General features: G+C 48.5%; 1 protein-coding gene across 1 annotated transcript; it reads right to left on the bottom strand.

Moving 5' to 3' along the window:
• Positions 1 to 23,525: 23,525 nt before the first annotated feature.
• Positions 23,526 to 34,872, bottom strand: LOC142259045 (uncharacterized). The gene is made up of 4 exons (XM_075331575.1): positions 34,651 to 34,872; positions 34,446 to 34,569; positions 34,249 to 34,362; positions 23,526 to 25,813 (listed from the first exon to the last, which is right to left on the bottom strand). The coding sequence occupies exons 1-4, from the start codon at positions 34,870 to 34,872 to the stop codon at positions 24,309 to 24,311; spliced, it is 1,965 nt and encodes a 654-aa protein (XP_075187690.1). The 3' UTR covers positions 23,526 to 24,308.
• Positions 34,873 to 72,089: the final 37,217 nt, after the last annotated feature.

Genomic DNA, 72,089 nt, shown 5'->3' with positions numbered 1-72,089 from the left:
TGAGAGATACCGGCAGATACCACCCCAGCAGTACCAAGAAGTGAAAAGCCTCCTGAATTCCATGCTCCATGCCGGAGTGGTACGAGAGAGCCAGAGCCCCTGGGCTGCACCGGTGGTAATAGTTAAAAAGAAAGACGGATCCCTGAGGTTCTGTGTGGACTACCGCCGCCTGAATGCTTGCACCACCCGGGACTCATACCCTTTGCCGAGGATCGAAGAATCCCTGACGGCTCTGAAGAAAGCCAAGTATTTTTCCTCCCTGGATCTGGCCAGCGGCTATTGGCAGGTACCCATGAGCGAAAAGGACAGAGAAAAGACCGCTTTCATCCTACCCATGGGTCTGTACGAGTTTGACAGGATGGCCTTCGGCCTGAACAACGCGCCAGGAACATTCCAGAGGCTGATGGAGCGCTGCTTGGGAGACTTCAATTTCGACTTCACCCTCATCTACCTTGATGACATTGTGGTCTATTCAGCCACGTTCGTAGAACATCTACAGAAGCTGGGCTGCGTATTCCAGAGGCTAAGGGAACATGGCCTGAAGTTGAAACCCAGCAAATGCCGTCTTCTACAGCAGGAGATCGATTACCTGGGCCACAGGATCTCGGCCGAAGGTGTACAACCATCGCCGGAGAAAATAGCCGCTGTACGGGACTGGCCACAGCCCACAACTGTCAAGGAGGTCCGGGCTTTCCTGGGACTGGCAGGCTACTACCGTCGGTTCGTCAAGAACTTCGCCCGGCTTGCCGCACCACTGCATGACCTGCTTCGAGGGACTACCAACAGTCCCAGAGGACGCCGCATCAATTGGGGGCCTACCCAAGAAGAGTCCTTCCAAGCTCTAAAGGGTGCCTTGACGTCGTCCCCCATCCTGGCATATGCAGATTACACCCTGCCCTTTCAATTACATACTGACGCCAGCCTACAGGGTCTGAGGGCAGTACTCTCACAGGTACAAGAAGGCAAGGAACGTGTTGTAGCCTATGCCAGTAGGTCCCTACATGAAGGTGAAAAGAATCCCACCAATTACAGTTCATTCCAGCTGGAGCTGTTGGCCTTGATGTGGGCAATGACTGAGAAATTTGCCGGATATCTGACGGGGGCAGAAGTACTAGTCCTGACGGACAACAACCCATTGTCCCACTTAGAAAATGCGAAACTTGGGGCTATGGAGAAGCGATGGATGGCTCGGCTCTCCAAGTTTAACTACAAGATTAAATATAGAGCTGGGGCTGAAAATCAGAATGCGGACAGCCTGTCCAGAAGGACATCCCCCTCGCCCACTAAGGACCGGGACGAAGAGCTGGAAGGAGACAAGATGCCTGACTTCACAAGATTAGCCCGGCAGATGATGGATTGCCGCCAGTATGCTGTGGATGAGGCTGGCACTCCAGTAGGGTCCCCACAGGAATGGTGCAAAATCCAGGACCAGAATGCTGAATGTGCCCTACTCAAACAATGGGTGAAGCAGCAGCAGAAGCCATCCTCTGACACGCGGTCACGACTGTCCACCAGTTCCCTGACCCTGCTCAGCCAATGGGACCATCTGATTCTGAGAGAAAGAGTGCTATACCGGCAGATCTTCCTATCCCACATGCTGGAGGAGTGCCTACAGGTTGTAGTGCTGGCCCAAATGGCCCGTGAGATGGTGGGAGAAGCACACAAGAGGAACGGCCACTTTGGAATAGACAAGACCTTCCGGTGGGTCCAACAGTCCATCTACTGTCCGGGACTCCGCAAGCTGGTTGAAGATGTCTGCCAAGCCTGTCGCACCTGTGAGCTTTACAAGTCCGCTGAGCAGCGTGCACCTGTCCAAACAGTTGAGACATCCCGGCCCCTTGAGCTGTTGATGGTGGACTACCTGTCGATTGGGACGGCGAGTGGTGGCTACCAATACTGTCTGGTTATGGTAGACCATTTCACAAAATTCGCAGTTGCTGTTGCTACCAAAGATCAGACTGCCGAGTCAGCTGCGCGGGCCATCTGTCGACAGTTCATCCAGGTCTATGGGTGTCCGGAGAGGTTGCACTCTGATCAGGGGGCTTGTTTTGAAGGTCAAATTATCGAGGAGCTGCATCGGATGTATGGGATCCATAAGTCCAGAACCACCCCTTACCACCCACAGGGGAATGGTGCGTGTGAGCGCTTTAACCGGACTCTACTCCAGTTGATCCGCACCTTAGCCGATGACAAGAAAGACCAATGGCCCCAATTCCTTCCGGATCTAGTGTGGGCCTACAACAATCAAGTCCACTCCGTGACGGGTTTTACCCCACACACCCTTCTCTTTGGCCGCCCAGGAAAAGGGGTCCATGACCTAAACCTGACCAGTCCTGAAAAAAATACCGGCGGTACCTATCCATCCTGGCTACACACTCGTCGTCAGAAGATGGAAACTGTATACCGACTGGTAGGCCAACAAATCCGGGGCCAGAGACATGCTGACCCGCTCCCCGTACAGGAAGAACCCTTAGAAGTAGGACAGCTAGTCCTGGTTCGTATTAAGAAGCCTCAAGGAAAACTCCAAGCTAAGTGGGAAGCTGAAGTCTATCGGGTAGTTGAGCGCCCCTACCCTGATGGTCATGTGTACAGAGTCCGGGGAGAAGATAGCGGCAACTCTCGCACCTTGCACCGGAATATGTTGCGCCCCTGCTGATCCCAGCCTGACTCCCTGACCACAGTACCCGGTGAGGACGACACTGCTGACATGACTGACACCATTGACATTACTCAGCATAGTGACCTTGTTGACTCCGGGACTGGTTACCCACCTGCGCAGACTAGCCCTTCCTCTAGGGAACTGACGGAGGTAGAGAGTGTAACCGGTGATAGAGTGGAGGGAAATCAACCTCTGCGGCGTACTACCCGCACCACTGCCGGGGTTCCTCCTGGGCAGTCTTATAGGGACCAGTATGTATGGCCCGCTTCTCAGCCTCCCCCTGCCACAGCCTCAGTCCTCGCTGCCCTGGAACCTGTGAATGTTGACAGGGACTGCCAACCTTTCAGTGGGGGGATATGAGGCGAACAGCTCTGACTGTTTTTTGACTGAAAAGGACATGGAGACTGACATTACACAGCATGGTGCTGCCACCATGTGGACAAGTGCTGAAATTGCTCGAGGGGCGGACACTGTAAAATCTGATCCCCTCCCACAAACACTGGTTGTACAGGAAAAAAGTGCGGGAAAAAGCTCACTGAGCCACTGGAGCTGTATCAGAGCAGACCTGCCTCGGACTGCCTTCATCGCTGAAGTGTGAGGGATTGCCAGAACTGCTGCAGATGTGATACTGGATTCAAGGGACCTCCGGACCGTCTCCTTCCTCCATACCAAGAGACTGTATGCTAGCCCTCTGGTGAGAGGGCTGAAGATTTCCCCATCTCTGCTCCTTGGAGTCGCCGTCGTTTACCCGGAGTCCAGGCCTGCTACGTGGGAGCCCTCCCTCCTTGTGTTTTGGACTGGTAATGTAGCCCATAGGGGAAGTCAGGGACAGAATTCTTGTTTATCATTGCTGTTTTTTTTGTGTTCTGTGCCGTGTGTCCGAAGTTAGAGACTCGGATAGCAAACCCTGATTATGTGTGCTGCTAAGCCAGCTGCGTGTGTCATTGAAATGTTTACCAGTAAAGAAATGTACCCTTGCATAAAATCTGAGCGTGGGGATTTTGTTGGCGCAGATTATGGGAACTCAGTCGCGGTCTTACCCGCGGCCACTTCACATACCTACCCCATCACCGGGCTCCGGGACAACCAACCCCCTACCCACGGAGGGGAGAACTAACATCAAAGCTGCTCCCTGTCACCGCTCCCGGGATCCCCGTCCAGAGCAGCGGTGGTGTTACCAATATCACCACAACCGTGGGTGGCGTCACGGACAATAATCAAATCCCCACAATCAATCCCCACCCTTTTCACTCACGGGCGAGGAACGCCGCTCGAGTCCCCGGGATCCGGCCCACCGCTCGAGCCACCACCGAGCAGCAGCAGCAGCAGCCGGACCCGAGCAGTGGGAGAGCGCAGCGTCCCCTCCTCCGCCCGCGATATATATATATATATATATATATATATATATATATATATATAATATATATATTGTGTATACACTATAGAAGGTGCCTTGCCAAAAAACGACCTTGCAAGAGGGGAGGAAGGAAACATAAGTCCAAAAGTCTATCATATGACGTTCCGCAAGCGCCGTTAACAGAGATTCCTGTATTTAATCTTTCTAGTTATATTTTGACAGATTCACAAATTGGACTTTTGTCTAAAGGACTAGGTTTCTCTCCAGTCAAAAAATTCAATTTATTTGACACCATTGTTGATATCAATAGATTTGCACGCAATTTGACCCTTAAAGTTCATTATAATGAGGATAATATTCATGTGTATAATGATTTATCATCTACCAGTGTATCATTGGATAATAATTGTATTCATTTTAGTGAACAGGTAGCGGTCTCCAATCTAAGACAACTAGAGGGGGAGACAGAGCTGGAGCATAGGGTGAATTTAAATGATAGGTTTCAGACTCGTAATCCTATATTTTACCCAGTAAAATCGAGACCTCCTTTCCTTGATTTTTTTCAGGAAACAATTGAAAGTGAGTTGGTGTCTCTTTACAACCAGGTGGAACATCAAGAGGTTAAATTCAATCTGAGTACTTCTGAACATAGGGCAATTAATGAGCTGAGAGCAAACAGCGATCTCCTTATTGTCCAGGCGGACAAGGGGGGCACTGTTGTAGCTCTCACTGCTGGTTTATACAGGAAAGTGAACTTGTTGGATCTGGAAAATAGTAGCACCTATGTTGAATTGCCATCAAATCCAACTGATTCATTTAATTCTGAATTATTACATATGTTACAGGAGGGGATCAGTATGGGTGCTATTTCAGATAGAATTAAGAAGTTTATCTTTTGTGAAACACCGATTGTCCCAATATACCACTCACTCCCCAAAGTTCATAAAGAGGGTTTTCCTCCCCCTCTCAGACCTATTGTGTCTGGGATAGGGTCATTTAGTGAGAAACTAGGGGAGTGGGTGGATTTTTATCTTCAACCCCTAGTGCCATTAACACCTAGTCACCTTAAAGATTCCAAAAGTATGATACAGATTATGGAAAAATTTCACTGGCAATCTGACTATATGTGCCTATCTTGCGATGTGGTGGGGTTATATCCCTCTATCCCCCATCACGTCGCGATACGATGTATCACATATTATTTGTCCAGATACAGTAATTACGAGGATGCCATCCAGAAGTTTATTGTCTCCTCAATTCAGTTTCTTTTGGGTCACAACTATTTTTCGTTTGATGAGAGATACTTCCTCCAGACACAAGGCGTGAGTTATGGTTATGTCCGTGTGGGAGGAAAATTATATTTTTAACATTGATAACCCGTACAAGGATAATATTGTTTGGCTGGGTAGATTTATTGATGATCTGATATTTGTCTGGAGGGGTAGTCTCTCGTCTGCGAAAAGTTTTTTTTCTTATTTGGATTTGAATGATTTCAATCTAAAATTTACGAGTAGTGGTCATGAGGTATCAACAAACTTTTTGGACCTAAAATTGACCGCAGATTTGGATAGCAACAAGGTTTTGATATCTCCCTATAAAAAACCTACTGCATGCAATAGTATTTTAATGGCTTCCTCTAGTCATCCCAAACATGTCATTCAGAATATCCCTGTGGGGGAGCTTATTAGACTAAAAAGGAATACCACATCTAGTGATAGATTGGAGGAAGAAATTGAAATGACTTGTAACAATTTAAAAAAAGGGGGTATCCCAATTGGTCTTTGGAGAGAGCCAAGAAAAAAATAGCAGGCATTGATAGGATTAAGCTGTTGGATTTTACTAAGAAAAAAAGACAGTTTGACTCCAAAAAATCTGGGGTAGTTTTCAGCACCAACTATAGTCCTCAGTTTAATTCTATTGTCAAAATTATCAGAAAATATCTTCCGTTATTATCTCAGAATGATATTTTGAAAAACATTGTAGAAAATAATGATATTGCCTTTGTGGCAAAAAGAGCCCCAACTTTAGCTACATTATTATCACCTAGCATGTTCAAAGATCCAGACAAAATCTCCCCTAGCAACTGGTTAAAAACAATAGGATTTTTTAAATGCGGTGCTAATATTTGTAAGTGCTGTGGTTTTGCTAATAAGTCTAAAATATTTACATCTATTTCCAATGAAAAACAGTTTAATGTTCGTTCTTTTATAAACTGTAATACGGAGAATGTAGTTTATTTAATTAATTGCAATATATGCCGCGTGCAATATGTAGGCTGCACGATGAACCCCCTTAAAACCAGAATCCGCAAACATCTTTCAGATGCTAGCAATTTGCCAATGGTTGGTGCATCAGTAGTGTCCCGACATTTTTCAAAAAAACACAATGGGGATTTACGCGGTTTTTCTTTTATGGGCATAGAGCATGTAAAAAAACCATTGAGAGGGGGAGATTTTCATAAAAAAGTGCTTGCAAGAGAGAGTAGGTGGATATTTGAGCTGGGGACTCGTATGCCACAGGGCTTTAACAATCGTATGGATATCATTATGCACTATTGATACATTGTTGCATTATATGTTGCTGGCTATTACTACTGTGTTAGGCTTTTTGCATCACTTTAAAAATAGTTTTATGGTCAGGTTATTGGATTATCTGATTGTATTTTTCTCCTAAATGTTGAATCCTTTCCTTATAACTCTTATGCATGCTGTATATTGATCAATATGCGGATAGCTTATATGTTTGATTTGCTTTTCTAGCTTATGTTTTTAAATCTCTCACACATATTTGTAATTACCCTGATGGGAGTGAGATGTATATAAGGTTCTATGTTTGGAAAGCAGATCAGATTCTGGACCGTGAAGAAGGCGGATTTTACCGCTGAAACGCGTAGTCCTATCTGCGCTATTTTCCTGCGATAATGCTGTTCTGAATTGCTTGGACCATTATATTTTAATGAATTTATGAATAAAAAGAAAGAAAATTTTTTTTAACAGCATCCTGGATTGCTCAAGTTATTGCTGGATTTTGCCTTGTTGTTGTTCACACTGTATATATACAGTATATATCACAGGAGGGGCTGGGGGCTACAGTATATATATCACAGGAGGGCCGGCGGGCTACAGTATATACAGCACAGGAGGGGCTGGGGGCTACAGTATATACAGCACAGGAGGGGCTGGGGGCATAGACAGTACTTGAGGGGGCATACATATTAGGCCTGTTTCAGACGTCAGTGATTCTGGTACGTATGTGCTAGTTTTTATACGTACCAGAATCACTGACCTATGCAGACCCATTATAATCAATGGGTCTGCACACACATCAGTGATTTTTCACTGACCGTGTCTCCATGCGGTGTACATGCGTATTCGTGATTGCCGCACAGAAACATGTCTGTTTTTTTTCTGGCATCACTGATGTCCCACAGACCACACTATGGTGTGATCCGTGAAACACGTACCAGAAAAACACGGACATTTAAAATAAAAATCTTTTTCAACTCACCTTCTCCAGCGATGCTGAGTTCGGCAGCTGCTCTTTGCTTCTTCCTGTCCGGCTCATTATGGCATGCATATTCATTTATGCAGCCAGAGCCGACCCGGACGTAGCTGCAGAGGTGAGAGAGCGGTGGCTGGATGCTGAATCGCGGGATTCTTCAGCACCATGGAGAGCAGGAGCAGGGGCAGGTGAGTATATGTCCATGTGCAATCACGGAGTACGTATCACGGATTTCACATGGACAACCACTGTGTGCCGTGAATCACGGAGTATGAAGGGACATATGCATGTTTAACACGTCACTGAAGAACGTCAGTGTTTTTCACTGAGGGGCATACACGTTACTAAGGGTTACTGGGGGAAATACACTTTACTGTGGGGCATACAAATTACTGGTAGCATAGATATTACTAAGGGGCATATAGCTCTGGTGTTGGGGCTTATACAGCTCTGGGGGCACATACAGCTCCGATGGGGGGGCTGGGGGCATACAGATCTGGTGGGAGGGGGATGGGGGCATACAGATCTGGTGGGGGGGTGGCTGGAGGCATATAGCTCTGGTGTGGTGAGGAGAGGGCTGGAAAATACAGATCTGGTGAGAGGAGGCTGGGGGATACAGACCTGGTGGGAGGGGGCTAGAGGCATACAGATCTGGTGAGGGGGCTAGGGGGCATAAAGATCTGGTGAGGGGGCTGGGGGGCATACAGATCTGGTGAGGGGGCTGGAGGCATACAGATCTGGTGAGGGGGCTAGGAGGCATAAAGATCTGGTGAGGGGGCTGGAGGCATACAGATCTGATGAGGGGGCTAGGGGGCATAAAGATCTGGTGAGGGGGCTGGAGGCATACAGAGCTGGGGAGTGCTGGGGGCCATATAGATCTGGTGGGGTGGCTGGGGGGGCATACAAATGTGCTGTGAATGCTGGCGATACATTAGGGCCCGGATCTCACGCTGCACAGCTCTCTGTCGGCTCCCCGCCGCTGTGGCGGCCAGCTGCTGCAGTATGGTCAGCACATCACTCATACAGTGCTCCATCACATTAGTCCCTAACACTACCTTTGGGTTGTGATCACTAGGTTCATTCATTATCACAATCAAACCCTGGTGTTGCAGTTCAGCTCGTCCCACAGTCATGGCCACTTGTTTGTACCCCACTTGGGTCAATGGGAGTTCATCAGCGGCACTTAGTGTCATACTGGCATCTGGGGGGGCTAGTTCGTCCTTTCCCCAATACCGCTGATACAGTGTGTAAGGGATTGTGGTTACCTGCGATCCAGTGTCCAGGAGAGCCATCAGCGGGATACCATCCACTGCCACGGGGATGATGGGCCGGGCTCCGATGTACCGGTCCCGCCAGTCGGGGGGCCAGTAGGTTCTACTCCTGAGGATTGGCCCGTGGCCCCAGGGGTTGCTCGTTTAACGGACACCTTCGGGAGTAGTGGCCGGACTTGCTGCACCTGTAACAAATCGGAGGTCCATACCGTGAGTCATTGGCCCTTCTCCGCTGCATCCAGGGGACATCCTCGGGGCTGTCAGCGAGCTGCATCTTCCCCGGGGGCTAAGACCTGGTCGAAGGCTGGAGTGCGGCGAGGATCTTGGCAAGGTCCCCATCCATGCGGCGGGCTTGGGCAGCCAGTTCCTCCATCATTCCGCTTGGGGCTGCAGATGCCAGAGGTGTTGGGAAGACAGGGGCCACCACGACGGGAGACGTCTCAGCTGGCCATGGGGCTACCTCAGGGACTTCCGATGCTGGAGGCTGCAGAGCTTTAATGGCCCGTTCCTTTAACACGGCAAAGCCCACATCAGGGTGTTCTAGGGCCCATAGCCGGAGTTGCTTGCGGTCCTCCGAGGACCTAATCCCCTGTACAAACTGTTCCACTAGCATTTTGTTGCTGTCCGCATCGTTGATGGTGTCTACCCGCTTCAGTGTGCGGAGGGCGGTTTGCAGACGCAAGGCGTAGTCCCGAATGCTATCTGCGGGCCGTTGCCGTCATTGGTAAAACTGCATCCGCAGCTCGGCTTCGGTACGAGTCTCAAAGGCAGTCTGTAGATTCTCAAAGATGGTGGCTACAGAGGACCGGTCCCCCTCGGCCCAGGTCTCTGCCTCCTGTTCAGCCGCGCCGGTTAGCTGCCCTAGCACTACCGCTGCACGTTGCTTATCAGTTAGGGGGTACAGTTCTAGTAGCAGGCCAAGCTTCTTCCGGAAGACCTGCAACACATCACGTTTCCCATCGTATTGCGGCAGCCAGGTAGCTCCGGGCACATAGGGCAAGGAGAACGGCATCACCTGAGCAAGAGCTGGGGCCACGGCACCTCCCGCTAGTGCGGCCGGGGCCTGGGCGGGCCCATTCCCATCCGCGGGTGCCACTGCGGCTGCGACCGCCGCTCCTCCAGCGGCTCCGTCAGGCGCAGACATCTTGTTTCCGTCCCCCTTAGTCTTTTTCCGGTACCTCCTCTACAGGGGTGGGGTTTCGGCTTTCGCACCTCGACTGCTCGAGGGGACGCTCGAGCGGGGACTTTTCGCGCCCAAAATGGCGGCTTCTCCAAATTTTCGGCCGGACACCTCCGGCGGTCACAAGGCGCACCTCTACCAGACGGCAGATCGTTAAGATCCTGTTCATGACGCCAAGTTGTCGCGGGCGGAGGAGGGGACGCTGCGCTCACCCACTGCTCGGGTCCGGCTGCTGCTGCTCGGTGGTGGCTCAAGCGGTGGGCCGGATCCCGGGGACTCGAGCAGCGTTCCTCGCCCGTGAGTGAAAGGGGGGATGTTGTGGGTTTAGGGATATTGTCCGTGACGCCACCCACGGTTGTGGTGAGATTGGTGACACCACCGCTGCTCTGGACGGGGATCCCAGGCGCGGTGACAGGGAGCAGCTTGGATGTTGGTTCTCCCCTCCGTGAGTAGGGGGGTTGGTTGTCCCGGGGCCCGGTGATGGTGTAGGGTTGGTTGGCAGGCGGGTTACGGGGCCTGGTGAGGTGCAGGGTCGCGGGGGCAGCGCTGTGCCGCACGGCACGGTGGTACTCACTCAGCCAGTAACACACGGAGTCTCTGATGAAACAAACGGCTGGATGGACGGGTCCCACAGACGGCTGCGGTTGTTCTCCTCCCGGTAGGTTGATGGTGACTGCCTTTCCCTGCAGCTGTGTTTTGTGTATGGTTCCAATGGCTTCCCACCGGTAACCCGCTCCCCAGCTTGGATGGGTGCTGAAGGAGCCCCTTTTGCCCGCAGGCTCTGGCCCTGGGAACTGTAGCCTTGGCGGTGACTGTGTTTCCCTTCACGGTGTGAGCTGTTGCCTTCAATCGGGTCTTGACTGCTGGGAAACCCCGGAGGTTCCCTTCGCTAACGGATTTGACCAATTTGTGGCGACTCCTAGCCTGGTCGGGGTCCGTAGGCCCTGCCGAATGGTGCTGGCTTCTCTTTGCTCTCCGATCCGGTACCGCCGTGCCACCGCCCGTCCACGGTCCTTACGGTTCGCTTCAATCGGCCTCTCCTGCAGACGGTCACCACCGTCTGCCAACCTTGCTGTTTGTGCCCGGGCCACACACCCGGACACGGTCAGTCTCCTCTACTGCCACTTTACTCCCCTCCTCCTCAACTCCTCTCCAAAACTAAACTGACTCCTTTTCCCGCCTCCAGGACTGTGAACTCCTCGGTGGGCGGGGCCAACCGCCTGGCCCACCCCCTGGTGTGGACATCAACTCCTGGAGGAAGGCAACAAGGATTTTGTGTTTGGCTTCGGTGTGCCTAGCCGGGGTGTGGGGTGTGTTGGTGTAGTACCTGTGACGACCTGGCTTGTCCAGGGCGCCACACAGGCACTGGGCTTTCCTCCACCAGCTAGCAGCAGGCAATTAACTCTTTGAAAACTAAGTCAGGAGAATTTACAGCCTTTCTATGAGGCTAAAAACCTGCGTTCACAACTCAGCAATAAAGACAGACGGTCAGATCGGTTTAACCCTTACCCAACACCTATGGGTGTGGGGTTTATTTTCCTTTGTTCTAGACTACCGGCAAAAGATAGGCCGCTAAGGGTCAATAGCGTCAACACCCCTCTCAGATCATAGATCAAACCCTTCGCCACAGACCGTCGAATCACAGGCAGTTATCATATACATTATATATGAAACTCACCTGCGATATTTGAGTAATCAGCTCTGTCGGCGGTCTGCGGGTATTAGGAAATAGTCTCCTGGATCCGAGAGAGAAATTCAGCCAATCTTTCTTACGGTAATCTCAGCAGTGCCTCCAACTGTTAAGGATGGAATACAAGTGATCCCTTTTCGATGATCTGACCGCTGTTTCTAATCATAATGTCATGTGTGCACACAAGAATGAATGATAACAGACACTATATATCGGTTCTGGACCTTCTCCATGACAGACCTTGAGGCAACTGAACTTTATTGTTTAAAACTTTCCACAACTCTTCAGAAGTGAAGGGCGTGGAAAAAATACAGTCCAATCAAATATCGTGGGTCGGGGCTTCATGACGTAGAGAGATCTGCATATCCTCTTTGAATTGGTCAGTCCAGGATCCAGAAATTTCTTTGTATATCACCTCGGGTGTAGACAGGAAATGGCAGCCATCTTAAAATTACATATACTGGTATACTGTATTAAGGAAAAATCACTGAATATACAATATATATATATATATATATATGCATTAGTAAAAAGAACAAAGACATACATAAACATGTGTGTTAGTTTACATTTACTAAACTATATACCTGAGTCTATGAAATGGCTGAATTAAGTATTTCTGGATACTCAATTCTTATCCCCAACATTAGTATATCTGAATCATTGCATAATGAGTTTAGGGCAACCTTGTATTTTTTATTTAGGTTATTTTGGGCAGCTGGAAGTGTAAAATTTCTGATTTTATTGAACTCTTCAAGCAGCAAGTAGAATAAAGTGTTCAAAAAATGACCTTGGCTTTCAAAGGGATAAAAGCTTGATTTTGGAAAAACATCAATATGTAGTAGTGTGTCATATTGAAATTAGAAAATTCATAAAGACCCAACAACACCACTATGAAGCTGAACCCCTCCTTTGGAAACAGGTAACTAAAGAGAATCCTCTAGAAGATGTAAGGCCAATCTCAGCTTAAATGCATAAGAATGCAGGAAAGGACAGATTTATGACCGGTAGAGATAAGAGCAGCAGTTGAACAGAAAAATAACAGAGAAATTCAAATCCTTTGTTTCCCCTCATAGAAAGTATAAATTGCATTGATATAATAGATACAGTAGGAAAGTCACATTTTTGAATTTGTGCGAAAGTGGAGAATGCAAAGCATTGTTCCGCATTATTGGTAGACTGCTGGGCTCCCACCAAATGGATATCGTCCAGAAAGATGAAAATATCTATGCAATGTCTCTTATCTATGTACAGATAAAATTGTGATAGGAAAGATGACTGTAATATCTTACACCTAGGACCTCCAGGGGTGACGTTATCAAAAAGTTTGGGAATCTCATAATTTTCTAAGACCTAAGGGCCATTTACATGCTGCGACATCGCTAACGATATATCGTCGTGGTCACGGTGTTTGTGACGCACATCCAGCATCGTTAGCGACATCGCAGCGTGTGACACCTTTATGTGACCTAACTTACCAAAAATCGTTGACTATGTGCTATGTGTGACACCGCAGGAACTAGGAACCTCACCGTACCTGCATCCCGCCGGGAATGAGGAAGGAAGGAGGTGGGCGGGATGTTCGGCCCGCTCATCTGCGCCCCTCCTCTGCTATTGGGCGGCCGCTTAGTGACGTCGCAATGATGCTGAACGAACCGCCGGTCAGAGCGACGTCGCTAGGCAGGTAAGTACGTGTGACGAGTGTAAGCAATGTTGTGCGCTACAGGCAGCGATTTGCCCGTGACGCACAACCGACGGGGGCGGGTACTCTCGCTACCGATATCGCAACGTGTAAAGTACCCTTTAGACTCATTCTATCTTTCACTGAAGTCCAGCCGTGTTATGAGTCATCAGAGGGGAAGTATGTGGGTGTAACTTGTGTTAATAAAAAATGAATTCCAATTATGATCTTCATTCAATGAAAGGAACATTGCTGTGTAGGATTTCTCTACGTTCCATTGGAGTCCTTCTGTCCAGAAATCTGAAGCCATTACTGTGACCCAAGTTCAGTAATTTTCCTTTTGTTATTCCTGTTTATTTTATGTAATTGTATATGCTGTATTATTTTTCCCCTTTGTAATATATTTTGTATATTTTTATAAACACTGCCTACTTTTCAGATTAAATATATAAAATTGAATAGCATATGTCTTTGGGATGTGGTTTATAGATTAAGAGGAACAAAGCTACTTGTAATGTGTGTCCAATCAACCTGTATAAGCAGAGACCCTGATTCCAGCATTGTGTCAGTTACTTGGCTGCTTGCTGAAGTTTTGAAATTCAGTTTTCTCTGTTTAAAATCTACCAGTTCTCGAAACACTGCTCTATGTATAACCTCACCCACACCACTGATTGGCAGCTGTGTACAATGAGCATAGACAGAAAGCTGCTAATCAGGGGTGGAGTTATATATAGCTTATGGAGATAGAGGATACATAGCAGCAGGTTTACTAGTTCTCTAGTGATAATCCCCTAATGATAATACAGTGATTTTATCAAAACTACTGCAAGCAGCCCAGTAAATGACACATCATAGGAATCAGAGCCTTTCTCTATCACTGGTGTGTCACTTGTGACAGACAGTGATGTGATGTCTGGCAATAGAAGGTCACAGCGTTTGGCTGTGCAAAATGTTCCCTGACTTTCTATTTTTCCAGCTGTTAGTATTCTGTGTACTAGGTATCTCCTCTCTGCTGGGTTTTCATCCTTTTACTTTAGGGCAATGGGGAGCTCCTCTTCAGCTGCTAATCATCTGTATTTCCTCTTGGGTTAAAATATTCTAATGTGTCCTGGACTTGTGGAGATATTCAGTTCCTTCACAAGGTTTGGATGCAAGCAGGTGGCTTGCACACACCAGTAGGATTGTTGTTGCTCTTTAATGAACTTCTTACTGAGTTGTCTAGTGATACATTTTTTGTTGTTTGCTTTGTTTGTTATCCGTGTGTGTCCTTTAGTACCTAGTGAAGTTGATGAAGAGCTCATCCAATCCGTTCCCTATTTAGGGGTCAGATCAGTGTCAGCCTAGAGTCAGGTATCCGGCTCGGCGTATAGGTGTGGAATCTATATAGGGTGGTGAGGGAACTCAAGGGCCAGCAGTAGACTTGGTCAGGGCTCTCATCTCCCCTTACCCTAGGCACAGGGTTTCCCTTCCCTCTCGCCGTTCTCTTGGTACTTCACTGTTCCTAGCGTGACACTGTCTCTACATTTATTCTGATTTTTAATTAAGTAGTAAACACTTAGTGACCGAATCCCATTAAATTCACAAAAATCCCATCATAGGTATTATAAATGTTATTTCCTCTCTACCAAGAGATAGACCCATTTCAGTTCTGGTCTCTTCTATACCCATAATCTAAACTGTTATAAAGGTTTGTGGCAGAGATGAGTGAACCTAAATAGTAAAGTTCGGTGTTTGTACCAAATACAGACTTTATACAAAACATCAGTGTTAGAGTTTGGAGTTCGGGTGCTTTATGTATCCTAACCACTCTGTGACGCCCTGGACTAGCCAGGTAGTCACAGACAGACCCATGCACAAACACCAGTCCCCTAATAAGGTAACAGCAGCCAACCTAAAAACCCTGAGCCACCTCCCTCAGGGCTTGATGGACACACCAGGGGGCGGAGCCAGGAGGTTGGCCACACCCACCGAGGAGTCCAGAGGGCCTGAGGCAGGAAAACAGTTAGTTAGAAGTCAGTGGAAGCTCAAGTTGAGTCGGAGTGGAGAGGAGTAAGAAAGAAGAGAAGAAACGTCTGTCAGGGATCTGGGTCGTAGCCAGGAGGCAGACGGTGGTTGCCGCCTGCAGGAGCCGGGAAGACGGCTGGTGGAACCGTAAGGGACCGGGACAGGGTACTGGCCCACCGGTACCGAACCTGGGAACCAACTGGAAACCAGAGCACCAGGAAGGGTACTCAGACCCTGAACGAGGTCCAGAAGCCACTGGACCACGTCGAATTTACTGATTGAGGTCTGGACCTTAGGTCCTTTCTCGTCCCAAGACCCGAAAGACGGCAACAGCCCACCGAGGGGAAAATAAAGCCACCGCACAGGCAGAGAGATCCCACGGGCCAGCGCCTACGGGCAAACGAGCTCTCCCGACACATACAAGCCGGGGAGCGGACTCCCGTCGCTGAAGCGCAGGCAGTCAAAATCTACAAAAGAGGTGCAGGAGAAAGTCGGGGACCACCAAACCGGGTGGGGGACCAGATGCAGCCGGCTGCGGGAACCGACCACCATCCTTTTGGTTTACCAGAGACTCCGGTGTATCTGTCATAGTGAGTACAACAGTGCCATCCGGCCGCGCGCCGCCCTGCACCGCACAGCCGCCACACACCTCCCCACACAGGTCCCGGGACCACCATCCCTACCCACAGAGGGGTTAACATCTTGCTGCACAACCATCTCCCTGGGTGCCCTGTAATTGCAGCGGTGGTGTCTACACCTTCGCCATGTCCCGTGGGTGGCGTCACGAACTATAACACAGCCACGGCTGTACACCTACCTAACAACCACCCCCCATGGAGATCGTCAGCAACACCCTTGCAGAGCGACGTGACCCCCGGGTTCGGAGACGCTCGAGCCACCCACCAAACGAGCCCAAACGCGAGCAGCTCGGCTGTGGCCGAGCAGTACACATTGACTCTTCTGGCGTCACGAACAGGATTGAAACCATCCACTTACCGGTGAATGTGCACCTTGAAGTAGAAGTCAGCGGTGATCCATTGCGAAATTTGGAGAATCCGCCATCTTGCCGCCATCTTTTGGCGCGAAGATTCCATCCAGAGTCGTCTTCTCCGCTAAAAGATCGCGAGAGTAAAGCCCCGCCCACTGGGAACAGAGCGGTGCAGGAAAGCGCGCGGCTGAAAAGTGAAACTGTGCAGAAAGAGCGCCGGGTGCCACGAAAAGACCAAGGGGGAGCAGATGAAAGATGTCTGCTCCCAAGCCTGATGCCGGCCTCACACTGACTGCTGGAGCGGCAGCGCCCGCAGAGAATGCTTCCGGCGAGAAGGAGGTTACAGCACCCGCTCCGGTCACAGGAGCGGTGGGCCCAGAGGCTCCGGCGGTGACTTCCCATGCAGCAGCTGGCGGTGAACCGCCTGCCGCAGGAAGGATGTCGGCCCCGGCAGTCCGCCCGGCCGTGACAGGAATAGCGCCCGACTTAGACGACCTCCCAATAGCCAGCTCGGAGCCGGAGGGGCAACCGACGGGGAGGCTGCGGCCCCCACCCTGGATGCCGGAGCTGTGGTGGCATAGGATCGGTTGCTGCCAGGGACGGCGACGTGGTTAGAGAGGAAGCTGGCGCAGGTCTGTATCCAGGTACGGGTCGAGTCGATGCAGCAAGCCTTAGGCTGGAAGCAGGAGATGCAAAAGATGGTGGCTGTGGTGCGGGCGAGCGAGAGGCCCGCCTCCTGGCAGGCACCCCGGCAAGATAAGGCCATGCAAACCCTTCCAGACCTGCCGACCCATCGGGAGGCAGGGCCCGCATGCGGTGAAACTGGCGAACCCCAGATGCTCCAGCACCCAGAAGAGACGGCGTTGCCTGTGGGGCTGACCCAGATCTCCGTGCAAGCCTCGGGTGTGAGGAGGGCATACATGGGTGCTCAGTTGCACGTCCGCCCCTCTTCACCACCCTCTGACCAGGAAAACACCAAAGAGTGCTAAAAGGCAGCGGATCCCGGCTGCCATGTTTGAAGTCCCCGTTGGGACTATACTGCCCGTCCCCGTTGGGACCCTGTTGAATACTGTTTGTCCCGTTTTTAACCCATAGACAAGGCCGTGAACATGCAGGCCACCCAAAAACTATTGGGTTTGTAAATAATTCCTGGACCACCCTTTCGGTCCCACCGCCTCCGGAGAGGCAGACTGGAGGAAGGGCCTGCGGGAATGTGATGGCCGAGGCCCTGTCACCAATGCAATCGGTGACAAGGGTTGCAAGGAGGTCCCCTGGACGTGGGGCCTCTGAGGGACTGCCGGGTATGGAACTTTGAACCTAGCCCGTTTGGGCAACACCTGGACCCGTTCCTGGACTGGGGAAAAGGGGTGTTGCCTGTTTCTTAGAGGCAGCATCAAGGCTAGGTTTGCTTGAGTGGGCAGCTGGAAGGACCCGGTCCCGTTTCCCGTTAATAAAAGTGTTTTTGTATATGTGCAAAGTTTAAGAATGTGCCTCCCGTAAGGGATGATTTAACCAGTTTACTTGAATGTAAAAAGTTTATTATATTTGTGTATGTTTTTCCCGTTTATCTTTTGCAGTTGAAAAGCAAACAAAAATAAACCGGTGGTGGTCGTGCAGCCCGCGGATGTTCTGCATTAAACCAAGGGGGAATGTGACGCCCTGGACTAGCCAGGTAGTCACAGACAGATCCATGCACAAACACCAGTCTCCTAATAAGGTAACAGCAGCCAACCTAAAAACCCTGAGCCACCTCCCTCAGGGCTTGATGGACACACCAGGGGGTGGAGCTAGGCAATTGGCCACGCCCACCGAGGAGTCCAGAGGGCCTGAGGCAGGAAAACAGCTAGTTAGAAGTCAGTGGAAGCTCAAGTTGACTCGGAGTGGAGAGGAGTAAGAATGGAGAGAAGAAACGTCTGTCAAGGATCTAGGTCATAGCCCGGATACCCTGTGGCCAGGAGGCAGATGGTGGTTGCCGCCTGCAGGAGCCGGTAAGACGGCTGGTGGAACCGTAAGGGACCAGGACAGGGTAGTGGCATGCCGGTACCAAACCTGGGAACCAACTGGAAACCGGGTACTCAGACTGAACGAGGTCCAGAAGCCACTGGACCACGTCGAATTTACTGATTGAGGTCTGGACCTTAGGTCCTTTTCAGTCCCAAGACCCGAAAGACGGCAACAGCGCACCGAGGGGGATAGAAAGCCACCGCACAGGCAGAGAGATCGGGCTCTCCCGACACATACAAGCCGGGGAGCGGACTCCCGTCGCTGAAGCGCAGGCAGTCAAAATCTACAACAGAGGTGCAGGAGAAAGGCGGCGACCACCAAACCGGGTGGGGGACCAGACGCAGCCGGTTGCGGGAACCGACCACCATCCTTTTGGTTTACCAGAGACTCCGGTGTATCTGTCATAGTGAGTATAACAGTGCCATCCGGCCGTGCGCCGCCCTGCACCGCACAGCCGCCACACACCTCCCCACACGGGTCCCGGGGCCACCATCCCTACCCACGGAGGGGTTAACATCTTGCTGCACGACCATCTCCCCCGAGTGCCCCGTAATTCTAGCAGTGGTGTCTACGCCTTCACCACGTCCCGTGGGTGGCGTCACGAACTATAACGCGGCCACGGCCGTACACCTACGTCCCCTAAACCGCCAGCCCCTTTCAGATCGTAGTGACCACAGGACCCCCTGGTCCAGAGACACTCGAGCCAACCACCAGCGAGCACGGATCCGAGCGGCTCGGCTCAGCCGAGCCCCGGGGCGGTACAAATGCACCACTTCATGAATCAGAACCCATTGGGGTGAGAGCTGGGCGGTGCAGTGAGATGGGCGGCAGGAGGGCACCGGGGTACTCACGATTAGGAGCACACACACGAGTCTCTGGTAAACCAAAGGTGATGGTGGTCGGTGCCCCCACCCGGTTGGTGGTCTCTGCCTTTCTCCTGCACCGTTTGTGTGATGTTGGGCTACCTGCGCTTCAGCGTCAGGAGTCCGCTCCCCGGCTAGTGGATGTCGGAAGAGACCTTTGCCCGCAGAGGCTGGCCCGTGGGATCTCTCTGCCGTGGCGGTGGCTTTCTATCCCCCTCGTTGGGCTGTTGCCTTCTTTCAGGACTTTGGGTGGGACAGAACCTATAGTCCTGGCCGCAATCAGTTAATTAGCTAGGCCCCAGTAGTTTCTGGACCTAGTTTCAGAGTCTGAGTACTCCCCTCTTGTGCTCTTGTTTCCAGTTCGGTTCCCCGGGTCGGTACCGGCGGGCCACTACCCTGTCCCGGTCCACCACGGTTCCGCTTGGCCGTCTTCCCGGCTCCTGCAGGTAGAGGCCTCCGTATGCCTCCTAGCCAAAGGTGCCTGGGCTCCTACCCTGGCACCAGTCAGACTGTCTCAGGCATGCATACGGGCCTGCTTCCACTCAACTTCACCTCCACTAACAGACTGCCTACTTTCCCCGCCTCAGGCTCTCTGAACTCCTCGGTGAGTATGGCCAACCGCCTGGCTCCGCCCCCTGGTGTGTCCATTAAGCCCTGGGGGAGGTGACTAGGTTTTAAGGGTTGGCTGATGACACCTTGTTAGGGGAGTGGTGTTGTGTGGGGCTCTATCTGTGACTACCTGGCTGGTCCAGGGCGTCACACATGTCTCTTCATGAATCTGGAGCGTTTGATGAGTGGCATGTGCCTCCTTGTGCCATGTAAGAAATATTACTCCCATCAGGGACTGGAGTGAAATTTCTGGCATAGGGAACACCACAGCTCATCATGAATTTAAGGAGCTGTGGTGTCACGTTCTGTCCCACCCAAACCCTGCCAATTCTGGAGTGAAAATGCCAAAAGCCGCCAAATGTTGGCACAACTTTCCAAATTTTTGAGACTTTTCAGAACTTTAGTGACAATTTTTTTGCCACAAACGTTTTGATAAATTGGGACTAGAGAGTATTAACAACTGCCACATTTCTAGGATGCAGTGCGATTCAATTTTCCCCTCACTATTTTTGTGTGAAATGCCTACAGCTCTGCCTCAACTTCAGAGGTTCTGAGACAAAATCATCACATCTAGACAATAGAGAAAGCTAGGCATGAAGAATATATACAGTGTGTCCACCCATATCCTGTCCACTGCCATTAACTTGAGAACGGCGGCAGCTATAGGCATGGAAGTGGTGTCTAGGTATAGTAAAGTAGCCATGCGTTACGCAATGAAACTATCTATAGGAAGGAAATTCCAGCGCGGTCCAATGTGTCTGATTAAAATTCATTTTTATTTACTAAATCCATAAAAATTAGGAAAATACAAAGCGGTCAGCAGGATATTGCATGGATGTTATTCAGACCCCACAAAGCTACGCGTTTCGACGTTGAGTCTTAATCATGCTCTGGGGAGGAAGAGATGTCGGTTTCCTATATCGTGTAACACACACCCTCCCAAATTACATGCACATGTTGTCATTAAGGAAGCTTTCACAAAGAAACATCACATTCAATAGGTGCATGCACTGCGGTTTTCCATAGATAGAATAAAGGAGGAGAAAGAGAAAAGAAATAGAGTGAAAAAGAAAAAAACACAGAAAAAAAGTAAAAGACTAGAAAGCAAAAGATAGAATGCAGAAAATATGTAGTGAAGAAAAGAAAGAAAAATGAAGGAAGAGAAAAGGACGAAATGATAGATGGAAAACAATAGTGGAAGAAAGGTGAGTTAAAAAAACTGTGATTAAAAACATAACATATATAGTTATTTGGGTATGAATATAAAATAAACTGGTGCATGATTATATAGAACAAAAATTGTACAATCATAATAGAAAAAATCACATCCTTGTGGATACCTTACATTACTTATTAATATTCTATATAAAAAGCTTCGGTAAATTAGACCCCTATCTAAATGCAGTATAAAGAAAAAGGAAGAGGGTTTCTCCTTTTTCAGTTGTAATTATAGACATGAATACAGTTGACCTACATATGGTGGCTATCTAATATAAGAACTATGGCTAAAAAATCAATGTAGGGAACCAAATATAGTATATGGTGGTAGTTAACAGACAGATTCATTGATATTAATTAATTTATTTTTTGTTTTTTATTTTTTATTATATATTAATGGAAATTATTGCTGGGAAATTAATAGTAAAATAAATCCCCGTTGAAATACTAATACCATATTACTATGTGTTATAATATTGTAATCATTCAAATACAATTTATATACTATAACTGAATAGAATTCTTGAAAGGGAAAAATATTCATAGGATAATTTGATGATGTACTGTAAATAAAATTATGTCATTTATTAATGATTTGAGACCCAGAAGCCTAGTTCTATACATTGTATATATTATGGTAGAAAACTACTAGGTTATAGTTATTATTACTATATATAAACTATAATCCAATTGTTAATTTTAATTCAAGTTTTTAATTTGTGATTTTATTTTTATATTATATTATAATTGAATATCATTAAGTCTATAAATTTGTACTATAATCCTTTGTAATGTATAGGCGAAGGAATAAAAGTATTATCAAGTGTCTCAATCAATTTCCTGATTATAAGTATGGGCAAAAACCTGATATTTATGTGTGTTGTCATTTCCCTTAAGGATCACTAAAATTACAATCGTCCCCTCAGCCATTACAATATTAATCCAACAAATTCTTTTGTAAATTGTTAGATTATGTCATTATGAAGATGACAAAAACGCAGGGAGTGGGAAGAGAAGGGGGGGAAAGATGGCAGAGGAGAAAGGGATTAATCTATTATGGGAATTAGTAATGTAAAATAAGGTCTTGTCGATAGTTCATCCCATGTGGTATTCTAGTCTCCAGGGTGAGGATCCAATATGTTTCTCTATTAAGGAGTTTCCTCCTATGATCACCACCCCGGATAGGTCTGAAAACCTTTTCTATACCTGTAAATTTAAAGTTATGTAGATCCCCTCCATGTACAGTTTGGAAATGTCGGGAGGCCGCTGATACCGACACAGCCTGTGGATTTGTCGCATCTAATAGATGGCGCCTTATTCTAGTCTTTAGCGGTCCCACTGTGCATCCTGTGTACTGGAGTTTACATGCATCACATGAAATGAGGTATACAACATGGTTTGTATTGCAATTAATAAATTAATCTATAGCGCCACCTGGTGGAAAACAACGGAGTTAGCATTTTTATCTCGAAAATGGAACGAGATAGAGAAAAAAGTGAATTACAAAGTTGTAGGGCATCATCAAATCAATACGAATCGACACCTTGCATACAGAAATGCTATGATTTGAACGTGTAAAACTCACAAGGCTGCGGACATGAAGCGATACCTCGTGGAGTCATTGGGTATGGTGGCTGCGTGGAGTGGCCTCCACGCTCACCTGACCTGACCCCATTGGACTTCTTTCTGTGAGGTTACATCAAACAGTAGGTGTATGCGACCCCTCTATCAACATTGCAGGACCTACAACGACGTATCACAGATGCTTGTGCGGAGGTGTCATCCACCATATTGCACACCGTGCAGCAAGATACAGTATGCTGTCCAGAGTCCAGATGTGCATTGCAGTGGACGGTGGCCACTTTGAGCATCAAAGTTAAATGAGCGCCATATGTGTGACCAGCATTCAATGTTTTGGGGGGATCATGGGTTTGATATCATAGCATTTCTGTATGCAAGGTGTCGATTCGTATTGAATTAATGATGCCCTACAACTTTGTAATTCACTTTTTTTATCTCGTTCCGTTTTCGAGATAAAAATGCTAACTCCGTTGTTTTCCACCAGTTGGCACTATAGGTGGTTTCATTGCGTAGCGCATGGCTACTTTACTATACATAGACATCACTTCTATGCCTATAGCTGTCACCGTTCTCAAGTTAATGGCGGTGGACAGGATATGGGTGGACACACTGTATATTTACAAGCATTTATTAACAAAACAACAAGTTTTGAAATGCAATTATATACAATATGATATACTTAAGAATTCCTATCTCCAATCTGGGGCTGCACTTTTTAGTAAATAAATCAATGGGAAATCTGAAATTAGTGAATTATCTAAATATAATCCAGTATCAAAACAATTCACGAATGTTCCTTAAGGCTCTCAAAAGGGCTAACAGTGTGCCAACTAAAAAAGAAAATGAATATTCACTGCTCCCGATGCCATAATCCCACCCCTCTAGGCAATGAAGCCAGCGCCAACCAAGAGGTGGGCAGTATTATTAGCATGGGGAGCAGTGAATATTCATTCTCTTTAATATTGGGTACACATAATCACCCAGCCGCCGGCTTACTGCTGTGGCTGGGCGATCACAAGATGAAGGCCATATATACAAGTATGGTGATGTATATACTAGGACAAGGGACATACATACCAGGATGGGGATCGTATATACCAGAATGGGATAAAGATGGGCAACATATATACGAGGATGAAGGACATATACACAAGGATGGGAGACACATATACCTAGAAGGGGATCAGGATGGGAGACATTAGTATAGAATTGAGTGATTTTATCCCCGTAACAGTGTCAGCAGTAGATCCCCCCATAACAGTGCTTCATGACCACATTTTTTAGTCAAACGTTTTCCCTATATTCCTCCTTCAAAATCTAGGTGTGTCTTATGGTCCGAAAAAATACGATAAGTTTAAAAATAGAGAAAATGGTTCTATCCCTGACCATTTCTTATTTGATCAATTGTAACCGATTTTTTGATAAAACTCTTTGAATTATGGTACATTATGATGCCTTCTCCCGTGTGACTCATCTGACAACAGGAGCTAATTAGTCTTAAAAACATTTGGCAAATTCTGAAAGCAAGAATGGCTGCTCCGCTCTGTTGGTTTTCTGATGTCGGCAAGACTTGATTTATTAGTTAAACATTTCAATTATTTACAACATGAAAAAGATTCCTTCCCTGTGCGGCTTCTTCACATGTTTAACAGGATATGATTTCTGAGAATTACATTTTCCACATTCAGAACATAAACATGGTTTATTTTGTGTGAAATTTTTGATGGTCAACAAGACTTAATTTCATAGTAAAACATTTACCGCATTCTGGGCATGAAAATGGCTTATCCCCTGTGTGAGATCTTTCATGCCTAACAAGATCTGATTTCTGAATAAAACATTTCCCGCACTCTGAACATGAAAATGGCTTCTCCCCTGTGTGAGATCTTTGATGCACAACAAGATCTGATTTCCGAATAAAACATTTCCCGCACTCTGAACATGAAAATGGCTTCTCCCCTGTGTGAATTCTTTGATGCTCAACAAGATCTGATTTCTGAATAAAACATTTCCCGCACTCTGAACATGAAAATGGCTTCTCCCCTGTGTGAGATCTTTGATGCACAACAAGATCTGATTTCCGAATAAAACATTTCCCGCACTCTGAACATGAAAATGGCTTCTCCTCTGTGTGAATTCTTTGATGCTCAACAAGATTTGATTTCCGAATAAAACATGTCCCACATTCTGAACATGAAAATGTCTTCTCCCCTGTGTGAATTCTTTGATGCTCAACAAGATTTGATTTCCAACTAAAACATTTCCCACATTCTGAACATGTAAATAGCTTCTCCCCTGTGTGAAATGTCTGATGTGTAACAAGATGTGATTTCTGAATAAAACATTTCCCACATTCTGAACATGAAAATGGCTTCTCCCCTGTGTGATTTTTCTGATGTGTAACAAGATGTGATCTCTGAATAAAACATTTCCCACATTCTGAACATGAAAATGGCTTCTCCCCTGTGTGAATTCTTTGATGCTCAACAAGATTTGATTTCCGAATAAAACATTTCCCACATTCTGAACATGAAAATGTCTTCTCCCCTGTGTGAATTCTTTGATGCTCAACAAGATTTGATTTCCGAATAAAACATTTCCCGCATTCTGAACATGTAAATGGCTTCTCCCCTGTGTGAAATGTCTGATGTGTAACAAGATGTGATTTCTGAATAAAACATTTCCCACATTCTGAACATGAAAATGGCTTCTCCCCTGTGTGATTTTTTTGATGCTCAACAAGATCTGATTTCCTAATAAAACATTTCCCACACTCTGAACATGAAAACGGCTTAATCCTTGTGTGAGATTTTTGATGCTCAACAAGTTCTGATTTCCGAATAAAACATTTCCCACACTTTGAACATGAAAATGGTTTCTCCCCTGTGTGAATTTTCTGATGTCTAGTAAGGTATGATTTCTGAATAAAACATTTCCCACATTCTGAACATGAAAATGGTTTCTCCCTTGTAGGAGCGGTTTCATGTTCCAGATCCCTTCTGTAACTTTTATTTTGCTTACAATTCTGTGATAAATCGGAATTTTGGACTTGTTTGAAAAGATCAGATGATAAAGCTTTCCGAGGAAGGACTGGAGGTATATCTGGGACAACAGCATGCTCTTCATATGTATCATGTGTGATACTTTGATCATCTGTTTTAAATTCTGAAGATATTAGATGTCCATCTGAACTCCCAATACAGTCATCTGCTAAAAATAAACACAATGTTATTAGTTTTTAATATTATCTTGAAAGTACATTTATTTTTTTTAAACCATAACAACTGAAATTAAATAAACAAAAAATGTATTCTGAATCTGTTTTCCAATTTCGACATCTACGAGTTACATCTTCGTTAATTCGGATTTCCAATTCCTAGCACCAGTTCTCTGGAATGTGCTATAGTAAAAAATCAGATTGATTGTCAACAAGTGACTGCCGGTTAATGAAGGACCGGGGGCTCCTATACTGTCCCTCACGCTAGGGGACCCTAAGCTATTCCTAACCTATGGATTACCCCTGAAGATGGAGATGCAGAAGTCCCGTTCCTTACTAGTCTCCTGACTAGATTTAATCTGTGATCCCCAAGGGAAGGAAGGGTCAGGAGTATGATGGAAATACAGATTAAGACAGACGGGACACATTGCAAACTCAAAGAAATAAACAGTAAGAGACTAAGGAGAAAAGCAAGAGCAGAAAGGCAGCAACAAAAAGACAACAAGGGTTAACACCACAACAGCTCACTGTAATAATGCACAATAACCACCGGTAAGTCTGGATCACAGCACCTCACCAGACCAGTATAGGTAAACTATAGCTGGCATTAATGAAATAGTCCAGCCAGCATATACAGAACGGGAGCGAACAATACTTTCTCCTCTACAGCAGGTGATCAAAGACATCAACAAGCAGCCCAGCAGAGAATAACTCTTGCTAGCCTGCCCAAGCCTGTGGTTCGACGCCTGCGTCTCCCTGCACTGCTCACAGACATCAGAGCAGTTAACATGCAAAGAACCAAAATCTATAATTTCCATAGATCCTTACGCCGCCATGAGAGTTGGCAAAACCTGCAAACATCTCCTTGGAACATTGATCCACAACATAGACAATTTCAAAGAGGGTTTTTTTTTTAAGACAAAAATAAAGACAGATGCTGGAAATTTAACTGGGTTGTCTGGGACTGTAATGCTGATGACCCATTCTTAGGCTTTTTAACCAAAGCAGGTAGCAGGGTCTGTGCAGATAAACATTAGGGCTCCAATTCATCAAGACTGGCGATGTACACTGAAAAATGACGTCGGGGACTGGAGTGAGATTTCTGGCATAGGGAACGTCGCAGTTTGTTATGAATTAGAGAAACAGCATCACACCCTTCTTCTGCAAAGCTCAGCCCATTTTGGCAAAGCTGGTTAAAATTGGCGTAAACACACACAGACAGACATCAGTCTGTCTCCTCTTCAGCTTTAGACTTTTGCAATTGAGACCTTTGGTTATATGCCGTGATGTCAAAAAGGTCCTTAAGCTGTCCTATAATTGGCATATAAACACTGGGGCCCCTAGGAGAAAGGGGGACTGCAATTGCCCAGTTTGCTCTTAAGAGAACTTTGGTTACATCATGTCACGTCTTTGAAGTGAAAGGTCCTTAAACAATCAACCTCAGAATACAACTAATGTGGTCCCTAAGAAAGTATGGTCTTGAGAATTTGTGCAGTTTGACTCCTCCCAACGCTGGCCCTGACTGTAACTAGGGTTTATTTTTGGAGTAGGTCTTATATTTCAATCATTCTTCAAAAATCCCATAAAATCGTGCTAGTGAAGCGACCGGTGGTAGGGCCGCGGGTGTGTGTGAAAGCTCTATTCCAACAAAATCCCCATACTCAGATTTTACCGGTAGTAACATTTCTTTACTAGGAAACATATTTATAACACAATCAACCGAACTATCTGCGCACATGTGTATAGTGGAGTCCCCGGATCTTCACTCCTTCCGGGTACGCAGCAAGAAAAAACAACAAAGAAATGGCGGCAACTTTCCCTAACTTTCCCTACAATCACGTACCAGTCTATCCCAGAAGAAGATGCCGCTCCCACGTCGCAGGCCTGGAGTCTCACGATGCTGGGTCCCGGTGCAGCGCTGAAAGGATGCAGCTCCTCGGTCTTTTCCTTTTGATCTTCTCCCGCTGGTACCGGATTCTAGTCAGTCTTTTAGTCCCAGGGCACACCGAGCAGAAGGAGGGAGATCACGGCCCCTGCACTTGCACTCAGGGTGCGATGCTCTGCAGTCCGGTTAGATCCTTGGTGAAAACAAAGTCCTGCAGACCGGAGAGGGCAGAAACCACTTCCACAGGGTGATTCCTCCAAGAATCCGGCGGCAAAAGAGCCCTCTGTTCAGGGAGACCACACGCAGCTCTCTCCTGGCTGAACTCTGGGGCTGAATAATAATCCCGCAATTTTTCTTCCTGGTTAGAACACACAAGCTCCAGCAGGGGATTTCCCACCTCTGTGTTTGTGATTGCACAGTCTGACACTGCCCCCTTGTGGGCAAGTGCTGAAGCAATATTCAAATCCATTTCTACATTAATGATGCAGTCTGAATTGTTGATCCCATTACATACCCCCCCACTTAAAGGTTGGCAGTCCCTGTCAACTACCGTCGGTTCCCAGGCAGCGATGACTGCAGATGTCACAGGGGTTGGTTGAGAAGTGGGCCATACATACTGGTCCCTGTAGGACCGCCCGGGCGGGATCCCAGCAGTGGTGCGGTCAGTACGTCTCAAGGGTCGGTTGTTCCCCTCCCCGTCACTGTCTCTACGCCCCACTTCAGTCAGCACTCCGGGGGAAGAACTGGGTTGTGTAGGTGGAACACCGGTCTCAGAGTCGACGTGATCACTATGCTGGGAAACGTCCGTGACGTCAGTCGTGTTAGCAGCGTCACCCCCTCCGGGTACTGTGGTAGGGAAGTCAGGCTGGGATCGGCAGGGACGCAACATATTTCGGTGCACAGTGCGAATGCTGCGACTGTCTTCACCCTGCACTCGGTATACATGCCCGTTGGGGTAGGGGCGTTCGATTACCCGGTAGACTTCAGTCTCCCACTTGGCTCGAAGTTTCCCTTGTGGCTTCTTGATACGGAGAAGGACTAGCTGTCCCAACTTCAAGGGTTGCTCTTGCACGGGGAGTGGATCAGCATGTATCTGGCCCTGGATTTGTTGGCTCACCAGCCGGTGTACAGTATCCATCTTCTGTCGGTGAGCATTTAGCCAGGAGGGGTAGTTATGGCAGACATCATCTCCAGGGCGGAATAGGTTCAGGTCATGGACCCCTTTTCCGGGGCGGCCAAAGAGAAGGGTGTGTGGGGTGTAACCAGTCACGGAGTGGACCTGGTTGTTGTAGGCCCATACTAGATCGGGAAGGAATTGGGGCCATTGGTCTTTCTTATCATTGGCCAGGGTGCGGATCAGCTGGAGTAGAGTCCGGTTGAAGCGTTCACATGCACCGTTCCCTTGTGGGTGGTAAGGAGTGGTCCTCGACTTCTGAATCCCATACATCCGATGCAGCTCTTCGATGACTCGGCCTTCGAAACAAGCCCCCTGGTCGGAGTGCAACCTCTCCGGACACCCATAGACGTGGATGAACTGTCGACAGATGGCCCGTGCAGCCGATTCAGCCGTCTGGTCTTTGGTAGCAACAGCGACAGCGAATTTTGTGAAGTGATCCACCATGACTAGGCAGTACTGATAGCCACTGCTCGCCGTCCCAATCAGCAGGTAGTCCACCATCAACAGCTCAAGGGGCCTGGATGTTTTGTCTGGACAGGTGCCCGCTGCTCAGGGGACTTGTGTAGTTCACAGGTGCGACAGGTCTGGCAGAAGTCTTCAACCAGCTTGCGGAGCCCCGGACAATAGATGGACTGTTGAATCCATCGAAAGGTCTTGTCTATTCCGAAGTGTCCATTCCTTTTGTGGGCTTGGGCCACCATCTCACGGGCCAATTGCTCAGGCAACACAACTTGTGTGCATTCCTCCAGCATGTGCGACAAGAGAACCTTCCGGTATAGCACTCCTTCTCTCAGAATCAGCCGGTCCCACTGACTGAGCAGGGTCAAGGTCCCGGTAGACAGTCGTGCCCGTATATCGGCGGGAGGCTTCTGCTGCCGCTTCACCCATTGTTTGAGTAGAGCCCATTCAGGGTTCTGATCCTGGAGCCTGCACCACTCCTGGGGTGGCAAGGCGACCCCCACTGGAGTTCCAGCTTCACCCACAACGAACTGGCGGTAATCCATCATCTGTTGGGCGAGCTTTGCAAAGTCAGGCGTCTCGTCCCCTTCTAATTCTTCATCCCGGTCTCGGTTGAGTAAGGGGTATGACACTCTAGACAGGCTGTCCGCATTTTGATTCTCAGCTCCAGCCCTATATTTGATCTTGTAATTGAACTTGGAGAGCCGAGCCATCCAACGCTGCTCCATGACTCCGAGCTTCACATTTTCTAAGTGGGCCAACGGGTTGTTATCGGTCAGGACTAGTACTTCAGCCCCCGTGAGGTATCCTGCAAATTTATCCGCCATAGCCCACGTTAGGGCCAACAGCTCCAGCCGGAACGAGCTATAATTGGTGGGGTTCTTCTCGCCCTCATGTAGGGACCGACTGGCATAGGCTATGACCCGTTCCTTGCCTTCTTGGACCTGTGAAAGTACTGCCCCTAGACCCTGTAGACTGGCATCGGTGTGGAGTTGGAAGGGCAGGTTGTAGTCCGCATATGCCAGGATGGGGGGAGACGTTAAGGCACCCTTTAGGGCTTGGAAGGACTCTTCCTGGCTGGGTCCCCAGCTGATGGGTCGTCCTCTGGGGCTGTTGGTGGTCCCTCGAAGCAGGTCATGCAAGGGTGCAGCAAGCCGGGCGAAGTTTTTGACGAACCGGCGGTAGTAGCCGGCCAACCCCAGGAACGCCCTGACCTCCTTGACGTTTGTGGGCTGCGGCCAATCCCGTACGGCGGCTATCTTCTCTGAAGACGGCTGGACACCTTCGGCTGAGATCCGGTGGCCCAGGTAATTGATCTCGGGCTGCAGAAGACGGCACTTGTTGGGTTTCAACTTCAGGCCATGTTCTCTCAACCTACTGAACACACGGCCCAGCTGCTGCAGGTGTTCTTCAAATGTGGCCGAATAGACTACAATGTCGTCCAGGTAGATGAGGGTGAAGTCGAAGTTGAAGTCTCCCAAGCAGCGCTCCATCAGCCGCTGGAAAGTCCCCGGCGCGTTGTTCAGACCAAAGGGCATCCGGTCAAACTCGTACAGGCCCATGGGTAGGATGAAAGCAGTCTTCTCTCTATCTTTCTCGTGCATAGGTACCTGCCAATATCCGCTGGCCAGATCCAACGAAGAGAAGTATTTGGCTTTCTTCAGGGCTGTCAGGGATTCTTCGATCCTTGGCAAAGGGTATGAGTCCCGGATGGTGCAAGCATTCAAACGGCGGTAGTCCACACAGAATCTCAGGGACCCGTCCTTCTTCTTGACTAACACCACCGGTGCAGCCCAGGGGCTCTGGCTTTCTCGTACCACTCCAGCGTGTAGCATGGAATTCAGGAGATTTTTCACTTCTTGGTATTGCTGGGGAGGTATTTGGCGGTACCTTTCACGGATAGGAGCAGTGTCATCTGTGGGGATTTCGTGCTTGATACTGGTGGTGCACCCAAAGTCGGTGTCATGCCGGGCAAAGGACGCCTGATGCTCTTGAAGTAGCTCTTCCACCTGGGACACCTCCCGTTTGGAGTATTGGGATACGTCCAACTGACACTTCTCTCTTAGTTCTCGCCCCGCGTTGGTGTCACCCGCGACAGCGGCCATGGCAGAGACCGTCACTGTCCAATCTCCGTCTGTAGACGGTACAAACTGGAGGGAGCTCATAGGGTTCACCTCTTCGGTTAGAGCGTAGACTCGGGCGAGCTGTGTCCCGGCTTCTAGGTCAACTCTCACGTTAGCTGTGTTGCCCAGCCTGACAGGAATTCTTCCCTTTTTCACTACTGCTAGAGTTCGAGCGACTAGTGGATTCAGCTTCCCTTCCTTCGGGGTGCGCGGCTCGATCAGCACCTCCCCACCTTCAAGCTGTCTCGTGGTGCTAAGGGGTAGTGAGATAACTGTCTCTTTCCCAGCCGGTAAGGTGATCTTAGTATGGCGGGGTCACGGTGATCATGGCCAGCAGCAGTTGTTCTTCTGTCATTCGCTGGAGGTTGCAGGTCCGGACCACTTGCTGAAAGGCACGGCGGGTGGCCCTATGTGCGGTCACTTCTTGCCAGTACTTGGGCCCCTTCTTGGTAAACAACACCAGATTGAGGTCTTTCAAGATGTTCATCCCAATAATCATTGGCGTCTCTGATCCAAAGCCTTCCCTGACCACGATTATCCCTCTCTTCCCGAGATCTTGGCCACAGATTTCGGTGTTCTTCCAGGCAACTCCCGTCACCGGAATGGGTAGATTATTGGCTGCTTTGATCTTGATGGCGGTATCAGGGTCATAGGCAACCCGCGGCTTTAGACACTCTTCGTAGAACTGCTCGGAGATGGTGGATACCTGAGACCCAGTATCCATTAACCCTTGTACGGCGATCCCTTCCAGTAATACTTCCAGGGTGGGGCTATTTGATGCAAGTTTGTTCCGTGGCTGGCTCTGTTTTCCTACACCCCTCTCTTTGGCGTCCCCTGCCGAGTGAGCCTCTTTGGCAGGGGCGTCTAGTTTAAAGGCGGCCGCTGTTGTGGGACATGACTTGCTGGTTCTGGTAGATCAGACTGTGGATGAACTTGAAAGTTCTGGGGGCAACGGTTGGCTCTATGGCGGGGATCGCCACATGTCCAGCATCTTCCCATCGGCCGGCTGGGTTGTTGTCTCGCTTGCCGGCCCGCCTGTTGGTCTAGGGTGAGCTGTAACACCTGTTTCTGCAACTCTGCTACCATCTGCTTCAGTTCTTCCGTGTTGCTGTTCGGAGTCCCGATACCAGATATGGACCTGCAAGCGGCGGTATATGTCTGTGTCTCCACGACAGGTCCCCTTGAACGTTCTATAGCTTCTTGTTTGACCTCAGCGAACGTAAAGGCCGGATTTATCCGGAGTAGATCTTGCAATGAGCGGTTAAGGTACGGGTCTCTCAATCCGGTCACGAACTGATCTCTCAACACCAGGTCACGGGCACCCGTACTAGCTATCTGTTCTTCGTTTCTACAGGCTTGTTCTAGTAGTACTTGAAGGGCATTGGCATATTGAGGAATGTCCTCCGACTCGAGCTGAGTACGCCGGAAGAACATATAGCGCAATGTTCCCGCATAAGTGGTCGGCCCATAGGTGTTCTCCAGCACCCGCACCAAGTCATCCAACGTACGCTGGCCCCTAACCGTCTCCAGCCTGACTGTCGTTTACGCTTCCCCCTCTAATGTTAGCATGGCCATTTCTGCTAAGGTCTTAGGATCAGTGTTATACATTTCCCCCACTATCTTAAGTTGTTCAGTCCATTCGGTTACAGGATAGTTCCGTCCGTCAAACTTTCTCACCTGATTGACAATAGACGGCGGGGGAGCTGTCCGGTTATAAGTTACTACCGGGGGATGATTTTGTTGGTCACACATCCTGCTGACTACGCCACATGAAGCGACCGGTGGTAGGGCCGCGGGTGTGTGTGTAAGCTCTATTCCAACAAAATCCCCATACTCAGATTTTACCGGTAGTAACATTTCTTTACTAGGAAACATATTTATAACACAATCAACCGAACTATCTGCGCACATGTGTATAGTGGAGTCCCCGGATCTTCACTCCTTCCGGGTACGCAGCAAGAAAAAACAACAAAGAAATGGCGGCAACTTTCCCTAACTTTCCCTACAATCACGTACCAGTCTATCCCAGAAGAAGATGCCGCTCCCACGTCGCAGGCCTGGAGTCTCACGATGCTGGGTCCCGGTGCAGCGCTGAAGGGATGCAGCTCCTCAGTCTTTTCCTTTGATCTTCTCCCGCTGGTACCGGATTCTAGTCAGTCTTTTAGTCCCAGGGCACACCGAGCAGAAGGAGGGAGATCACGGCCCCTGCACTTGCACTCAGGGTGCGATGCTCTGCAGTCCGGTTAGATCCTTGGTGAAAACAAAGTCCTGCAGACCGGAGAGGGCAGAAACAACTTCCACAGGGTGATTCCTCCAAGAATCCGGCGGCAAAAGAGCCCTCTGTTCAGGGAGACCACACGTAGCTCTCTCCTGGCTGAACTCTGGGGCTGAATAATAATCCCGCACTTTTTCTTCCAGGTTAGAACACACAAGCTCCAGCAGGGGATTTCCCACCTCTGTGTTTGTGATTGCACAGTCTGACACTGCCCCCTTGTGGGCAAGTGCTGAAGCAATATTCAAATCCATTTCTACATTAATGATGCAGTCTGAATTGTTGATCCCATTACACTAGATCTTATTTTCTGACTAGGTTCAATTTTCAGGGAAACAGGATATTCATGAATCCTCTGCAGGTCTTTTAGTTGCCTTCATAACAACATAGAGAAGGCACTAGAAACAAACAGAAGGAAAGACAATACAGTAGAAAAAAACAAACAGCAGAAAGCCTAAAAATGTAAACACAAAATTAGTGCATAAAGTACATGAGTAGATATTTCTTACCGGATAGAACTAGAGTTAACACATCCTGAGGAACATCAGGATCTTCTTGTTTACAGTCCTGTTGGAGAAGAGGACGGGGACATCTCTCTGGTGTTGTCTTCTTACTGGATAGACCTGGAGGAGACACATACAGGGACTGAATTCATTCCTTACATACAGATTATTATAAGCCGTGTGTATTTAGTCCTGTCTATTACCTGGTGATGTGAGGGGCTGGGGATCCTCCATCATGACGTCCTTGTATAGATCTTTGTGTCCTTCTAAATACTCCCACTCCTCCATGGAGAAATAGACGGTGACGTCCTGACACCTTATAGGAACCTGACACATACAATGATACCGTCACCCCCGATCCCTTCATAGCGTTACTGTATAATGTCCCAGCATTCCCAGCAGTGTCACCTCTCCAGTCAGCAGCTCAATCATCTTGTAGGTGAGTTCTAGGATCTTCTGGTCATTGATGTCCTCATGTATCGGGGGGTGAGGTGGAGGCCCTGTGATTGGGCTCAGGGGTCTTCCCCATCCCTCAGACACAGGGGCCTGACAGCGCTCACTAGAGGTCTTCTTCACTACTGTGTAATCCTGGTTATGAAGAGACACAGTAATAAATCTCACTCCAGACATTTCCAGAGTCCTCACCTCTCCAGTTCTGTCCATCTGTTATTCCCATAGATAAGAATGATGTAATGTAACATCATCAGAATCTCTCACCTCTCCAGTAAGCCGGAAGAGGATCTCTAGGGTGAGGTGTAATATCCTCTCCGCCATCTTGTCCCTGTCCATATCCATCCTTCACGGGGCAATCAGGAGAATTCTCTTATATAGAAGATCTCCACTGAGAGGATCCGATATTGTAGGGACCTGAATGGGGAGAAGAAGGACCCATATGTAAAATTAATGGAGATAAGGGAGGTGAGATATCATTTGGATAGGAAAAAAATTCAACCTGACGTGCTATATAAGTAGTAAAACCGACCGATAAAAGTAGCACATTATTTTTATAAAAAAAACACAATCCTTCATACGACAATGTGAATGGAGAAATAAAAGAGTAATTGTTCCCGGAATAAGAGGAGGAAAATACAAAAGTGCAAAAATAAAAAAATCCCAGATTTTCGGTTAAGAAGGGGCAGAATTTACCACCCATTTCTTGTATGAATGCAGCAAAATAGTGAAAATTAATCCAATTACAAAATGTGTCCACATTATATTTCACTCCTAAACTAGAAAAATTATGTAAATAAAAAAGTTTAGATATTCTAAACTGGTTTCGGAGCTTGTAGACTTTACACGTCCGTCCATCTGACTCCTACTCTGCAGTGATGTTTTACAATGTCTTTACATAGCAGAGCATCTATACGCAAACATGTAGCAATGGAGAAGAAATCCGTCCATCTCTACATAAGGCACCAACCGTTAATTACTGTTTCTGCCTTCTCTGTTACTGTATACACAGCTCTGCGGTGCAATCCCAAGAGTGTGCAAAGCAGTAATCAAAGCAAAAGGTGGCTGCTTTGAAGAACCTAGAATATAAGACCTATTTTCAGTTGTTTCACACTTTTTTGTTAATTATTTCATTCCACGTGTTAATTCATAGTTTTGATGCCTTCAATGTGAATCTACAATTTTCAGAGTCATGAAAATAAAGAAAAATCTTTGAATGAGGTATGTCCAAACTTTTGGTCTGTACTGTATATGTGGTAATAACAGACATTTCCCTTATTTTCCATCCAGTATCGCTCGACATCAGTAATAAAAATGTGATACTGAAGTTGGTTACTTACTTGGATTTTTTTTTTGTTTTTCTTTTTACAGGTTTAACAACAAACGTTAAAAATCCCAATAATAAATTACAATACAGCGAGGAGTTATTTAACCCTTCCCTGACGCTTTAATGCTGATTTTTGTGCCAGTTTTATCATTTTTGTTGCTGGTTTTCAGGGTATTCACATCCGGGCTCCGCACTGCACTGGATTTTATTGTTGAATTTTTTTATTTTTGTTGATAAAAACTGTGAAAAAAGCCAGAAACAAACCCGAATAAGAAACGGACTTCAGCCTCATCATAAAAGCAAAGAAACAATAAAGACGACGACAGGAACAGGAAAATGAAGAAGAGGAAAATAATAGAGACCCTGCACCTACCTCCACCTGCAGAGCCGCACACTAAATATATGGCTGCTCTGTGCTTACAGGACCTGTGATGATGTCACATGGAGGGGAGGAGTCAGGGGTCACATGATCAGCTGCTGGAGGAGGGGAATTTTATGTGTGGGAGTGTAGCAGTGCCGTGTGTCTACGAGGTGTACGGAGCAGAGCCGTGTGTGTACGAGGTGTACGGAGCAGAGCCGTGTGTGTACGAGGTGTACGGAACGGAGCCGTGTGTGTACGAAGTGTACGGAGCAGAGCAGTGTGTGTACGAGGTGTATGGAGCGGAACCGTGTGTGTACGATGTGTACTGAGTGGAGCCGCGTGTAAAGGACATGTAATGAGTGGGGCTGTGAGTGTGCAGTGACCCAGAGTAGACACTACTAGAATGTCCCCTGATGGGCCGTTTGTTTCTCTATAATGTTGCGCATTATCTGTGCCTTCTGAAGCCTTGCTCTGAGAGTTGTAGCATCTACACTGACCTCTGCTGGCCGTTCTCAAAACTACCTTTTATCTTATATGGTAAAAGGAAGTGACACAGCAGTGAGGAAATTTCCGGGTCCTTTTCTGACAGGAAAAATAGAGAAAGATGTCTGTTTCTGAGGACTGAGTATTGGGGGGAGAGGTGTATGACACTGGAGGCGGTGAGCTACTTCCAGTCACTTCTATCCTCTAGTGACGGAGTCTGGTAAGGAGAAGGAAACTCTCTGTGGAAAGGAAAAATCCAGGCTGCCATTTATCCTAAATCAAGTAGGCCCTGAATTCCTGCTGGAGGTTGGGGCAGGTGTACAATGTGTGCAGAGTGGGGCCATGTGTGTATTTGACATGTATGGAGTGGGGCTGTGTATATATGAGGTGTATGGAGCGGAGCCGTGTGTATATAAGGGGTATGGAGTTGGGCCGTGTGCATATGATGTGTTCCCATTTTTATTTGTATATATAAGTGTTGTCAGGAGTCATAAAGTGCGGCACTGGAAGCTGCAAACAGACACATAGCAGAGGTCTTGGAAGATTGGGGACGAGTAGCAGAAGTACAAAAGCCGCAGGCAGCCAGGAGACATTCTCTTTCTCTCTCTCATTATACTGACATTTGACAAATATAAATAATTTTGGTTCCCAATTAACCTAAAATGGGAAAGGTGTATTCTGATTTCACATTAGATATTGAGCAAAACCTGCAGTTGTGTCTTTATAAATATTGGATGGAAACTTCTAGTTCTAGTGCACATACAAACTAAAAGTCTTACTACCAAGGCACAGATTTATGTCTTGATAGGTTTTATATAGGCCTAAGAAGCTGAATGAAGAAGTGATAACAAAGACTGGCGCAAGTCCAAATTTATGGCCTGAGGTGCTATGTGCCAAAAACTCTGCAAGATATGGAGTTAAAAACACAGGAGCGGGCTGGGAAGTCCCAAAAAAATGTATAAACGTCACAGGTTTTCTGCCTATGCTTTAATATAGCCAATGGCATATTTAGGAATTTTACTAAAAGATTAACCCATTACTGTTCTCTATAAAAGGCTTGTAAAAATAAAACACTATGATGTGCATCTTAACTGATAAGGAATTCATACCATCTAATCTGTGTGGTGTGGATTTCTCTGCCGGCACTCGGACTATTAATTTGAGATTACAGCAGACATTCACGGTTATGAAGGAGATTTGCAAAACTATGGAATTCTTCCTTGACAGATGGCGCCAGACTCAGATCGCTCCAGGGAGGAATGGAGACTTAGGAGACCAACACCGGACTCCCTGAGGTGACTGTGGGCTGCCCATTTCGGAACCTGATCAATTCCAACGGACTACGGTAAGATTTTTGATTTATAATCATTCTCTTATCTGTGTCATTGGAAGTCTCTCATTAGCCTGGGACAGTCTAGTCCAGTCATGGCGAACCTTTTACAGGCCGAGTGCCCAAACTGTAGCCTTAAACCCATTTTTTTTTTCCGAAGTGCCAACCAATCCTATTATGTAAATAATTGATTGTAACCTTACCTTTGCCGTCTTCTCTTCTCCTCAGCAGGGGGCATCACGCTCATGCTTACCACACATTGAAGCTGAGCCCCTGCCCTTTCCAGACACAGCAGTTGGATTGATCCCTCTGGAAAAAAATTGCAGCATATTAGACAGAGATTTTAGCATGGAATGCAATCACATTTCACCCTCTAATCCACATCTACATTTCAAAGTTTGAACATCCTGAAATCCCATAAAGATGTACGAGTTGCTCCCCTCCCCTTTCATTCTGAAGTTATGTCCCCCTTCCTAGGCCACTTCCTGGTAAACATGTCCCCATCCTGATATATATTTCCTATATTCTGGTATATTTGTCCCCATCATGGCCCCATCCTGGTAAATGTTCCTCCATCCCGGCATGTACCCCATTCCTGGTAAATGTCCTCCACTCTGGTAAATGTACCCCATTCCTGGTAAATGTACCCCATCATTGTAAATGTATCCCATCCTGGCATGTTCCCCCATGCTGTTAAATGACCCCATCCTGGTAAATGTACCTCATCCAGGCATGTTCCCCTATCCTGGTAAATTTCCCCTTTCCTGGTAAATGTACCCCAGCCTGATAAATGTCACCCTTCCTGCTAAATGTTCCTCATCCTGGCATGTTCATGTACCCCCATCCTGGCATATTTCCCCCCATCCTTTCATGTTTCCCCCCCATCCTGGTAAATGTATCCCCCATCCTGGTAAATGTACCCCTTACTGGCATGTTCCGCTTCCTGCTAAATGTACCCCATCCTGGCATGTTTCCCCCCATCCTTGCAGTCATGTTTCCTCCATCCTTACAACCATGTTTCCCCCCATCCTTGCAGCCATGTTTCCCCCCCATCTTTGCAGCCATGTTTCCCCCCCATCTTTGCAGCCATGTTTCCCCCCCATCCTTGCAGCCATGTTTCCCCATCTTTGCACGTTTCTCTCCATCTTTGCATGTTTCTCCCATCCTTGCAGCTATGTTTGCCCCATGCTGTTTGCTTGCCCCGTGCTCTGTTTTGCTCTGTTTGTTTGTCGCATGCTCTGTTTGTTTGCCCCGTGCTCTGTATGTTTGCCCCCGTGCTCTGTATGTTTGCCCCCGTGCTCTGTAGGTTTGCCCCCGTGCTCTCTAGGTTTGCCCCCGTGCTCTCTAGGTTTGCCCCCGTGCTCTGTAGGTTTGCCCCCGTGCTCTGTAGGTTTGCCCCCGTGCTCTGTAGGTTTGCCCCCGTGCTCTGTAGGTTTGCCCCCGTGCTCTGTAGGTTTGCCCCGTGCTCTGTAGGTTTGCCCCGTGCTCTGTAGGTTTGCCCCGTGCTCTGTAGGTTTGCCCCGTGCTCTGTAGGTTTGCCCCCGTGCTCTGTATGCTTGCCCCCGTGCTCTGTATGTTTGCCCCCGTGCTCTGTATGTATGCCCCGTGCTCTGTATGTATGCCCCGTGCTCTGTATGTATGCCCCGTGCTCTGTATGTTTGACCCCGTGCTCTGTATGTTTGCCCCCGTGCTCTGTATGTATGCCCTGTGCTCTGTATGTATGCCCCGTGCTCTGTATGTTTGCCCCCGTGCTCTGTATGTATGCCCCGTGCTCTGTATGTATGCCCCATGCTCTGTATGTATGCCCCGTGCTCTGTATGTATGCCCCGTGCTCTGTATGTTTGCCCCGTGCTCTGTATGTTTGCCCCATGCTCTGTATGTATGCCCCGTGCTCTGTATGTATGCCCCATGCTCTGTATGTATGCCCCGTGCTCTGTATGTATGCCCCGTGCTCTGTATGTATGCCCCGTGCTCTGTATGTTTGCCCTGTGCGCTCCATGTTTCCCCCGTGCGCTCCATGTATGCCCCGTGCTCTGTATGTTTGCCCCCGTGCTCTGTATGTATGCCCCGTGCTCTGTATGTATGCCCCGTGCTCTGTATGTTTCCCCCGTGCGCTCCATGTTTCCCCCGTGCGCTCCATGTTTGCCCCGTGCTCTGTATGTTTCCCCCGTGCGCTCCATGTTCCCCCTTTGCTCCACGTTTTCCCCATGCGCTCCATGTTCCCCCTTTGCTCCACATGTTTCCCCTGTGCGCTCCATGTTCCCCCTTTGCTCCACATGTTTTCCCCGTGCGCTCCATGTTCCCCCTTTGCTTCACATGTTTCCCCCGTGCTCTCCATGTTCCCCCTTTGCTCCACATGTTTCCCCCGTGCGCTCCACGTTTCCCCCGTGCGCTCCACGTTTCCCCCATGCGCTATACGTTTCCCCCGTGCGCTCCACGTTTCCCCCGTGCGCTTCACGTTTCCCCCGTGCGCTCCACGTTTCCCCCGTGCGCTCCATGTTTGCCCCGTGCTGGCTCTGTCCCACACACCTTGGCACAGCCGCACACAGCTTAAAAATTAAAAAAAAAACCTCACCTTGCAGAACCCGCTCCATCGCTGCGTCCTCAGTTAGTTCAGGTCCCGCGCGGCCACAAGACGGCGGCGCCGCCTACTGACGCTCCTCCGTCTCCTAGGCAATAGGCCTGTAGCCCAGGAGAGGAGGAGTGTCAGAAGGAGGAGAGATGTCTCCTCTGCTCCAACACCACTTTGCACGTCGGCGCGACCACACCGATAGTGCAGAGTGGCTGAATATGGCGACAGCGCGCGTGCCAGTAACAAGGGCTCTGCGTGCCCTGTTTGGCACGCGTGCCATAGGTTCGCCATCACTGGTCTAGTCGGTCTCGTGAGTCTATCTCTACAACTGGATTCGCTTCCTCCTGGGCTACCTTAAAGAACCCGAAAAGGTTGTAAGTGGATGTCTGCTGAAATTGTTCTCGGGGATATGTCTAGCTAGTTGTGTTTTCTGACGCTGGTTTTTGTGTGTGAATTTTATTGTGTAGATCAGGTACGCTTGATTGGTAGTTCTTGGCAGACTTAAATGTCATAAGGCTCGTTCAAGGTATATGCCCTTGCTACAGACTTTGGACTAGCCATCTTCTGAGTAGTGGGTAAAGGCCAATCAATGTCCTGGTTGGGTGTCCCCCTGAGTTAACACGGGGTTAGGTTTCTGTCTCAGAATTCACAAATAGTTGGAAAATTCCCAATAAATGGATGCCTTTAAGTCCATTTTTAAGTCTGAGGGTGGCTTAACCCCCAGAAACATGAAAGCAAACATGTGACAAAATGAAAAGTTGATGTTAACTTGCAGTATGTCAGAATGTGGTTGATTACAATATGAATAATGAAATAAGGCATTGAAAGAACAGAGGGGAACTTTGGAAAATGCAGGATTATTTGGAACAGACCAAGCTTGGTATAGAGTAGCCTGTGCAATTGTAAAATAATGTTATATTTGGAAGAAGACGTATGTGATAAGGAAGACAATGTATTGTGTTATGCTTACTACAAGTCTCTGCCATATCCACCGCCCTATAATGGCGTCAATAGTTCACATTCTTGGACCTGCACACACTGTGCCCAGCAAAATCCTCTCACTCCTTTGTTCTGTGTTTTTTGTGTGACGGCCTGCCCCTCGACACACCACCCTGTATTTCCACACCCTCCGCCCCTCTGATGTAACCCTGGCTCCATTCAGTGACGCAGTTACCCATGTGGAAAGCTAATCCCCAAACGGCCATCTTGGTTCACCCAATGTGTATACCCGGTCCAAGCCATGTTCCCTTATATCCATGATTGGCAGATGATGGAAGTTACTACATTCCTCCTGAACATGTAGCAGCCCTGTTCCCACACTTACCCTAACCGGAAAGTTTTTTTTTTTATACTCCTGCTTTTAAAAATGCTCTCCGCAAAAAATGTGATGTTATTGAACTCAGTGAGACTGTCCCTGATCCTGACCCATCAGCTGCCCCTCCCGGGAAAACAGGTCCCTATCCCCAGACCCGCAGTCGGCTGATACCTGCAGTGGTAACCTTCTCCAATCCTAACCGTTCCTCATTAACTTTAGATGAGGACATTCCTTCAGAGGGACACCCTCTTAGTTTCAGAGGTGCCCGAAATCTGTGACCCAATCATGCATTCTCAAATATGGACTAATACTATCCATAGGGCCCATAGAGGCGCAAACACTTTCTGCTATTGTCAATTCGGCCAATTTGGCCCTCCGCCATATTGGGGGAATTGCCAAAGCTATAGTACAAGCAGGGTGACCAGAAATACAATCTGATTGTCTATCCATCATAAAGAAACAGGGCAAAATCCAACTCATGGATCTGGCTGTTACAGGAACAGGAAATCTCTATTGTAATATGATCATACATGTGTGACGCCCTGGGCAAGCCAGGGGTCACAGGTCACACACCACCACACCCTACACCCCAGTTAGGAACACCAAGGCTACCAAAATCCTTGTTGCCTTCCTCCAGGGGCTGGTGTTCACACCAGGGGGTGGGCCAGGCGGTTGGCTCCGCCCACCGAGGAGTTCACAGCCCTGGAGGCAGGAAGAACCAGGCAGATAGGCGAGGGAGGTGAAGGAGTAAACAACAGAGTTGAGTGTAGGAAGTGAAAGTAGAAGGAAGTGGTAGAGGAGCTAAGTGAAGTGAAGTGAAGGAGTGGAGCAAAGAAGAAAAGAGTAAAAGTGAGAGTAGAAAAGCCTGAAGTTGGTCCGGCTAAGTGCAGGACAGTGTCAGCAAGGTCAGCAACAGCGGTGATTGTCTGGAGGGGGACTGCTCGGAGGTTGCTGGAAGGACCGAGGACGGGTAGTGGCCCGGCGGTCTGGAGCAGTATACGAAGGACAGTCAGCACCGGGGCGGGGGCCTCTCGGACCCCGGCAAGGCTGGGAGTCGCCATGGTTTGCCGGATCCGTCAGTGAAGGGGACGTCTGTCTCCAAACAACTAAGTCCCGATTGAAGACAACCGTCCAACCATTAAGGAGGAACACCGCCACCGCCAGGGCACCAGTTCCTCGGGGCCAGCGTCTGCGGGCAAAGTAGGGCTCCTCCGACCCATATCCAAGCCGGGGAGCGGGTTACCGGTGGGAACCCATCGATACCAACATCAGAACATTAGGTGCAGGACAAAGGGACATCACCGTTACCTACTGGGAGAGCAAGTGCAGCCGTCCGTGGGAACCGTCTTTCCAGCCGTGTGTTTTACTGAGAACTGTGTCACCGTCTCAGGCTGAGTGAGTACCACAGTGCCGCAAGGCACAGCGCTGCCCCCGTGTCCCTGCACCCACTGGGCCCTGCATCTCCCTCCTTCTCCCTGGTCCCCGGGATCACCAACCCCTACCCACGGAGGGGCAACACAACAACTGGCTGCTCCACGTCATCACTCCCGGGATCCCCATACTGAGCAGCAGTGGTGCTAACAAATCACCACAACCGTGGGTGGCGTCACGGACAATACACTTTATCCCAAACACCCAAACCCCTTTCACTCACGGGCGAGGAGCGCCGCTCGAGACCCCCCGGGATCCGGCCCACCGCTCGAGCCACCACTGAGCAGCAGCAGCCGGACCCGAGCAGCTGGGGTGAGCGCAGTGCTGACACCCTCCTCCCCGCCCGCGACAACTTGGCGTCACGAACAGGATCTTACCGCTCTGCCGTTGGGTGGAGGTGCGCCTTTTAACCGCCGGAGGTGTCCGGCCGAAAAATTTCAGAAGTCGCCATCTTTGGCGCAAAAAGTTCCCGCTCGAGCGTCTTCTCGAGTAGCAGAGGCGCGAAGGCCAAAACTCCGCCCCAAGAGAGGAGGGGCCGGAAAGAAGCTAAGGGGGACGGAAACAAGATGTCTGCGCCCGACGGAGCCGCTGGAGGAGCGGTGGTCGCAGCCGCAGTGGCACCCGCGGATGGGAATGGGCCTGCCCAGGTCCCGGCCGTGCTGGCAGGAGGTGCCGCGGCCCCCGCTCTTGCTCAGGTGATGCCGTTCTCCTTGCCCTATGTGCCCGGAGCTGCCTGGCTACCGCAATATGACGGGAAACCGGATGCCTTACCGGTCTTCCGGAAAAAGCTTAACCCGTTGCTGGAGCTGTACCCCCTGACCGATAAGCAACGTGCAACGATAGTGCTAGGCCAGTTAACCGGTGCGGCTGAGCAGGAGGCGGAGACCTGGGCCGAGGGGGACCGGCTCTCTGTAGCCACCATCTTTGAGAAGCTACAGACTGCCTTTGAGACCCGGACTGAAGCTGAGCTGAGGATGCAGTTTTATCAGTGCCGGCAACGGGCTGTGGATAGCATTCGGGACTATGCTTTACGTCTGCAAACCGCCCTCCGCACGCTAAAGCGGGTGAGTCCTCTCAATGAGGCGGACAGCAATAAGATGTTAGTGGAGCAATTTGTGCAGGGGATGAGATCCCCTGAGGATTGCAAACAACTCCGGCTGTGGGCCCTGGAACACCCTGATGTGGACTTTGCTGTGTTAAAGGGACGGGCCATTAAAGCACTACAGCCCCCGGCCTCAGAAGTCCTGGAGCCAACCCTGTGGCCCAATGAGACAGCCCCCGTGGTGGTGGCCCCTGCTCTACCAACCTCTCCACCACCTGCAGCCCCAAGCAGCACTATGGAGGAACTGGCAGCACAGGTCCGCCGCATGGACGGAGACCTCGCCAAGATTCTTGCTGCACTCCAACCTTTGACCAGATCTCAGACTTCAGCACACATACAGCTTGCCGACAGCCCTGAGGATGTCCCTTGGATGCAGCGGAGAAGTAATAACAACCCGCGGAGCAGACCTCCCACCTGCTACAAGTGCCGTAAGCCTGGGCATTACATCCGAGAGTGCCCGTTAAACGAGCAACCCCTGGGGCCCTGGGCCAACCCTCAGGAGTAGAACCCCGTGGCCCCTCGGACTGGCGGGACCGGTATATCGGGGCCCGGCCCATCATCCCCGTGGCTGTGGACGGCATACCAGTGATGGCTCTCTTGGACACTGGATCACAGGTAACCACCATACATACACATTGTACCAGCGGTATTGGGGGATAGACGAACTGGCACCCCCAGATAATAGTATAACGCTGATTGCTGCCAATGGACTCCCATTGACCCAGGTGGGGTATAAACAGGTGGCTATGAAAGTAGGGCAAGCTGAACTGCAACACCAGGGTATGATTGTGATCATGAATGAACCCAGTGACCATAACCCGAAGATAGTGCTAGGAACCAATGTGATGGAGCACTGTATGGGTGATGTGTTGGCCCTACTGCAACAGCTGGCCGCCACGGCGGCGGGGAGCCGACAGAGAGCTGTGCAGCGTGAGATCCGAGCCTTGATGTACCGCCAGCATGTAAACTCAACAGGAGGAGAGATTGGTGGAGTGAGAGTGATGGATGTTGCTCCGTTGCTTGTGCCCCCTAGGAGTGAGATGATGATTTGGTGCAGGGCAGCAGTAGGGCCTCAGGGGCGTGACTACCCTGCCATGATGGAGCCCATACCCTCCGAGCACTGGCCCACTGTAATGGCCGCCCGAGGGGTGGTAGACGTGAAGAAGGGGAGGGTGCCCGTGAGGGTGTTGAACTGTGGGGAGGAAGAAGTCAGGCTTCCCCGGTATGCCACCATTGCCAAGCTACTCACCCTGGATCCCCACACCATCCATGAAGCCAGTCCCTCTGTCTCCCCACCTACTACCAGCACTTCCCCGCCTCAAGGGGAGGTAAAGGAGTGGCACCAACAGCTACATGTGGGCACTGACGATACCCCTACACATCACAAAGCAGGGGTATACAGGGTGGTGCGGGAGTATGAACAGGTTTTCAGCAAACATCCACTAGACTTTGGGCAGATCAAGGGGGTCCAACACCATATCCCCACCGGGGAACACCCCCCTATCAAAGAGAGGTACAGGCCTATTACCCCTGCACATTACCAGTGTGCCAAAGATATGTTGAGGAATATGAAGGAGGCAGGGGTTATTCGGGACAGCTGTAGTCCCTGGGCCGCTCCGTTGGTACTGGTCAAGAAGAAGGATGGTACCATGCGGATGTGTGTGGACTACCGGAAGATTAATCAGATAACCCATAAAGATGCCTACCCACTGCCCCGTATTGAGGAGTCTTTGGCCGCACTGAGAACTGCAAATTACTTCTCTACCCTTGACCTCACCAGTGGGTACTGGCAAGTGGCCGTGGCCCCGGAAGACCAGGAGAAGACTGCCTTCACCACCCCGATGGGGCTCTGTGAATTCAATAGTATGCCGTTCGGGCTGTGCAATGCCCCAGGAACTTTCCAACGGCTGATGGAGTGCTGTCTGGGACACCTAAACTTCGAGACCGTCCTATTGTACTTGGATGATGTGATTGTTTACTCCCAGACGTATGAAGCCCATCTGGAGCACCTGGCCGAGGTGTTCGCGTCCCTTGCCAAATATGGGATGAAGCTGAAGCCCTCTAAGTGCCACCTGCTGAAACCCAGAGTGCAGTACCTGGGACACGTGGTGAGTGCAGAAGGTGTCGCCCCCGACCCCGAGAAGATCACTGCCATCCAGGGCTGGCTGAGACCAACCACCGTGAGGGAAGTAAGGCAGTTTCTGGGTCTGGTGGGGTACTACCGGCGCTTTATCAAAGGGTACACGAAGATGGCTGCCCCCATGCAAGATCTCCTCGTGGGACAGACCAAAAGGTGGTAGACCCATCGGAGCCCCACTGGTGTGGGAAGAAAAGCATGAGGAATCCTTCTGCCAGCTGAAAGCGGTGACTTCCCGGCAGACTGGCCTACACAGAACGGCGCGGTGATTCTTCAAGTGATACTGTTCCCACATCCTGTGGATGGAGAAGTGGTGGAAGCGGTCAACCGTGAGCCAGAACCAGTGCCAGTGCCCAGGGATGAACCTGTGCCCAGCTCCCCTATGCCTCCGCCTGCCCCACACGATAGCCGGGAGGAGGAACCAATTGTTCCCCCTGCCCCACTGCCTAGCCCCATTGACACCGGACCCCGGAGGTCCACCCGTTCCAACCTAGGTAGACCCCCACTTAGGTACAGGGAGATCGTCTTTTAAGAAGGGATCAGGAAGTCAGTGTGTGTATGTGTTTTTGTTTGAAAAAGTTTAAAAATAATGGAAAATGATTACCGTGTACTTCACCAGATTGTCTGACCGTGATTTGGAAACCGGCCGTAGCCGGCACCGTCGTCCCCGTGGGGACCGTTTGAAAGTTTTGCATGGGAACTATCCATGGACAAGCCCGTGAACTTGCAGGGCAACCACAAACATTGAGTGGCTTGTAAATAAGTTGGTTTACCGTACCGTTTTCCGCATTGCCGCCTCCGGAGAGGCAGGTTGGAGGGAGGGCCCTCAGCAGAGCCGGCTGGGGCCCAGCCACCACAGGAACCGGTGGCTACCCTCTGGAGGGGAAGGACAGATCCCGCTCGGGTGACTTGTGCTGGACTTGGGTAAAGGGGTGCTGCCTGGGCTTTAGGGGCAGCATCAGGGCCAGGTTGCTTGGGTGGGAGAGAGCGGAAACCGTACCCGTAAAACCGTTTAGTAACGTTTAAGAATGAACCTCCCGCTGTGGGATGATGCCATAATTTATATATATGTTTACCGTTTACTTTTATATATTTTACAGAAAATAAAACCGGTGTTGGACGGGCAGCCCGCAGACGGTCTGCATTTTGCTAAGGGGGAATGTGACGCCCTGGGCAAGCCAGGGGTCACAGGTCACACACCTCCACACCCTACACCCCAGTTAGGAACACCAAGGCTCCCAAAATCCTTGTTGCCTTCCTCCAGGGGCTGGTGTTCACACCAGGGGGTGGGCCAGGCGGTTGGCTCCGCCCACCGAGGAGTTCACAGCCCTGGAGGCAGGAAGAACCAGGCAGATAGGCGAGGGAGGTGAAGGAGTAAACAACAGAGTTGAGTGTAGGAAGTGAAAGTAGAAGGAAGTGGTAGAGGAGCTAAGTGAAGTGAAGGAGTGGAGCAAAGAAGAAAAGAGTAAAAGTGAGAGTAGAAAAGCCTGAAGTTGGTCCGGCTAAGTGCAGGACAGTGTCAGCAAGGTCAGCAACAGCGGTGATTGTCTGGAGGGGGACTGCTCGGAGGTTGCTGGAAGGACCGCGGACGGGTAGTGGCCCGGCGGTCTGGAGCAGTATACGAAGGACAGTCAGCACCGGGGCGGGGACCTCTCGGACCCCGGCAAGGCTGGGAGTCGCCATGGTTTGCCGGATCCGTCAGTGAAGGGGACGTCTGTCTCCAAGCAACTAAGTCCCGATTGAAGACAACCGTCCAACCATTAAGGAGGAACACCGCCACCGCCAGGGCACCAGTTCCTCGGGGCCAGCGTCTGCGGGCAAAGTAGGGCTCCTCTGGCCCATATCCAAGCCGGGGAGCGGGTTACCGGTGGGAACCCATCGATACCAACATCAGAAGATTAGGTGCAGGACAAAGGGACATCACCGTTACCTACTGGGAGAGCAAGTGCAGCCGTCCGTGGGAACAGTCTTTCCAGCCGTGTGTTTTACTGAGAACTGTGTCACCGTCTCAGGCTGAGTGAGTACCACAGTGCCGCAAGGCACAGCGCTGCCCCCGCGTCCCTGCGCCCACCGGGCCCTGCATCTCCCACCTTCTCCCTGGGCCCCGGGATCACCAACCCCTACCCACGGAGGGGCAACACAACAACTGGCTGCTCCACGTCATCACTCCCGGGATCCCCATACTGAGCAGCGGTGGTGCTAACAAATCACCACAACCGTGGGTGGCGTCACGGACAATGCACTTTATCCAAAACACCCAAACCCCTTTCACTCACGGGCGAGGAGCGCCGCTCGAGACCCCCCGGGATCCGGCCCACCGCTCGAGCCACCACTGAGCAGCAGCAGCCGGACCCGAGCAGCTGGGGTGAGCGCAGTGCTGACACCCTCCTCCCCGCCCGCGACACATGCAGTGGGACCAATGTATGACCCCGACAAACACCAACACTGTGTGGAGGATCTACAGTTGACCATACTCCATGTACTTGAACTGACCAGGAAGAAATATCTTCAATCCATTGCCATTCCTGCAATCAGCTCTGGGATCTTTGGTTTCCCAGTCAAACAATGCACACAGGCTATTGTGGCTGCAATAATTAGTTACTGTCCCATATCCTCACTTGAAGAAATCTGGTCACTACAAGTCCTGACAACGCTCGGTACTTCAAAGAAACAATTCGTCCTTCGGCTATGACGCCTAACTACCCCAGTCAGTTACTGTAACCAGAACGTATTTCCACATCACCACCTCCAGGGGCATCGGATGAATTATTGCACAGCCTACCAGCACCCCCTGTTGTCATGCTCCCACTAGCCCCGATGGTTGAAACCATTCTGGTTCCTAAATCAGAAAAACCCAAGTATGTCCCCTTTACTCCACTCCAAGTGAATAGCCTACTCAGTTACCAAACCCGGAGAAGCAGCCTATGCCTTTCTACAGAAAACTTCAGGAAATCTGTCCAACCTATTCTGCAACTTGGAAGGATCTCTCCAACTCAGCTAGCATTAAAGCCAGTACTGTTTTTTTACCCAGTCATTCAATCTGCTCTTGACCAGAGCCCTCTGGATTCCACAGGTGACTTTAGATCCGGAGTTGAGATCTGCTTCCAAGACCAAGCATGAGCGAAAGATCGTCACCAATATCACCAATGCTTCCCAAGAAGACAATGAGTCGGCTGAAAAATTCTACATGAGATTATTCACTTCTTTTTATGATCAAGGCTATGACATGTCTGTCCCGTTTCAACATGTTCACTTCATAATTTCCTTTGTTAAAGGACTTAAGGACTCTATCAGATTGAAAATTGAGGAGATCAGACCTGAATACCTGGAGCTCCCCACTAAACAAGTTCTTCTCATTCTTAAGTCCATTGAAAAAAAATTTGCCTCCACCAATTCTACCCCTGATACTGCCCCGGTTATGTACTGTATAATGCTCCTGTTAACCAAGACCAACAAACCCAATGCCAGATGTACCCCCCTCTCCAAGTATACTCACCTCAACAACCATATCCAGGCGGGCTCCAGCAACGTCTCCCACCCAGGAATCTTAAATATACTATGTGTTTCAGATGCAGAAACTATGGACATGTCAGAAGATACTGCAGGACCCATATGCAGTAACCACGCCCAGCCAGAAACAGTGGTCACCCACAGAACAACTACAGCAACCATCCACAACAAATATCCCATCCATAGGAATTTGGCAAGCCTGTGGCAAATGCTTTTACAAATATTATTGTCACCAATATTCCTTCTATATAAGGCCCCATATCGACAGTATCTCTTGATGTTAATGGTCAATCCTTGCCTTTCCTGGTCAACACAGGCACAGCCAAATCAGTTATACGCCTCCAGGACTTAGAACAGGGGTGGGCAATTAATTTTCCCATGGGGCCGCATGAGAAATTGGGATTGGTTTAGAGGGCCGGACTAATATAATTACCTCAGTTCTACCCAATATACTACATCACTACACCCCCTCCATATACTACACCTGTACTAAACTACACCACTACACCCCTATATACTACACCTGTATTATACTACACTCCCTCCATATACCTGTAATATACTACACCCCCATATACACCTGTATTATACTACACCACTATATAATACACCTCCGATATACTACATCATTACACCCCTATATACTACACCTGTAATATAGTACACCTCCATATAGCACACCTGTAATATACTACATCACTACACCACTATATACACCTGTAATATACTACATCACTACACCCCATATACTACACCTGTAATATACTACACCTCCATATAGCACACCTGTAATATACTACACCACTACACCACTATATAGCACACCTGTAATATACTACACCTCCATATAGCACACCTGTAATGTACACCTCCATATAGCACACCTGTAATATACTACACCTCCATATAGCACACCTGTAATGTACACCTCCATATAGCACACCTGTAATATACTACGCCTCCATATAGTACACCTGTAATATACTACACCTCCATATAGTACACCTGTAATATACTACACCTCCATATAGCACACCTGTAATATACTACACCTCTATATAGTACACCTGTAATATACTACATCACTACACCTCATATACTACACCTGTAATATAGTACACCCCCATATAGCACACCTGTAATCTACTACAACTCCATATAGTACACCTGTAATATACTACACCTCCATATAGCACACCTGTAATATACTACACCTCCATATAGCACACCTGTAATATACTACACCTCCATATAGCACACCTGTAATATTCTACATCACTACACCCCTATATAGCACACCTGTAATATACTACATCACTACACCCCTATATAGCACACCTGTAATATACTACGCCTCCATATAGTACACCTGTAATATACTACACCTCCATATAGCACACCTGTAATATACTACACCTCCATATAGCACACCTGTAATATACTACACCTCCATATAGCACACCTGTAATATACTACACCTCCATATAGCACACCTGTAATATACTACACCTCCATATAGCACACCTGTAATATACTACACCTCCATATAGCACACCTGTAATATACACCTCCATATAGCACACCTGTAATATTCTACATCACTACACCCCTATATAGCACACCTGTAATATACTACATCACTACACCCCTATATAGCACACCTGTAATATACTACATCACTACACCCCTATATAGCACACCTGTAATATACTACGCCTCCATATAGCACACCTGTAATATACTACACCTCCATATAGCACACCTGTAATATACTACACCTCCATATAGCACACCTGTAATATACTACACCTCCATATAGCACATCTGTAATATACTACACCTCCATATAGCACACCTGTAATATACTACACCTCCATATAGCACACCTGTAATATACTACACCTCCATATAGCACACCTGTAATATACTACACCTCCATATAGCACACCTGTAATATACTACACCTCCATATAGCATACCTGTAATATACTACATCACTACACCCCTATATAGCACACCTGTAATATACACCTCCATATAGCACACCTGTAATATACTACATCACTACACCCCTATATAGCACACCTGTAATATACTACGCCTCCATATAGTACACCTGTAATATACTACACCTCCATATAGCACACCTGTAATATACTACACCTCCATATAGCACACCTGTAATATACTACACCTCCATATAGCACACCTGTAATATACTACACCTCCATATAGCACACCTGTAATATACTACACCTCCATATAGCACACCTGTAATATACTACACCTCCATATAGCACACCTGTAATATACTACATCACTACACCCCTATATAGCACACCTGTAATATACACCTCCATATAGCACACCTGTAATATTCTACATCACTACACCCCTATATAGCACACCTGTAATATACTACATCACTACACCCCTATATAGCACACCTGTAATATACTACATCACTACACCCCTATATAGCACACCTGTAATATACTACGCCTCCATATAGTACACCTGTAATATACTACACCTCCATATAGCACACCTGTAATATAGTACACCTCCATATAGCACACCTGTAATATACTACACCTCCATATAGCACACCTGTAATATACTACATCACTATACCCCCATATACTACACCACTAGCCTGCACCCCCATATCACACACACTACACCCCATACAGCCTGCACCCCCATATCACACACACTACACCCCCATATGTCACACACCATGCCCACATATCTCACCCTGCCTGTACCCCAACTTACCCCTCTCAAACACTCTGCACCCCTTCACATCCTTCTGTCAGTCTGCAGCCCTCATATGCCACTCACACTGCAACTCCATCTTCCCTCATATGCACTCACCCTGCAGCCCCCCTCCCCCTCATGTCCCCTCTTTTCTCATTACCAGTCATCATGTGTCCACATCTCCTTCAGCATTCAGCATGTCTTGCTTTCTGCCCGGCATCCTGTGTCTCCTCCCACACAGTCACATGGGCGTGACATCATCGCAGGTCCTGCAAGATGAATTATTCCGTCTGCTGTGCTGCTTCTTTCTCCTGCCCGGCGGGAACTTTTGAAATGACACACGCAGCGCAGTACTGACAACGTCAGAGCGCCCGTGTGTCACCGACAATTAGTGCCGGCAGGGAACAGAGGAAAGACTCCTGCGTTCCGCTGCCTGCACTGACTGTGCGGACCTGCACAGGATCTCTCCCTGCTCGGCACGTTGCAGCCCAGCTCCACTGCACCGGCTGAAGACGGGCGGGCCGGTCACAGAGAGCAGGCGGGCCGGATGTGGCCCGCGGGCCGCCCCTTGCCCAGGTCTGACTTAGAAGATCTATCTTTGATATGCCCAGATTGCCCCACCTGTGTAGGGGTTGACAGTAGGCACATCTCTTCCCCACTAACTTACCCTATTCCAGTTGAACAAGCACAAAAGGTTATTTCATGGCTAATTGTCTTACCCACTTGCTCACTTAATTTACTTGGAGCAGATCTCCTACATAATCTCAGAGCTTCAATTGTATATAATGAATATGGGATGCACTTGTCTGCCCTATTCTCTGACGCCAGAAGATGCCTGCCTTCTCGAAGCCGCCCCACTCCTCTTCATGGCCACGGCACCGCCTCCAATACCTGAATACTATTTCAATCAAATTCCTTCACATCTCTGGTCAAAAAGCCCAAATGATATTGGACATCACCTCTACAGGTTATCCTAAAACCAGGAGTCACCATACCTTGAATACCTCAATATTCCCTGAAGGCCAACCAAGAAAAATGCCTTGAGGAACAAATTCAATCCCTCCTTGCAAACGGTGCCCTGATATGATACGTCTCTCCTACCAATACCCCTCTTTGTCCGGTAAAAAAGAAGACTGCCAAGAAAGAACCAAAAAGAAGAAAAACAAACAAAAACAAAACAAAATGAAGATATTATGCTAAGTCACCCCGTCACTATTCTTGTCCCACATGATCTCAAGGCTATCCTCAAACAAGTGAACAGAAAAATATCTCCTCGCAAAGGCATACATGACTCCAGTGTGCCTTGCTCCTTCCCTACGATGTTACGATCCGGCACTGTACTACTCTCAATCCATCGATTCTGCTTCCTTTTTCAAGTAGGGAATACTTCTCTACATGGGATATCCTCTCCAGGCCTATGGAGGTTGACTATGCAGACCCAGACAACCAAGAATATGATTGCTTTGAACTTATGCGATCTGAGTGCTCCCTCCTGCCCTCAGCTACAGAGACACTATTGCCAGATGCAGATCTGCAATTCTTTACGGATGGCTCACAAAGAAGCTAAAGGGAATCAACTAGCATATCAAGCAGCCAAACAAGTAACCATTTGTGACATTCAAGAGGAAGCAGGAGTCTATGTCATGACAAGACAACAAAAGAAAGATGAACAGAACAAACAAGATGTCTGAGGAATACACCAATTCAAGATCTTCCAAGACAAGGCTTTACCTGAAGAAAAAACTCAATGGAAAGAGGAAGGTGCTGAGCAAGACACAGACGGGATTTGGAGAAAAGGGATGAAAGTCTGCCTACCAAGGAGTCTTAAACAAATCCGTAAGGAAAAGGACACTAAGACAGCTCTCTGTAGGCTGTGTTGGCATGCCCCACCAAATAGGAATGAAAACTTAAGAAAGAAAGGACTTAAAGTGCCATGCAACATAATAAATAGAGCCCAAATCATATTTCATGCATATAAAATAATTTTATTATGAACAAGAAATACACAGGAGTCAAAAGGTAACATGTAAAATGTCTATAAATATCATGGTTCCATGATATTTACAGACATTTTACATGTTACCTTTTGACTTCTGTGTATTTCTTGTTCATAATAAAATTATTTTATATGCATGAAATATGATTTGGGCTCTATTTATTATGTTGCATGGCACTTTAAGTCCTTTCTTTCTTAAGTTTTCATTGCCAAGGAATCTGTATCATGCGGTATCCCAGTGGGCTCATGGGATCACCCACCGAGGAAGAAACCAAACACTTTCGGTGATTGCAGGTCTCTTTCTGGCACCAGGGATATCTTCAATCATTAACCAACTTAATGCGGGAGGATGAGTGAAGACACCGGCTAAACATCTGGCCAAACCACTATACCCATTCCAAAGGATCCAAATTGACCAAATGCAGTTAACCAAGGCTGGAAAAAATTAGTATATACTGGTGGTAACAGATATGTTCTCAGCATGGCCCTAGGCCTACCCCATCTCCAACATGACAGCCAAAACAACTATCAAGAAATTGCTTACAAAAGTAGTCTGCTGCTTTGGAATCCCAGAAGTTATAGAGAGCAATCAAGGCCCAGCCTTTACAGAAAATGTGACCGGAGAACTCTGGTCCCCAGTGGGAGCAAACTTAGGTTTTCACACACCCTACCTCCCCCAGAGCAGTGGCAGACTTGAAACACTCAATGGGACCCTAAAAAATAAAATCCTAAAAGCCAGTCAGGAACTGTCTCTTCCGTGGCCTGAGATATTGCCCATAGCCATGTACTCAGTCAGAAACACCCCACGCCAATCTATAGGGCTAACTCCCTATGAGATTTTGTTTGGGGGACCTACAAGGCTAGGACAGTGTACCCAGGCCAAGGTTCTTAATCCTTTTCACATAATCTCTGAGGAAGCAGGAGCCTCACAATCTGTGGGTATACATAGAAATAGAAGGGAAGTACAGATCAAGGGAAGTTTAGACCCCTATGTTTATATTGATGCCATAGGAAAATAATGACAGTACAGGGAACTAACACGGATAATGGGAATCTTCTGGTCCTGAGAAATCCAGGTACAAAGGGGAATACTCCAAAAGGGATCATTAATCTCAATCCTGTTAAGAGTCCCAGCTTGGGACCAGTCCGATTCAAAGGGATAGATTTAGGGAATCTGTTAGGTCCTGGTGGTGGAAACACTGGACCGTACACCGGATTCCCCTGGTGAGGCAACCAGGCCGATCACCCCGCCAGAGGGCCTTGATGCACGGCAGCCGAAGCACTCCTGGTAGCAAGACAGTCCGTACAGAGAACTGGGAAGTAGATGTCCCTGGGATCACAGAGTTCCAGAAGGTAGTCCGGGTGACGAGGCTCAGGGTCAGAGGCCGGGTTGAGATGTCAGATGGAATCCGGAACCAGCTGAGCGAGATCGCAGGTCACCACACGGAGCCAGGGACCGGAGACTGGCGGGACTGAAGAGGTAGTGGAATATCAGCCGACAGTCCCCGACAGGAGTTCTGGAGCAGTCATGGTTAGGACCGGTTGGCGTGGCAGGACAGGCTCTGCGAGACAGACAAGGGTTAATACCGGACAAAGCAAAAGCTTACTAAACACGTAGAACAGGCCCCGCCCACCTGGAAAGAGAATCCTCTTATACCCTGTACCTGCATAGGCAATATCCTGTTTCTGGACGCTGGCCCTTTAAGAGAGGGTCAATGACCGCGCGCGCCCTAATGCGCATGCGCGAGACCCGTGTGCCAGAAGGCAGGGCAGGAAGCGGTGCAGAGGAAGCAGGAGTGCCCGGCAGAGTGTCCTGTGTCGCAGAGGAGCGCCGGGAAGGAGTTGGGTATCCGCATCGTGGCCGGGAGCTGCAGCTTGTAGGAGACCTCATTGATCCGGCTGATAACCTTAAACGGCCCGATGTATCGAGGACCCAACTTGTACGATGGTAGCTTCAGTCGGACATATTTGGAAGCCAGCCAGACCAGATCACCTGGAGAGAAACACGGAGGATCCAGGCGCCTCTTGTCCGCGTGTCTCTTCATCTGCAGGGAAGCGCGCTCAAGGGAAATCTTGACAGAGTTCCATATAGCTGAGAAGTCCCGGACTAGAGCATCAGCAGCAGGGACATCTCAAGCCAAGGATACTGGTAACGGGACAGGAGGCTGAAGTCCATAAACGACATGGAAGGGAGAGCTGGAGGTGGACTCGCTGATGTGATGGTTATGGGAGAATTCAGCCCAAGGAAGGAGTGTGGACCAATCGTCGTGATGGATGTTGACGTAGTGGCGCAGGAAGGAAGTCAGGATCTGATTGACTCGCTCCACTTGGCCATTCGACTGAGGGTGGTAGGCCGAAGAAAAGTCCAGAGACACTCCCAGGTGTTTGCAGAGGGCCCTTCAGAAGCGCGAGGTAAACTGAGTTCCTCTGTCGGACACAATGTGTGCAGGAAAGCCATGCAATCGGAAGATGTGCTGTAGGAAGGTGTCAGCGAGCTCCTGGGCAGAGGGCAGTCCGACCATGGGAACGAAGTGAGCCATCTTTGAGAAACAGTCCACCACGACCCATATGACCGTGTGTCCGGAATGGAGAGAATTGGCAGAGGCAGGAGATGACCGTATGGCAGGTACCTGGGCGTCTTGTTCCGGGCACAGGATGGGCAGGCTGAGACGAAGGATGCAACGTCTTTACGGAGGGACGGCCACCAATAGTGACGGACAATCGTACTCCATGTTTTCTTCTGACCAGCATAGCCGGCGATTTTCGAGGCATGACCCCAGTGTAAGACTCTTTGTTTGTCGGTATCTAAGACATAGGTTTTCCCAGGGGGTATCTGAGCCAGAGTGACAGGAGCCACCGGAATGACTTTACTGGGACAGATGATGGGCTGGAACGTCTCATCCTCCAGCTCCACGGAAATGAAGGACCTGGACAAGGCGTCTGCCCGCACGTTCTTATCCGCGGACCGAAAATGGAGTTGGAAATCGAACCGGGCAAAAAACAAGGACCAGCGGGCTTGTCGCGGGTTCAATCTTTGGGCAGACCGCAGGTATTCCAGGTTCTTGTGGTCAGTGTAGATGATCACAGGGTATACTGCTCTCTCCAGGAGGTAACGCCATTCCTCCAAAGCCAGCTTGGCAGCCAGTAGCTCTCGATCACCGATGGTGTAGTTACGTTCTGGTGCCGAGAAGCTCTTGGAGAAGAATCCACAAGTGACCATCTTCCCGGTGGAGGATTTCTGCATAAGCACTGCCCTGGCCCCTGAGGAGGAGGCATCCACCTCCAAGGTGAACTGTCGGTTCAATTCAGGACGATGGAGAACAGGAGAGAAAGCAAACGCCCGCTTCAGGGAGCAGAACGCGGTGTCAGCCGCATGTGACCAGTCCTTCGGGTTAGCCCCCTTCTTGGTCAAGGCAGAGAGAGGCGCAGTCAGAGCAGGGAAGTGTGGAATGAACTGCCGGTAGTAGTTGGCAAAGCCGAGAAAGCGCTGAATAGCCTTCAGTCCGGAAGGAGGGGACCAGTTGAGGATAGAAGAGACCTTCTCTGGGTCCATCTGCAGGCCGGTGTCGGAGATCACGTAACCCAGGAAGGGAAGAGACGACTGTTCGAACACGCACTTCTCGTACTTGGTGTACAAACGATTCTCTCTGAGCCTTTGTAGTACCAGCTGCACATTCTCATTGTGGGTCTGTAGGTCTGGTGAGAAGACCAGGATGTCGTCCAAATATATGACCACACAGACGTAGAGGAGATGCCTGAACACGTCATTCACTAGTTCCTGGAAGACTGCCGGAGCGTTACACAGGCCAAAGGGCATCACACAATACTCGTAGTGCCCATCACGAGTGTTGAATGCGGTCTTCCATTCGTCCTCAGAGCGAATGCGAACCAGGTTGTAGGCACCGCGGAGGTCCAGCTTAGTGAACACACGGGCTCCTCTGAGGCGATCGAATAATTCGGGGATGAGCGGCAGAGGGTATTTATTTTTCACAGTGATCTGGTTTAATCCCCGGTAGTCAATGCAGGGGCGCAGGTCGCCTTCTTTCTTCTTAACGAAGAAGAAGCCTGCTCCAGCAGGAGACGAGGATCTCCGAATGAATCCCCTTGCCAGGTTCTCGGTGATGTAGGCAGACATGGCCCGTGATTCAGAAGGGGACAAGGGGTATATCCTTCCTCGAGGAGGTGTGGTTCCCGGCAGCAGGTCGATGGCACAGTTGTAGGGACGATGTGGCGGTAGAACCTCTGATTCCTTTTTATCGAAAACGTCCGCGAAGGACCAATGGGCGGTAGGCAGACCTGGTAGAAACTTCAGGACCGGAGGTCGTCGGATGGGCTGTATGGACTTCAGGCAGTTCTCATGACAAGAGGGGCCCAATCGGGTAATCTCACAAGCACGCCAGTCGACCGAAGGTTCGTGTGCCCGTAACCAGAGCAGTCCCAGCAGGATCTGATGAGACATGCGCGGAAGGACATAGAGGGCTATTCTCTTGGTGTGCAGGGCCCCGAAACGAAGCTCCACAGGCTTGGTGATCAACGAGATGGTGTCAGAGAGGGGTCTCCCATCCACTGAAGCAATGACGAGGGGTTTTACTAGTGGAATAACAGGCACCTGCTACTTGTCCACCATAGCCTGCTGGATGAAGTTTACTGCCGCCCCGGAATCGAGATATGCCTCCGCCGTGAACCGAGTCATTTCTGTTGACACCAGTACCATTTATGTCACTGGGTCTGAGAGAGTCCCATTACCTAGGGTGGCCTCTCCTACCAACCCTAGGCTTTGGAGTTTCCCGGCTTCTCTGGACAGGAATGTAGCAAGTGTGTGCCATCTCCGCAGTAGAAGCAGAGGCCCTTGGCGAGCCGTTCTGCTCGGCATTGCTTAGACTGCCTCAGTCGATTTGCATAGGCTCGTGGGCAGGAACGCCAGATGACGCCGCCTGGGGAGCGGCAGATTTCAGCGGAGGAGAGGAGTTCTGTACCGGATGTCTCTTGCTGGACAGTTCTTTGGATCGTTCCTGAAAGCGGAGGTCCACTCGGGTTGCTAGAGCGATCAGGGCATCCAAGGTGCAGGGAACGTCGCGGCCGGCCAGCTCGTCCTTGATACGACCAGAGAGCCCTTCCCAGAAGGCGGCAGTTAAAGCCTCATTGTTCCATCCTAATTCCGAAGCCAAGGTGCGGAAGCGGATGGCATACTGGCCCACCATCAAGGTCCCCTGACGTAACCTGAGGAGTGATGAGGCGGACGCGGAGGCGCGTCCGGGTTCGTCAAATGTGGTGCGAAAAGCTTGCAGGAAGTCCTGGATGTTGGTGGTCACAGGGTCCTCCTTCTCCCACAGGGGATTCATCCAGGCCAGTGCCTCACCCTCTAGATGGGACATCACAAAAGCTACTTTGGCTTGGTCTGAGGCAAAAAGATGCGGAAGCAGCTTGAAGTGGAGGGAGCACTGATTCAAAAATCCCCTGCAGGTCTTAGGATCTCCGGCATACCTGGGTGGAGAGGCCAGACGGAGTTTAGAGGTCTCCGAGGAAGCTGCCATGGGAGCTACGGACGTGGACTGAGTCGCCAGGGACGTGGCAGTCACTTGAAGCGTATTCAGGCGGGTGTCCACAGATGTCATGAAGGCTAGCATGCGGGATTGGGTCTCGCGTTGTCGTCCCAGTTCCTGCTGCAATCCAGCCAGCTGGGATGCTAGTGCTTCGGCGGAATCCATGGCCTGTTCTAGCTGTTAGGTCCTGGTGGTGGAAACACTGGACCATATACCGGATTCCCCTGGTGAGGCAACCAGGCCGGTCACCCCGCCAGAGGGCCTTGATGCACGGCAGCCGAAGCACTCCTGGTAGCAAGACAGTCCGTACAGAGAACTGGGAAGTAGATGTCCCTGGGATCACAGAGTTCCAGAAGGTAGTCCGGGTGACGAGGCTCAGGGTCAGAGGCCGGGTTGAGATGTCAGACAGAATCCGGAACCAGCTGAGCGAGATCTCAGGTCACCAAACGGAGCCAGGGACCGGAGACTGGCGGGACTGAAGTGGTAGTGGAATATCAGCCGACAGTCCCCGACAGGAGTTCTGGAGCAGTCGTGGTTAGGACCGGTTGGCGTGGCAGGACAGGCTCTGCGAGACAGGCAAGGGTTAATACCGGACAACGCAAAAGGGGGACCTGAACTCCTAGCTTACTAAACACGTAGAACAGGCCCCGCCCACCTGGAAAGAGAATCCTCCTATACCCTGTACCTGCATAGGCAATATCCTGTTTCTGGACGCTGGCCCTTTAAGAGAGGGTCAATGACCGCGCGTGCCCTAATGCGCATGCGCGAGGCCCGTGTGCCAGAAGGCAGGGCAGGAAGCGGTGCAGAGGAAGCAGGAGTGCCCGGCAGAGTGTCCTGCATCGCAGAGAAGCGCTGGGAGCGGGGAAGAGGATGCATGGAGGACGCAGGCGAGGGAGAGGGAGCAGGAAGGCAGTGGAGGAGAGGACCGGAGCAGTGAGCACGGAGCGCCGTCGGGAACCGGAGAGCAGGACACGGGGACCGGGGAGCGTGACGCGGGGACCGGAGAGCGTGACGCGGGGACCGGGGAGCGTGACACGGGGACCAGGGAGCGTGACACGGGGAGCGTGACAGAATCAGATAGAAAAGTATTTTAGGGGGGACTGTGAGAATGCAGAATATTTTTCTATGTGTTTTTCTACTGTGAGAATACAATAACTCTTCTATAACCAAACTTTTTTTTTTATATGAGTTAGAAGAAAGAGTCTGTTTTCTGATTACTGCTGGAATCAGGAAAGCAAGTATGTGTATATCAAGGTCAGCAGCTGAAGACTGATACAAAGGAACGGAATGTAGATGTGATAACAAATACTGGCGAAAGTCCAAATTTATGGCCTGAGGTGCTATGTGTCAAAATCTCTGCAAGATAAAGAGTTGGAGACACAGTAGGGGGGTGGAGGGGAAGTCCCAAAAAATGTATAAACGTCACAGGTTTTCTGCATATGTTTTAATATAGCCAATGGCATACTTAGGAATTTTACTAAAAGATTAACCCATTACTGTTCTCTATGAAAGGCTAGTAAAAATAAAGCAAAGCATTTACAAAAGTGCGTCCAGCTCACCTCTCTGTTTAGGAGACCATCATCTGACTGTGCAGGGATCGAATGGAGTCACCCCTGTCCTTTGCTATCCACAATTCAAATGAAAAAGTCGATCCAGCACAGTTCCAGTATATAAAATTAAAAGTTCTTTATTGGAAAAGCATTAAAAGTCCATTATGCCATGCTGCGAGGACGCGTTTTTAACTAACCGTCCTTACTCAGTCTCAAAACATCTCACAATGAATCCAGATTAAAAACATATGGCACAGGACATGAGTTCAGCAATCAGTACAAAATTTGAATATGCAAATATACAAATTAATTCAACATTACACATGCAACCAGAGAAGGAAACAAACAAATACATTTTCAATAGAAATACATTACATCATTTCTTATATTTAATCCAGATGGGACCCTCGTTTCCATCTCACAAATCCATTTTACCTCTTTATATTTTAACATTCTTTTTATATCTCCTCCCCTCCTAGGTAGCAGAACCTTCTCTATGCCGCTCACCTGCAGGCTACTCAAATCACCTCCATGGACACTGAGAAAATGCTGGGAGGCTCGCGAAGGGCTCCTTGTTGAATTATTTAAGACATCGTACACATGTTCCGATATTCTTTTTCTCAGTGTCCTGGTGGTATGACCTATGTACTGCAGTCGGCACATAGTGCAAGAAATCACATAAACGACATTCACAGAACTACAGTTTATCATTGTTCTGATGCTATATTGCTTGCCATTAGTATATGATGAAACATTCTTTGTGTTAGTAACATATTTACACAAACCGCAGGTTTTTCCATCGCACTTATATGAACCACTTACTGACAACCAATTCAATTTATCTGTTTTTTTTGGACTTGTTCATATGATCACTGGGGGACAATAATGCACCCAATGTGGCGTTCTTTTTTAAACAAATTTAACACCTCCCTCCAGTATGCGGTTTAAAGTTTCATCAGCCGACAAAACCGGTAAGAATTTTCTCAATGTGCACTATGTCATAGTAATTCTTGCTGAATTTAGTTGAAAAAACTGGTTGCACATTGTGAGAATTTCCCTTTTTGTTCTGTTCAAGGTACTGCTCTCTAGATTTGGAGCACACTTCTGTTTTAGATCTTTACAAAAATTTTTGGGAGTAACCCCTAGGAAGAAACCGTCTGTCTATTTCCCTATACTCTTGCTCCAAATCAGACATCTTTGTACAGCAGAGTTTAGCCCTTACATATTCCCCAGTAGGGATATTTTCCACTACAAACCTTGGATGGCAACTAGTCACATGTAGGATTGAATTTCCTGCTGAGGGCTTGCGGTATAATTTACATTCAATAATACCCTTCTCCATGTTTCCCATCAGTACCATATCCAAAAATTGGATTTGCAGTGGATCACTCTGATATGTGAATCCCAGATTATATGGATTGTTAATAATAAATGAAATAAAATTTTCCATTTTTTTTGCTCTATTTTTCCAAATAATCAAAATATCATCAATAAATCTGAGGAATATCGTATGATATCGAATAATAGTATGTCTGGGCTGAACGGATTTTTTAAATTAAAAATAAATTCCTCCTCCCACCAAAACAAATAAATATTCGCTAAAGATGGTGAAAAACGTGACCCCATTGACCATCCCTGTGTCTGTAAATAAAAATCCCCCAAAAAAGTGAAATAGTTTTTTTAACAAAAAAGGGTAACCTCCAGGATGTATTGTTGTAATTCCTGTGAAAAGTCAGAGTATTTTTCCATTTGAGTTTTTAATGCCATTATGGCCAGGTAATGCGGGATGGAGGTGTATAATGTGCATACATCACACGTTAACCAACGATTGCCCACCTGCCACTTTATACCATTTAACACATTAAGTACATGTTTGCTATCCTGAACAAAACTCGGAGAGGCTTTAGCTAAGAATTGGAGGTGTTTGTTTGTCCAGCCACTCCGAGAGATGTTCAGTGACAGACCCTATGCCCGAAATAATGGGCCTGAAACTCAACGGGAACTGGTCTTTGTGAGATTTAGGGAGAGCATGCATAAGGGGAGTTATTGGATGCAAAGGGTTAAAGTAATCCTTTTCTTTTGCTTTATTAACCCTAATGAAATCCCTTCCTCTAACAAAATTTCCAATGATTTTCTGATGTCATTAATAGGGTTGTGGGATATTTTTTTGTAAATACTGCTATCCTTTAACATCCCCTGTACCTCCCTTTCATATAAACCCACATCCATGACTTCAATCGATCCCCCTTATCAGAATTTTTTATTATTATATTGGTGTTGTGGCGCCCTGGACAAGCCAGGTCGTCACAGGTACTGCAATAACACACCCCACACTCTGGCTAGGCACATCAAAGTCAGACAAAAATCCTTGTTGCCTCCCTCCAGGGGCTGATGTCCACACCAGGGGGTGGAGCCAGGCAGTTGGCCCCACCCACCGAGGAGTTCACAGTCCTGGAGGCGGGAAAAGGAAGTCAGATCAGTTTGGAGTTGAGAGAGTGAAGTAGTAGTGGAGCAGACTTACCGTGTCCGGGTACGTGGCCCGGGCACACACAGCAGGATTGGCAGACGGTGGTGACTGTCTGCAGGAGAGGCCGATTGACGTAAACCGTAAGGACCAGGGACGGGCGGTGGCCCGCCGGTACCGGACCGGGGAGTGAAGAGAAGCCAGCACCATTCGGCAGGGCCTACGGACCCCGACCAGGCTTGGAGTCGCCGTAAAACCGGTTAAATCCGTTAGCGAAGGGAACCTCCTGGGTTTCCCAGCAGCAAAGACCCGATTGAAGGCAACCGCTTAAACTGTGAAGGGAAACACAGTCACCGCCAAGGCTACAGTTCTCAGGGCCAGAGCCTGCGGGCAAAAGGGGCTCCCTCAGCATCCATCCAAGCTGGGGAGCAGGTTACTGGTGGGAAGCCATCAGGACCAGAAACATACTACAGGTGCAGGGAAAGGCAGTCACCGCCAACCTACCGGGAGAAAAGCCACCGCTGCCGTCTGTGGGACCCGTCCATCCAGCCGTTTGTTTTACAGGAGACTTTGCATTCATCATTGGCTGAGTGAGTACCACCGTGCCGTGCGGCACCGCGCTGCCCCCGCACCTCACCAAACCCCGCCATCCACCCTTCCAGTCACCATCACCGGGCCCCGGGACAACCAACCCCTACCCACGGAGGGGGAAAACAACATCCAAGCTGCTCCCTGTCATCGCTCCCGGGATCCCCGTCTAGAGCAGTGGTGGTGCCACAACCTCACCACAACCGTGGGTGGCGTCACGGACAATACCCTTCAAATCCCAAAACCTTCCCCTTTTCACTCACGGGCGAGGAGCGCCGCTCAAGTCCCCGGATCCAGCCCACCGCTCGAGCCACCGAGCAGCAAGCAAAGCAGCCCCGAGCCGGACCCGAGCGTGGTGAGCGCAGCGTCCCCTCCCCGCCCGCGACAGTGTTACTTGTTAATGATTTTACAGCCCTTTTTTCTCCTGATGTTAAATTACGGGACACTATACCACTTTCTTTATCTAATTTAATTAGTTCTTTTTCTACAAGGTTCTGAAAATCCTCCATCTGTTGACAACGGGCTTGGGTGGGGTAATAAGATGGGTTAGGTGTTACGAGGAGGACCCGGGGAAGCGTGCCAAGATGGGAAATGGACAGCTTACGCCGGTCAAGGTCCACTGTGCGGTGTAAGGGACCGCTGCTATGGTCAGGAAAGAGTGAGCGGGTTGCTGCTAGTGATCGTCTGGAACGTCACAGACGATCTATGTACACCGGTCCGCCCTAACCCGTGAGGGTTGTATGGCTCGGGGCTTCTCGTACGGTGTACCTGTTGCACGGGGATGCACAGAGGTGCCTACACACGTGTGCCAGCGGGAGTCACAGGAATATGGCACGGGGGTAGCACAGAGGTGCCCACGCACGTGTGCTTCAGAAACCAAGTGAGTCCGACAGAGACTCGAGGAGCTCACCTGGGACAGGAACACAGCCTGCTAAACGGGATACTGCCGGAGCAGCAAGGCAGGGGCAAGATCTGCAAACTAGGTGCTGCCTGAGCAGCAAGGGCAAAGCCCACAAAAGACAATAATGCCTAAGCAGTGGTGTGGCAGCACGCTGCCAGACATCCAAACATAGAAGGACGGTCGCGCACCGCCATGATGGCAGGGGGAGCTTTTAAGGAGGTGTAGCTCCACCCAAGGGCGGGCGCGAGACGGGCGTGACCCAATCAGGGTTCGTGACGTCCTGGCCCAGCCAGTCAGGATTCAGCACATCACCAGCCTTGTCATGGGGCCGTGTGATATCAGTGAGCGAATCAGAAGACGTCACGTGGAGCACATGCTCATCTTCCTGCCTCTGGGTCATAAAGGCGGGATCCCCGGTTTCACAATGTGCAGAGACATGGGAAGTCTTGCTGCTTCCCTGAGCATCTATTCTCTGCACACTGCGCAACCTCCCAGAGCCTCCGTGATGCTGAGCAGGAGAGCTCGTGGCAGGCAAGGGATGGGAGACCGCTCCATTCCTTGCAAGGGGAGAACCACTAGGTGTCACCCTTCTGCTGTGTCTCTGAGAAGGCAACTCCTGCAGACTGCGCAGTCTCCCAGACCTTTGGTGCTGCTGAGCAGGAGGGCTCGTGGCCGACAAGGAACGGGGGACCACCTCAGTCCTTGCAATAAGAGAGCCATGACGTGTAACAGTTAGGTACTCTACTAAATACAGTTCTGTAATTTATATTAATATCAGCCATGCTGTTATCCCCTAATTCACGCAAATTTTGCAGCGCCATTTGTTCCTGAAAAGAAACCATTGGAGTTAAGTCATCCTGACACAAAGTCGGCAATACAGATTTATTTTCATCATAGAAATGTTTTTTTATAGTCAGTCTCCTTACAAAACGGTTCACATCAAGAATGGTTCCCAGTAAATTAAATTTTGTACTTGGTTCAAAGGTTAAACTTTTTTCCAACAATGTAATTTCATGTGTATTAAGAATAGTAGCAGATACATTGACTACTGAAGATATATTTCTGTATCCTGGTGTGATACCCATGTTGTTGATTTCGTTCTGTTTGAATGTTTCCTACCAGCCCTTCTTGTTTTTTTCTTGATTTTTTCAAACTGGAAAACGTGTTTCTTGGCGATAGGGCAGGGGTAGATGGCATAGCTGTTTCAGTTTCTGAAAAGCCCGTATTGCCATCAGAGGTTTCAGGCTCTGTAGAGGAAAAACTCACTCTATTTTCTCCCCATTCATTTTTTCCTCATGATGGATCTAGGGAGATTTTGCCGAAATTGATGCCAGGTGTAAACGATCATCTGACTGTGCAGGGATCTGTATGGAGGGAGGTGTCAACATACTGGAGGGAGGTGTCAAGTTTGTTTCACAAAAGAACGCCACATTAGGCACATTATTGTCCCCCAGTGACCATATGAACAAGTCCAAAAAAGCAGATAAATCCAATTGGTTGTCAGTAAATGGTTCATATAAGTGCGGTGGAAAAACTTGCGGTCTGTGTAAATGTTACTAACAAAAATAATTTTTCATTTTATACTAATGGCAAGCAATATAACATCAGAACAATGATAAACTGTAGCTCTGTGAATGTCATTTATGTGATTTCTTGTACTACATGCCGACTGCAGTACATAGGTCATACCACCAGGACACTGAGAAAAAGAATATCGGAACATGTGTACGATGTCCAAAATAATTCAACAAGGAGTCCCTCGGGAGCCTCCCAGCATTTTCTCAGTGTCCATGGAGGTGATTTGAGTAGCCTGCAGGTGAGCGGCATAGAGAAGGTTCTGCTACCTAGGAGGGGAGGAGATGTGAAAATAATGCTCCAATATATAGAGGTAAAATGGATTTTTGAGATGGAAACGAGGGTCCCATGTGAATTAAATATAAGAAAAGATGTAATGTATTTCTATTGAATTTTTTGTACATTTCCTTGTCTGGTTGCATGTATATTGTCAAAATAATTTGTATATTTGCATATTCAAATTTTGTCTGATTGCTGACCTCATGTCCTGTGCCATATGTTTTTAGTCTGAATTCATTGTGAGATGTCTAGAGACTGAGTAAGGACGTTAAGTCCAAAACGCATCCTCGCAGCATGGCATAATGGACTTTTAATGCTTTTCAAATAAAGGATTTTTCATTTTTAAATACTGGATCTGTGCTGGATCGCCTCTTTTTCATGTGAATAGTGATCAGTGGTTGTATACGCGCTCTCAGCACTGACCGACAGCAGGTTCTAATGCTGAGCGGCTGTCAGTCACTGCGGGGGTCAGGGTATATATGTGGTAATAACAGACATTTCCCTTATTTTCCCACCAGTATCGCTCCACATCAGCAATAAAAACTCGATGCTGAAGATGGTTTCTTATTTGGATTTTCCTTTTTACAGGTTTAACAGCAAACACAAAAAAATCACAATAATGAAGTACAATGCAGTGCGGAGTCCTTTAACCCTTTCCATAACGCCCTTCGCTGCCACTTTAATGCCCATATTTGTGCCAGTTTTATTATTTTTGTTGCTGCTTTTCAGTGTATTCACATCCGGGCTCCGCACTGCAGTGTATTATATTGTACTTATTTTTGTAGATAAAAACCTGTAAAAAAGACTCCAAATAAATAGCAAAAAATAATTGCTGAATAAGAAACAGACTTCAGCGTCATCATAAAAAGTAACAAAAGACGATAACAGTAACAGGAAAATGAAGCCGAGCAAAATAATAGAGACTCTGCATCAGGCCTGGCATCAGCAGCCGGCCACCTGGTCAAGTGCCGGGGCCCTGGACAGCCTGGGGGGCCCACTTGCCTCCGTCAGTTCTGTGTCCCCCGGGCCGAGTTCCGGGATCGCAGTGCTTGGCAGGAAAGTGTGGCTGCTGAACCTTTAAGCCAAATTGGCATGCAGCTCCTGTTCTGAAGTTTATCTGTGGCCGGAGCTACCGCGCAGCCTGCTCCAGTCCCATAGATGAAGATGATTTGCAGCATCCCCCAACACAGCGCTGTTGTCCAGCGCTGTATGGCCTCCCTCTTCACCAGACCTGAACGGTATGTTCCACACACACCCTCCCCCTTCCGATCTCTCTGTCCCCCTCCCTCCTGAGCTGTGTGTGCCCCTTTTCTTACCCCCCAAGATCTAATGGGCGCCAGTGAGCTGTATGAGCTCCCCCTCTCCCCTGAACTGTATGTGCTGGCCCCCCCACAGCCATATGTGCTGGTCCCTGGAGCTATGTGTGGCCCCCACAGAGCCTTATGGGCACATGTCTCAGCTTCTCCCACCATAAGCTACAAGCCTTGTATAAAAAAGAGATAACTAAAACAGTATGTGTGTGCAGCAGAGCTGTATGTATGTGTGTGCAGCAGAGCTGTATGTATGTGTGTGCAGCAGAGCTGTATGTGTATGTGCTGCAGTGCTGTATGTGTTAATCACACAAAATCTGTTAAAGGTATACAGATTTAAAAAAGCTCAAAGAAGTCAAAGATTTAATTAAAAAAAATTTTCTTTATTGAAATATCTTCACTTTTTAAAAAAATATATAAATAATTCCACAATATAGTACCCAAGGACAGGATAATGAAGGTCATAGAGTAATTATCCCACACCAGCATATGGATTCAAGACATTAACATATCATAGCACCTTACAATTAATTAGACATGTATTAAGCTGCAGTAAAAATTTAAACCTCCTTTTTTATATATAAAAAATTATTTAGTAACAATAGTCACAGCAGCATACCGTGTGGCAAAACAGTGCATAAATTGACATTTGGTGCAGAGTCATTAATCATTAATATGTAAAAAATATATAGTGCCATAGGATTTATCAGTTCCTCATAAGATATAAAGTATCATATGAATACCGATTCCTCCCTGTGACAATTCTAAATCACAAGAATCAATTGAAAAAAGTGCAGAGTGTTATGTATCAGATACCACATGCTAGTACGGGATTTCTGATCATTAAGTTCGTTCCCCGTTCTGTGGACGTGTGGCAAAACATTACTATATTTCAACTTTCAGAATGACAAGCCACATAGCTTGAATGAAGGTAATGAATCCACAGATCCACCACAGAGAAAAAACTGTTCATGTGTTACCTTATTAGAGACCTAAAATCCACGTCCTGCAACCCCAACACGTGTTTCGCCGTTTCTTCTTCAGGGGGCGTGTGTTGGGGTGGGGAGCCATGGTCTTTATATAGTATGCTGCCTAATCAAGTGAACTGCGCTCACCCGTGCTGTATGGCGCGACGTCGGGAGGCCGGGACTGGCAAGAGTACACAGAACGTCCGCCCGGCGGCTCTGACCCGCATACTGCGTTCCATCTGTCATCAGACAACGGAGGCAGCGCATGGTCAATTTTAGCCGCCGGACGGAAGCCGCAGTCCGAGCCTCTCCTGACCCGCGCACCACACTGTGAGGGCAGTGCACGTGAATCCATAAAACAGCATTGATTTTAACAAAAAGGGGATATCCCTCTTCTATCCAATATATACATTGGTTCCTATTATACAGAAAACACCAATAGTTAGAGGACAAAATCCATACCACATAAGATTCATGAATATAAGGATGTATATAGAGAAATACTAGAACATAATCAAAATGTGGGGATATATAGGATCAATGAAGACCATTCGGGTATAGAATATATTAAACCAAAAAAGGAAAAACCGAACAACAAGGTCTTAAATAAGTTATATCTTTATTATCAAAATTAAAATTACACATAAAACACACACACAACTGTTGACTGGAAAAAGGCGTCAAGAAAAACCTGCATAGCATGTATGAATAAATATCAATCAAATATATGACGGTAGTGATGGGAAGTTCAGGAATGGTCATAAAAGTTACTGCCAAAAACTACCAATAATAACTGGCAAGAACTGAGATATAGCTGAGCAAATACTTTAATAGGTACTACCGATGGCCTCAATAAGGCAGGAAAATATAAAGGGAAGACACATGGCTCAGAGGTTTTTTAGATTAATTAATTAATCCCAGGGAATTTGTCAGAGTCGACACAATTCAATCACTAAATAGTGGTATATACTCCAGGAATTAATAGAGCACAGCCTCTTCACAATATATAATGCCTGCCCTAGCAAAAGGACATCAGGCACCGCTTTAAGATACAATCATCAAAGGTATGACTGGTAGTAGGTAGATAAATAGGTAAAGCAATAAATACCATTCCAAATAACTACTAACACTAAAACCGCCAGTCATAGAAAAGCAGGTGAAGTAGGTAAAGTAGAGAGTGAGAGATAGCTTTCACAGATTATAAACCCGTAGAGGAAAGGTATAGATGTAAATAATCCTAATCCTAATCCAAAAGAGGTGTCAGAATCGGCACACTCTAATCACACTAATAGTGATATATTCACCTGGGGTTTGTGGAGCACAGTCTCCTCTCAGTGTACGGCGCCTGCCCCGACGCGCGCACGTTTCGTAGCGACTTCTTCAGGGGGTGGAGTCATAGAGGATTGCCTCGGATTAAATGTACACTAACCACCTATCAGCACAGGAGGTGGACGCATGCGTTGTTGAGCGCATACGTCATTAATCACGTGATAGCGGTGTCACTTCGCGTCATAGGTGAGTCAGGGAGATGGACGTGACAATAGAGCGAATCAGCACAAGGTCTGCGCGCATGTCAATTAATGATCCCTCAGCACATAATCAAGTATAAGCGCAAGCGTAATCAAGCCTGTACGTGATAAATCACGTGACAGGAGTGTCACGGCGCGTCATAGATGAATTACAGAAATAGACATAAAGCAACAGATCAGCACAATACCTATGCGCATGCGTCGCTTGATTAAACAAGTCATATGAAAAAGTGTCCGAAACCATTACAGAAAGGCAGGAAAATAGCCATAGAGATAACGTATAGAGTATTAGTCTGAACTAAAAAAATTTTTTTGACATGATATCATATGAAATAAATGCTAGATTAGATATATATCAAGAGGGGT

The sequence above is a fragment of the Anomaloglossus baeobatrachus genome (assembly GCF_048569485.1).
Source record: "Anomaloglossus baeobatrachus isolate aAnoBae1 chromosome 5 unlocalized genomic scaffold, aAnoBae1.hap1 SUPER_5_unloc_23, whole genome shotgun sequence".
Classification (NCBI taxonomy): domain Eukaryota; kingdom Metazoa; phylum Chordata; class Amphibia; order Anura; family Aromobatidae; genus Anomaloglossus; species Anomaloglossus baeobatrachus.
Note: the sequence above shows the minus strand (reverse complement) of the source record. Positions and strands in the feature narration are given on the sequence as shown.

Excerpts from the sequence above, each read along its gene's own strand:
- LOC142259045 (XM_075331575.1), bottom strand. The coding sequence starts at position 34,872 with ATGTCTGGAGTGAGATTTATTACTGTGTCTCTTCATAACCAGGATTAC. Across the intron at positions 34,363-34,445 it reads CCAGCCCCTCACATCACCAG|GTCTATCCAGTAAGAAGACA; the intron begins GTAATAGACAGG and ends TGTCTCCTCCAG. Across the intron at positions 25,814-34,248 it reads GTTAACTCTAGTTCTATCCG|ATGACTGTATTGGGAGTTCA; the intron begins GTAAGAAATATC and ends TATTTTTAGCAG.